At 46.7% G+C, this 72089-nt stretch overlaps 2 protein-coding genes across 2 annotated transcripts; one reads left to right on the forward strand and one right to left on the reverse strand.

Moving 5' to 3' along the window:
• Positions 1-21469: 21469 nt before the first annotated feature.
• COMMD5 (COMM domain containing 5) lies at positions 21470-30025 on the reverse strand. The gene is made up of 7 exons (XM_066581767.1): positions 29844-30025; positions 29317-29477; positions 27910-27938; positions 25862-25912; positions 25497-25592; positions 23491-23566; positions 21470-22122 (listed from the first exon to the last, which is right to left on the reverse strand). The coding sequence occupies exons 1-7, from the start codon at positions 30004-30006 to the stop codon at positions 22021-22023; spliced, it is 678 nt and encodes a 225-aa protein (XP_066437864.1). The 5' UTR covers positions 30007-30025; the 3' UTR covers positions 21470-22020.
• A 2313-nt stretch (positions 30026-32338) lies between these two features.
• FAM199X (family with sequence similarity 199, X-linked) lies at positions 32339-58713 on the forward strand. Its single transcript, XM_066579880.1, has 6 exons — positions 32339-32680; positions 40274-40493; positions 44044-44193; positions 53383-53544; positions 53853-54113; positions 58027-58713. Exons 1-6 carry the CDS (start codon positions 32514-32516, stop codon positions 58195-58197), a joined length of 1131 nt encoding a protein of 376 aa, XP_066435977.1. The 5' UTR covers positions 32339-32513; the 3' UTR covers positions 58198-58713.
• Positions 58714-72089: the final 13376 nt, after the last annotated feature.

The following is a 72089-nucleotide window of genomic DNA, read 5'->3' on the forward strand; positions in this document are numbered from 1 at the left end:
AAGTTTCTTCCATTATTAGCGGTATAAGTTCCTTTTGTGCTATTACCCACAGTAGGATAGTTGTGATAGACAGTTGGCCTCCCAAAACTACAGCTAAGATCAGAAGTACATCAGAACTCAGCTGTTTAACCACTTAATTGCCATTCTCAATAGTGACCCTACCATCTACAGTAAGTGATCAAAACTAGGGGGAGAGGTTCACTTTGTCCCTATATCATTAAATCCTGTAAATGGAATAAGAAATGCAAAAAAACAATGGTGTGATTTATTTTGTTTGCATACCCCTTCCAGACAAATTCTAAGAGTTATTAAAGGGATTTTCCAGGCCAAAAAATAAAAAAAATCCTCCTCAAATGGATCCTTCTAGTCGCCATTTGTATAAAGTGTTTCTGTTTTTACCACGCTCCTGGTTCTGAGCTGCAGCTGGTGTTTATATTTTTGGTAAAGATGAGTTACCTTTTGGAAAGTTTGGTTTGGCCAATTCGCCAAAGTTTGAAAAAAGTTCGGTTCGAACAGAACCTTCACCAATACCGCTTTAAGTGGCAGCTCTCCTGTGGCTCAACAGTTAGCACTGCTGCCTTGCAGTAACCTGAGGTCCTAGGCCCCATTCTAACAACATCTGCACGGAGTTTGTATGTTCTTTCTATGTTTCATAATATGTTTAGTAATTTATCTATCATCCATATTACACAAAGCTTTACATTACCCGTTTCCGTCCCAATTGAGGCTCACAATCTGTATTCACATACCGTGTTTTCTCAAAAATAAGACACTGTCTTATTTAAATTTTTGTCCCAAAAGAGGCACAGTGTCTTATTTTTGGGGAATGTCCTAATGCCCACCTAGCAGGTGGCGTCCGGGTCCCTCACTCTGGGCTGCGGTGCTCCGGCAAACTTTCATGTAGTCCTCGGCGCTGAGAGAGCATTCTCTTCCTGATAATGGGGCTTGAATACCCCACCTCCAGCAAACGAGGAACACCGCAGAAGCCAACCAGAGCCGGCACTCGATGAACCAATCAAAGCCATTCATTGAATGGCATTATTGAATGGCTGTGATTGGTTTATTGAGCGCTGGCTCTGATTGGCTGAGGCAGTGTTCCTGAACCAATCACAGCAATCTCTTGCTAGAGGCGGGGTATTCAAGTCCACGTTACTAAGAAGAGAATGCTCTCTCAGTGTTGAGGACCACACAGAAGACTGCCAGAGCGCTGAAGAGCAGTGAGAGGGACTGGAACGGCGACAGCTAGGTGAGTATTATTTTTTTTTTTTTCATGTAGTGTAGCTAGGACTTATTTTCGGGGGAGGGCTTATATCTCAAGCGCTCCCCTGAAAATCATGGTCGGGCTTATTATCAGGGTAGGTCTTATTTTCAGGGAAACGCAGTATTAGTATGCTTCTGAAGTGTGGGAGGAAACCCACACAAACACAGGGAGAACATACAAGTTCCATGCACATGTTGCCCTTGGTCAGCTTTGGACTTAGGACCCCCAATGCTGCAAGGTGTTGTAATCACTGAGCCCATGTGCTTCTACTTGTCCCTTATCCTCAATAAATTTAAGCACTATATAAATAAAGGTAATTATTATTTTGATGAAGAAACCTACACAAACACAGAAAACATGCAAACACAACATACAAACTCCATGCAGAGGATGCCCTTAATCAGATTGAACCAAGTACCCCAACATTGCAAGGCAACAGTGCTAACTACTGAGTATTCATGCTTCTGTGCTCTTTTCTCTCTGCTCTTTGGCTTCCTTCTTCCCCCTATGTATGCACTAGATAAAGATGATTATTTTGAAGAAATCCTCAGAAACACAGAGAGAATATTCTTTACTGTAAGAGCAGTGAAACCATGGAACTCTCTGCCTGAGGACATGGTGATGGCGAACTCACTAAAAGAGTAGAAGAGGGGCCTGGATGCCTTTCTTGAGCAATAAAATATTACATGTTATAGTTACTGATTACTTCAGAAGGGCTGTTGATCCGGGGATTATTCTAATTGCTAGATTGAGTCGGGAAGGAATTTTTTTTAACCTTAAATGAAGAAAACCAGCGTTTTTGCCTTCCTCTCGATCAACATTGGGAGGTAACAGGCTGAACATTTGTCTTTTTTTCACCTTTGTACACTATGTAACATACAAACTGAATACAGGTGTTGTCCTTGGTCAGATTTGAGCCTAGAACCCCATGACTGAAAGTTAGCAAGGAAAACCACTAAGCCACTATGCTGCTGGTTCTGCTTCTTCTTCCTCTTGCTCCTCTGTTGCAGTCAGTTCTAGAAGTTAATATGTAAGGATCTGAGCAACTCTGACGAGGGCCAAATTGTGATGGCTAACTGATTGGGTCAGAGCATCTCTGTAACAGCAAGTTTTTCGTATGCTTTGATTAGTACTCATAAAAGATGGTCAGAAGAAAGACAACCTAGGACCCCAGTACTACAAGGCAACAGTGCTAGCCACTGAGCTACAGGAGAACCACCTAACATTTGGGTTTGCTGCGAACTTAACTTTTAGTAAAGTTCAACGTGAAACGGGGTTCAACTGTTTTGGTTCACTCCACACTAATCCTTGGCTTCCTGGGGTCTTTCTGTAGTTTCAGCCTCCAGCTTTATGAGAAAAAAAGGTTTGGTACCATGTTAGCCAGTAGAGTAAAGTGTGATTCTTCTCAGTAAGAGAAACCAAGTAATATTGTAGATATGATACCTTTTAATGGCTAACAAAAATACATGATGTTACAGCAAGCTTTTGGGTTCTTCTCATCGACCCTTCATCAGTCTAAAATGAAACTGGTTTGGATGGGGCACAATTATAACATACAAATGCAGAGAGGAGGGGGGAAACCCCTCTTGATCTAAATTAATGTTCACACACAGAAATTTGAGACTTAAAATAACACAAATAGCAACACTAACATGACTTACGGTTGACCAGCATACTAGGCCAGCAGCACCTATTCCTTCTGACTTCCTTTGGACATATTGGATTTCTGAATTTTTATGAAAAAAACAAACAACGATTGGGAAGAGAACGCCCGTCTTGACCTCCTTCCGACCTTTCATATTCTCCACTAATGCAAAAATCACGGGCTGAGGTTCATTCCATTTTTGAGGGTATCAAGCATGGCCATAAACTTATACTGCCCAATTCTTCTGCGACACTTGATTGATCGTAAGAATGTTGCCATCCAATAGGTGGTGCTGCAGAGGTAGTGTTTCAATCGCCTTCAAGTGCAGTTTGTAAAGTGGAGATAACAGATATCATAAAACTGTCTCATTCCTCAGCCCAGTGGACTGATTAAGCATCTATCTCTTTGCTCAGATTGGTGTTATTTTAAGTCTCTAAATTTCTGTATGTGAACATTTATTTCGATCAAGAGGGGTTATTTAAACCAGTTTCATTTTAGCCTGATGAAGGGTCGATAAGAAGAACCCGCAAACTTGCTGTAACATCATATATTTTTGCTACCATTAAAAGGTATCATATCTACAAGATTACCTGGTTTCGCTTACTGAGAACAATAAGCCTCGGGCTAAAAACTGCAAACCAGACTACAAGAATTGGTTGTTTGTCTTGTAATTAATACGTTTATGACAACTGTATATCTGGCAATGGAATGGAAATGTACCTCCTTCTGTTTGTTTAATTATTATTTTTTTGCATGGAAAAATTTTCCTTTGTTAATAAAAATACAATTATTCAAAAAAAAAAACCAAAAAAACTGCAAACCATTCTTCCCTGTGCTGAAGACAACATTTATAGCTGGCACTGCAGCTATATAGCAGACCTGCAATCGCAGTTGATTGGTGAATGTGTATGTATGCAACTACAAGCTTATCGAGCTCATACACATGGACATAATTTGGCCCTATGTTTGAAGTACCGTATATTCCAGCGTATAAGACGACCTTTTAACCCCGAAAAATCTGCTCTGCAGTCGGGGGTCGTCTTATACGCTGGGTATACAGTTGTCCGAAAAAAAAAAACAGTACTCACCTCCCACGGCGTTCTGCGGCGCTGCTGCAGGCTGTCGCTCCCTCCTCCTCGCCGACAGAGCATTGCTTTCTGGATGCGAGGCCTAAAATCCCCGCCTCCAGAAAGCTAATGCTGTGATTGGCTAACTCAGGCGGCATCAGCCAATCACAGCTATTCAATGACATCATTGAATGGCTGTGATTGGCTAACGCAGCGCCAGCTTTCATTGGCTGACGCCACCTCAGTTAGCCAATCACAGCCATTCAATTTTGTCACTGAATGGCTGTGATTGGCTAACGCAGCACCAGCTTTCATTGGCTGACCCCGCCTGAGTTAGCCAATCACAGCATAAGCTTTCTGGAGGCGGGAATTTCAAGCCCCGCATCCAGAAAGCAATGCTCTGTCGGCGAGGAGGAGGGAGCGACAGCCTGCAGCAGCGCCACAGAATGCCGCAGGAGGTGAGTACTGTTTTTTTTTTCCTACACCGTGTTCCCGGCGTATAAGGCGACAGTTGGGGGGGGGTCGTCTTATACGCCCAGTCGCCTTATACACCGGAATATACAGTGTATATTTAGTGTTCAGTGTTACTAGTAGATCAGAAAAACATTTGCAAAGGGTGGGTTGGCACTAAATATATATCTGAAGCACAAAGCCGTAAAACGTCTGTGTGCATGAGCTTTGATTGCCATAGTGCTGTGGCCTTCCATTAAAGACCTGGAAGCTCCAAATAAAGAGCACTATAAAAGTTTTATTGATGTGACAGACTGCAGAATTTTCTGCAAATGTTACATTCATCTGAATGTGGCTTGCAGACTCCATGCACCCAAGTTAAAAGGATGGATTGGAGTTGTCAGTTGCACAAATTTCTGCAATGAATCTGCTGCAAGTGAACAAGGCCTCCTCCAACAGAAGAAACTGAAGACTTACTACTAAGGCAGATAGAAGAGGTGTCAAAACGAAACGAAGTAATTATCATGGGGGACTTTAATTACCCAGATATAACATGGGAGAACGAAACCTGCAAATCTCACAGGGGTGATAAGTTCTTGAGAGTAATTAAAGACAATTACCTGAACCAACTTGTGCAGGAACCAACAAGAGGGAGAGCCATTCTGGACCTAGTGCTAACTAACAAACCAGAACGTATAAAGGGGGTGCAGGTTGAGGGGCACTTGGGGAACAGCGACCACAATATAATCAACTTCCAGCTGTCAATCAATAGGAAGCCTTATCAGGGAGAGACAAAGAAACTAAACTTTATTAAAGCAAAATTTGATGAGCTTAGAACTACTATCGGTAACATTAATTGGGACAACATCCTCAAAAATATCAGTACGGAGGAAAAATGGGAAAAGTTCAAAAGGATCCTAATCGTCTCATGTGAGCAGTTCATTCCCTTTAAAAATAAAAGAAACTCAGCTAAAAGGAAACCAATGTGGCTCGACAAGACGGTACGAGGGGCAATAAACGAAAAGAAGAAAGCGTTCAAACTACTAAAGCAACAAGGCAGCGAAGAAGCGCTAAAATCATACAGGGAAAAAAACAAAATATGCAAAGATACGATTAAGACTGCCAAGGAGGAAGCAGAAAGATGGATCGCAAAAGAGAGCAGAAACAACCCGAAGCTATTTTTCAACTACATAAACAGCAAAAGGATTTGCAGGGAGAGCTCTGGCCCTTTAAAAAACAATGCAGGAGAAATCATTGATGATGACGAAGGGAAAGCAAATCTACTAAACAGTTTCTTCTCAAGTGTGTTCACCAAAGAAAAGGAAATGCCACACGAGATGCAGGGGAATAAAACGAACCCCTCACAAAATATCTCATACCTAACGCAGGAGGAGGTGCGGAAGCGTCTAAAGAAAACTAAAATTGATAAATCACCGGGCCCAGATGGATTACACCCAAGGATACTAAAGGAACTAAGTGACGAGATAGCTAGGCCGCTATACCTAATATTTCTAGACACTATCAAGACCGGAGTAGTACCATTGGACTGGCGCATTGCCAACGTGGTTCCAATTTACAAAAAAGGGAGCAAAAGTGAGCCTGGTAACTACAGGCCAGTAAGTCTCACTTCAGTAACGGGAAAAATTTTCGAGGGGATTCTGAGAGACGCCATCGATGAGTACCTCAAGGAGATTAAGGGAATAACTCCTCACCAGCATGGATTCATGAAGGGTCGCTCATATCAGACAAATCTGATCAGTTTCTACGATGAAGTAAGCTCTAAGCTGGACCAGGGAGAATCTATTGATCTTGTATATCTGGACTTCTCTAAAGCCTTTGACACCGTGCCACATAATAGGCTAATATACAAAATGAGGCAGCTCGGACTGGGCGAAAACGTGTGTAAGTGGGTAAAAAATTGGCTCAACGATAGAAAGCAGAGGGTGGCAATAAATGGTTCGTACTCTGATTGGACCACAGTCGCTAGCGGGGTGCCACAGGGTTCAGTATTAGGCCCCACTCTGTTCAACATATTTATCAATGACCTGATAGAGGGGCTGCACAGCAAAATATCAATATTTGCAGATGACACAAAATTATACAATATAATTAATGCAACGGAAGACAATGTGCGGCTACAAACGGACCTGGATAAGCTGGGGGCTTGGGCAGAAAAATGGCAAATGAAGTTCAATGTTGAAAAATGTAAGACTATGCACATGGGCAGGAGAAACGGATGTCACAAATATTCACTTACTGGGATACCACTAGGGAAAAGTGATATGGAAAAGGATCTAGGGGTATTAGTGGATAAAAGACTAAACTGGAGTAACCAATGCCAGTCAGCCGCTGCAAAGGCAAATAAAGTCTTGGGGTGCATCAAAAGAGGTATAGGGGCGAAGGACGAGAACATTATCCTTCCATTATATAAGGCACTTGTCAGGCCTCACATGGAATACTGCGTACAATTCTGGACACCGGTGCTCAGGAAAGATGTCACAGTGCTTGAGGGGATTCAAAGAAGAGCGACTAAACTAATACATGGAATGACGGGACTGGAATACCCAGAGAGGCTATCCAAATTGGGACTATTTACTCTAGAAAAAAGAAGGTTAAGAGGCGACCAAATAACCATGTATAAGTACATGAGGGGACAACACATGGATCTCTCCCGCGATCTGTTTACACCCAGGACCACGACGGTAACAAGAGGACATCCGCTACGATTAGAGGAAAGTAGGTTTCATCACCAAAACAGAAAGGGGTTCTTTACTGTAAGAGCATTTAGACTGTGGAACTCTCTACCGGAGGAAGTGGTGATGGCAAAATCCATAGAGGAGTTTAAAAGGGGACTTGATGTCTTTCTGGAGAAGGATATTACAGGATATAAATATTAGGTTAAGTGTCAATCCTGGTATATAGGCAGGTAGGAACTATTAGGGGTTGATCCAGGGAACAGTCTGATTGCCATTAGGGAGTCGGGAAGGAATTTTACCCCCAAAAGGGCTAATTGACTTCTGGCCTTGGGGTTTTTTGCCTTCCTCTGGATCAACACAGTAGGATAGACAGGCTGGACTAGATGGACAATGTCTTCATTCGGCCTTACATACTATGTTACTATGTTACTATGTTACTAGGGATGAGCGAGCGTACTCGGAAAAGCACTACTCGCTCGAGTAATTTGCTTTATCCGAGTATCGCTGTGCTCGTCCCTGAAGATTCGGGTGCCGGCACGGAGCGGGGAGCTGCAGGGGAGAGCGGGGAGGAACGGAGGGGAGATCTTTCTCTCCTTCTCTCCCGCCCGCTCTCCCCTGCTCCCCGCTGCGACTCACCTGTCAGCCGCAGGGGCACCCGAATCTTGAGCCCCGAGCACAGCGATACTCGGATAAAGCAAATTACTCGAGCGAGTACCGCTTATCCGAGTACGCTCGCTCATCTCTAGCTCCTACATAAGCCCATAATACAGACCTTCACTTTACCTCTGAATCGCTTCGATTTTATACAAATATAAAAAAGCAATTTACATGGCCTTAAGCTCCATCAGGTTCCATATGTACGAGAAGGAGGAGAACTAGGCAGAGCACCCCATAGAGGTGGAACTCAAGGCAAAATGGTGCACAGGTGTAACATGTCCAAAGGAAGTCAGAAGGAATTGGTGCTGCTGGCCTAGTATGCAGGTCAACCATAAGGCATGTTAATGTTGCAATTTGAGATGAAAGGAGGTCAAAGAGAACTGAGGCTTTGGCACAACCTGTTGGCAGGCGATGACTCAAGACAGCATGTTTTTAAAGAAGCTCTGTTTTGAGTCATCACCTAATGACTAAAGTCTCCTTGACCTTCTTTCATCTCCATATGTAGGGCATGTTCTTTTTGCTTCTCGGGAAGAATGTTACCATACATAGAGTATGGCAGAGTCGGTATGGCAGTGCACAGAGGCCATACTGTCACCTTGCACTGCTGTGTGCATGAGTCCCTAGTCTCAAAAACAGATCCTTGCACTGTGTACCTTAAACATTAACATATCACACACTGCCCCCCCTGCTGGTGTGATGGTCTGGGGGGCGTCACATATAACAGTCGGTCACCCCTAGTAGTGGTATGAGGGACAATGACAGCTCAGCGGTATGTTCAGGACATCCTGCAGCCACATGTGTTCCTCTCTTGGCGGCTTCCAAGAGGCAGCAGGATAATGCTCGGCCGCGCACACAAGGGGGTCACAGGAATATCTCCACAATATTGTCACACTTTCGTGGCTGCCCAGTCGCCAGATTTATCTCCAACAGAACAAGTATGGGACCATCTGCGATGCCAAATTCGACGGCCTACGAGGTTGTACAATCTAGAGGCCCAGTTACAGCAAATGTGAACCAAGATGCCGCATGATACCATACAGAACCTGTATGCATCCATGCCCACGTGTATCACATCTTGTATCCAAGCTAGAGGCGGTATAACAGGTAACTAGAGCCTCCATTCCCACCCATATCACATCATGTATCCAAACTAGAGGTGATACAACAGGGTACTAGAGCCTCCATGCCCACCTGTATCACATCTTGTATCTAAGCTAGAGGCGGTACAACAGGGTACTAGAGCCTCCATGCCCCCCCCATCACATCTTGTATCCAAGCTAAAGGGCGGTACAACAGGTGACTAGAGCCTCCATTCCCACCCGTACCACGTCATGTATCCAAACTAGAGGCGGTACAACTGGGTACTAGAGCCTCTATGCCCCCCTGTATCACATCTTGTATCTAAGCTGGAGGTGGTACAACAGGGTACTAGAGCCTCCATGCCCGCCTGTATCACATCTTGTATCCAAGCTAGAGGCAGTACAACAGGGTACTAGAGCCTTCATGCCCCCCTATCACATCTTGTATCCAAGCTAGAGGCGGTACAACAGGGTACTAGAGCCTCCATGTCTGCCCGTATCACATCTTGTATCCAAGCTAGAGGTGATACAACAGGGTACTAGTGCCTCTATGCCCACCTGTATCACATGTTGTATCCAAGCTAGAGGTGGTACAACAGGGTACTAGAGCCTCCATTTCCACCCGTATCACATCTTGTATCCAAGCTAGAGGCGGTACAACAGGCTACTAGAGGCTCCATTCCCACCCGTATCACATCTTGTATCCAAGCTAGAGGCGGTACAACAGGCTACTAGAGGCTCCATTCCCACCCGTATCACATCTTGTATCCAAGCTAGAGGCGGTACAACAGGGTACTAGAGCCTCCATGCAAGGGGTCAGTTTTCAACAATAAATTCTCTTGCTCTGATATTGTAATCACTCACTTATATCAACGTTACAATCACACAAAGTGTCATTGGATTCCGACAACTTCTAGGGGAGGGATAGTTTTTTGACAATGACTGTAATGCTACACATACTGAACGCCTGACTGGCAGCAGCTCTAATGGGACAACCTACACAGCAATCAATTGTCATTTGACAGCTTAGCTTGGCTCAGGTTGGGAACAAAAATGTCAGCACACCACTATGCGTCATGTGAGCTAGAACTGAAGTATAATATGAGGGATTTTTAAAATTTCTGTTCTATTCTTTTCCAGATAGTGGAATATAATTCTCCTATAAATGTCAGCAGTGAAGAATCAAGTAATGACGGAGTCACTTGCAGGAATCATTAGTTTTACGGGGCTCACATTATAAGGTATAATACTATTTTAATACCATGCTAAATAAAAAGGAACAAAAGACAGTGGGGATAGCATACAGCACATGAAGGGTCGTGATACTTGGAAACCTACAGGCTGGATCGACATCATTAGGACTTATGTATGGTGTAAAGGCTCATTTGTAAAGTGTCCTGGTGGCAGCAGTGTGGCAGGAGAGAATAATGATCCTACTGCATTTGGAAGATGAATCCATTAGTGACATATTATAATTCAAGTCCATCTGTATGCTATATTTATATATGGAAGTAATAGTATAGGACAGTGGTGGTGAACCTATGGCACGTGTGCCAGAGGCGGCACGCAGAGCCCTCCATGCTGGCACATGCCGCCATCGTTCGCTCACCACTTGTGATACCAGCAGGGGTCGCGGCTCCCCTGCTGGTATTCACTCAGTGGCTCTGCTAGCGGCTCTGATCCCTGCGCACACTGTGACGTCAGTGTGCAGCCGGGATCCCCCCCCCCCCCCCTCTCCTGATGTTTCCTACTTGGTTCCGCAAGAGCAGGGGGAGGAGGCGTCCGGCAGCACACTGACGTCACAGTGTGCACCTGGGATCAGTGCTGCTAGCAGTGCCAAGCAGAGGAACAGCGGGTCTCAGGGGGCACTATTATTACTGGGGCTTACTATAGGAGATACAGATGGTCCCCGACTTGCGAACAGGTTCCTGGAACCTGTTCGCAAGTCGAACAAATGCTTGTATGGAGCGGGATTGCAGGTGGATCCCGCTCCATACAACGTCAGGTGCAGGCTGTTTCTTACAGCGGGCACCCGGCGGCAGCAGTTCCGACGAGCCGCGCCGCTCGTCTGAACTGTTAGCACTTTAAATACCGCTCTGACAATGGTATGTAAAGTGTTAACAGTTCTGACGACCGGCGCGGCTCGTCGGAACTGCTGCCGCTGGGTGCCCGCTGTAAGAAACAACCTGCACCCGATGTTCAGGGGGCCCATACAACGTCCCACGATGAGATCGCGGGATGCTGTGTGGTGGCTAGGCAGCCGGGGACCTCCTGAAAGGCCCCAGGGCTGCCTATGCAGAGTGCCCATCAAGCGCACGGCTTGATAGGCGTTCTACATAGACTGCCCTAGGGCCTTTCAGAAGGCCCCCGGCTGCCTAGCAACCGCGATCTGACCGGACAGGCTTCTATCAGGCTTGATAGAAGCTTGTCTGGTCCCTGCACAGTATGATGTAATGCCATAGCATTACATCATACTGTGCCATAGCATTACATCATACTGTGCAGAACAGATAGTTCGTATCTTGCGAAATTCGTAACTCGAATGTTCGCAAGTCGGGGACTATCTGTACTATTAGTAATACTGTCTCCTATATCGGCCCCAGTAGTAATAGCATTACTACTGGGAGCCACTGTGGGATGTCATTATTACTACTGGGACCGCTCTGTGGGATGTCACTATTACTACTGAGGCTGCTGTGGGATGTCACTATTACTATTGGGGGCAGATGTTTAATGTCATTAGTACTACAGGGGCCACTGTGGGATGTCACTATTACCGCTGGGGCCGCTATGGGCTATCACTATTACTAGTATGGCCACTGTAGGATGTCACTATTACTACTGGGGGCCGCTGTGGGATGTCATTATTACTACAGGGGCCACTGTGGAATGTCACTATTACTGCTGGGGCCGCTGTGGGGGTCACTATTACTACAGGGGCCGGTGTGAGATGTCACTATTACTACTGGAGGCCGCTGTGGGATGTCATTATTAGTACAGGGGCCACTGTGGGATGTCACTATTACCGCTGGAGCAGCTGTGGGATGTCACTATTATCTCTGGGGCCGTTGTTGGGGTCACTGTTACCACTGGGGCTGCTGTGAGGGTCACTGCTACTGCTGGGGCCACTGTGGGGGTCACTGTTACCGCTGGGGCCACTGTGGGGGTCACTGTTACCGCTGGGGCTGCTGTGGGGGTTCACTGTAACCTCTGCGGCCGCTTCGGGGGGTCACTGTTACCGCTGAGGGCCACTGTGGGGGGTCACTGTTACCGCTGGGACCACTGTGGGGGTCACTGTTAACCGCTGGAGTAGGTTTATACATGGCAGAAATGCTGCAGAATGTCCTCAGCGAAAATTTCCGTGGCAAATTTTGCAGCATTTCCACATTCAAAAAGCAGTCAAAATATGTACGCGGTTTATTTTCAAGCTGCCTTGTCCTTTTTATGACAAGGGAGATTAAAAAAAATCATAATTGTGATAAGCCCCGCCCCCTGACATGTTGGCACTTACGTAATAAGTAGGTTTTGGGTTACAGTTTGGGCACTCTGTCTCTAAAAGTTTCGCCAACACTAGTATAGGAGATCGTCTGATGAAAACTTCCTATTCAGCCTTTTACACTTAGTTATCTCCAATTCTCTATTTACTAGTGAGATACTGGCATTTATTAGAAGGGAACCTGACTTTACACGTTCCTGTAAATTGCAGGGTACTAGTGTATTATGTCGCCACCGGAAGCTAGGGGTGGTGACATAATACAGCAGTTTTGACATGGAGTAACCCCACCTAGCTTGTGATTGGCTGGGAGCGTGTTTCATCCTGCAAGTGCCGTTTTCCATTGGTGAGGACAGCGGCAAGAGTGGGAGTGCGGCCACTGTGGCCACAGGAGCAGGAGGAGAGGCGCCGTTGGCGCCACGAGGAGAGGTGGGAGCAGCACTGGCGGGGCCAGGAGGAGAGGCAATGGCGGCTGTGGCGAGTGGACGAGAGCCGGCGGCAACAGAAGAGGCAGCGGCAGGAGGAGACACGGCGGCAGAGGCGGCACCTGGAGAATAGGTAGCGTTAGGAGAAGAGGAGAATGGTAGGGGTGGCAGCATGAGACCCAGCACCAGGAGACCCGGTGGCAGCGGCGGCAGCAGGAGGAGACCTGGCTGCAGAGGCGCACCAGGAGACCCGGCGGCAGCAGGAGGAGACCTGGCTGCAGCGGCGCACCAGGAGACCCGGCGGCAGCAGGAGAGCCCCAGGTCATAGCAGCAGCGTCAGTATGGATTTTTGCCTGGGCTGGAGGGTTACGGTTAGGCTTTCTTTTCCTGTTAGGCTTACATATAATATAAGCCTACCAGGAAAAATAACCCTAACCCTTCTGCCCCGGCAAAAATCCACAAAGATTTCAGCCAAATGGGAGCTAGGGGCATGACAGGCGCGTTCCTCCATGCAACCCCTGTCAAACCCCTAGCTTCCGGTGGCGTCAATGTACACCACTACCAAATTACAGTTGGTGTTCATCTTCACAGCAGCTGATCCTGCTTTCTTTTCTTGCCTTCGAATTTTCTGAAAACTAGAAATACAAGATTACTTAAAAAGAAGGAGATTTGGGGATTTAATTACAAACAGACTACAAAAGACAGGTACACAATCCACTGAAAAGAGGAAGGTTTAAAGTTTATCATGACATACCAGTAAGTTCCATTTTCTGCAGCCTGTGCGATTCTGATACACTCCACATTTTCATAAGACATGCCATGGGCGAGCAGCGCTTTTCTGTTTGCATATGCAATCAAGTTCCACAAATTTTCTATGCCACTTATACATTAGCTTGTGACAAGGTGGTTGGTTCTGGATTCGACCACCAATGGATTCACACTTAGAAAACTCAAGCACATAAAATGATTTCTCCTTTGGTATCACCATTTTCCTATAAACTGTAAACAGCAAGAAACAGCGCCGCAGTGTGGCAGAAAATGGAACTTACTAGTATGTCCCAAAAAACTTTTCAGTGATGCGCGGATTGTGTACCTGTCTTTTGTAGGTTGTTTGTCATTAAAAAGGGTTTCCCAGGGAGAATACTATTGATGACCTGTCTTCAGGATAGGTCATCAATAGTTAATCGGCTGGGGTCCGACGCTCGGGACCCCGACCGATCAGCTGATTGTGCACCAACTGTCAGTGCCACAAATACACAGGGGTTGGAGCGGAAGTCTCTGCTCCAACCTCTATGTAGTGGCCGATGCTTGTAACTGTAGGCATAGCTACCACTGATTTCAGTGAGAGTTGCAGTTATATGTGGCGGCCACTACATAGAGATCAGAACAGAGACTTCGGCTGCTTCAGCTCCGCCCCCTGTGCAATTGCAGCGCTGTCAGTTTCGCACAATCAGCTGATCGGTTGGAGTCCTGAGTGATGGACCCCAACCGATCAACTATTGATGAACTATTCTGAGGATAGGTCATCAATAGTATTCTCCCTGGAAAACCCCTTTAAATCCCCAAATCTGATCCTTTTTGAATGTACATGCTTTAGTCCCTGTGAACCATTTTCTGTTTCTCTGTTCAGTTGTGCAGAGCAGAGAAACAGAAATAAAAACAGGATTAAACATTTCTTTTTTCCCCCCATCGATTTCAATGGGTTTAAGGGCTTATTCCCACGTCCATATATCGGTCCGGTTTTCACGCCCGACCGATATACGGTGTCCCTTTCTGCAGGGGGAGGAGGCGGGCCGGGAGCAGTGCACTGAGCTCCCGCCCTCTCTCTGCCCCTCGCCACTATTTGCAATGGGACGGGGCTGGACGGGGCAAAACTTAGCTCCACTCCCACCCCACCCTCCCATTGCAAATAGTGGCAATTTTGTTTTCATTTCCATTTCTGTACTCCACAAACGGAACAGAAAAACGACTAACAAGGGCGCACTGCGGTGAGAATGAATGCAATGATCCTCCAACAATTTGGTAACAATAACTAAAATATATTTACAAGTATTATAACAGTTACATTCACAGCTGAAGGGCTCATGCCCACGGCCGTGACGGACTCTGTCAGCGGAATATCGCAGCAGAATCCGCCACGGCGCTCCACAAAACCCCCATAATTACCACTCCGGATCCGCTGTACGCTTCCCACATGGAGGGCCGGTGCGCACGCACATTACAGCACATGACGCGCCGGCAGTGCGCCGCCAGCCTGCAGGAGCGTCGCAGAACGTCAGAAGAAGTAAGTAATGATTTTTATTCTTTGCTCCACTGTATTGACGGCGTATAAGGTGACAGTTGGGGGGTCGTCTTATACGCCCCGTCGCCTTATACGCCGGTATATATTTTTATTGTAACACATTTCTGGATGAATTGCAGGGAAGGGCTTATATATTTAACCCCTTCCCGACAATTCATCCCCGCGCTCGCCGGCAGCCCATTGCATTCAGTGGAACCTGCTGTATTGCCGCTCCATTGAATTCAATGGGCAAACATCGTTCTTCTCTGCCACAGCTGTTACAGCTGTGCAGAGAAGAAGGATTTGTCTTCTATATGTTCTCAATGGGGTCGGCGCTGCTGCCGCCGGCCCCATTGAGCGCATATAGAGATGATTTATGGCCTTAAGAAGGACCGTTGGGGTTCTTGAAGCCTACAATAACTCCTAACGCTCTCCCTACAGCAGCTCCAGCACGATAGCACTTTCCCTGAACTAATGTCAGAACGCATCTGTGGCGAGCCGCGGGAGGGGCCGATTTATATACTCGGGTGACACCTAATCTCGCCAGCCACTCACTGCAGGGGGGTGGTATAGGGCTTGAACGTTGCAGGGGGAAGTTGTAATGCCTTCCCTGTCTTTCTATTGGCCAGAAAAGCGCGCAAATTTCTCAGGGAAGAAAATGAAAGTAACCCGAACATCACGTGGTACTCGTTACGAGTAACGAGCATCTCGAACACCCTAATACTCGAACGAGTATCAAGCTCGGACGAGTATGCTCGCTCATCTCTAAATATATGTCAAAATTTTAAAACTTTATGGTAATTTACTAAGTCTTCTTAAATTGATCAGAAGCTCAGTGTCATCTTAATGCATGGGCCTGATGGACACTTGCCCGGGGGCCCCACAAGCATAGGGGCCCCATACTAATCTATGTATGTTAACATTTCAATGCACCTTGTATCATATATGATAATGTTGTGTGGCGGGATATGAACTTGGGTCCAATCTTTCTACATCATGTGTGAAGACTTTAATTTTATCACTTTGTTTCACTTTCAAATTACCCATAATTCCTTTCGTAAATTACCCCTAATTTCTATAATAAAAAGTGAGATTTCCTGCCTAAGGGATGTGTGGATCATCTTGTGAAGTGTATTACATAGTTTCATTACTTTCCCGTGTAAAGTAGCCTGGCACTATGAAGAAAGAGACGTCTACAGTGCAAGAGGAAAATGGACCCTAGAGACTTAGACTTCCAGTTCTCTGGGCCAGGTCGCCGGTTACTAACTCGCTCGTCCGCTTTATATCTGTGAGTAATTGTCGTAGGGGCCCCGGTACACTGTTTTGCCCGAGGGCCCGTAATGCTATTAACACAGAAGAAACCTGCAACATTTTTCAAATGTGCTTCCAAAATAAAGTAAAGAAGTAGAAATATACAATATATCTGATATATCTGAGAGAGAAAGAGGAACCAAGAAAAGAAAAAAAAAAAGCTCGGGACCCGGTGTTCCACATATAGAAAAATGCTTGAGTCTCCCATTGTAGCCAATGGGGTTCATTACTTGAGTAGAGCTCTCGAATTTTATGAAAAGCTCAACTCGAATAACGCGGACCCGAGCATTTGGGTGTTCGCTCATCCTTACGTAGATGTTTAAATCCTTTACAGAGTTATTTTCTGACACACATCAGATTTCCAAAATTTAGTCTGGTCATTAAAGCCTAAACAGGTTGGTCCTGAAGACGTTAATGCTGTCTGAGCCCAATACGAAGCCTACTACAGGATAAAGACAACTGACGTCTTCATGCTTAAACGAGTTCAATCCTGAAAAGTTTTCACTTAATCTGAGCAAAACTAGAATGTTGAACTTTCCTATTTTGTATCTGTGCTAAAGAGAATAACATTGTCATTGGTGGAGCGCACTCGTTTGGAGTTTGGCGTGGAGGTAAGCTCAGCTAAATGAAAAGATGTGCGCTGCTTACTTGAAAAACATTTTGGTGAACTGTGGAAGGAGCATGAAGAACTGCAGGTTTATATATCGGCTCTGAAGTGGATTGCCAGCAGCGATGGAACCGAGGTGGAAGAAATCGCCTGATTGCTGGAGGGAAATGATTGATACACTATGAATGTGGCGAACCATCTACTGAAACTATGACTTTAAGGGGAACCTTTCATCAAATTTGAACCCCAAATGTAGCGGAACAGGGAGCTTGACTCCTTCTGCGTGTATATCTCCTATTTATCTCTATTGGAGGTACGTGTGCTACACAAAAACTTTGTGGGAACACAGCAGTGGAAAGGGAGGTCCGATTAGTATGAAAGATACCTTGCCGGACTCCCAGGTCCCTCATCTTTGAGCCCCGTTACTTAGTTTTTGGGGCTCAAAGGCAATGAGAGGTTCCTTTGATTACCCACTAGCTGATATACCCGGCTTCGCCCGAGTTAATTTGGTACTGGTGTTTATCTGGTGTTCACACGGAAAATCTTATGAAGTCGTCGTTACTTTAGAGATACCAAGGAAAAAAATATGTTCACCATTTTGCATAGTTCTCTGCGTTACCCAGGAAACACCACGTGGAGGTAACCATGCGACGTTTACCTTTATATAAAATGACATCAGGAAGTGAGAGAATTAGATTCCGCACGTAAAATTTGGACGCTAATTCTTTTGCGCTTAGAATTGAATAATCGAATTGGGACCCATTAGCTTTTCCTATTTTGTACATAATCAATACTCGTGCCAAATTTCATGTTTCTACGACATCAGGAAGTTGGAGAATTAGTGGCGAGTCAGTCAATCAGTGAGTCAGTGAGGGCTTTCGTCCAGTTCAAATACTTCTTATATAGTTTTTTTTAAAAAGCTTTTTTACAATATTAAATCTTCATTTTTTAAAGATTTTCTCTAAAACTATTCTCTATGACTTGACTCATTTTGGAAAAACACTCCTCATTTTTTTCTAATAAACAGAAAGTTGCTTATAAGTAATATTAGTATTCTGGTAACATTTACTCCAATTGGAATTTGTTCCACTACTGGCTCCAATAGACCAGAGAGGGAAGCAGATTCAATTTTTCTAATGTTTTTATTTTTTGATTGTGTATTTTAGGTTATTGCTTTACAGCGGAAATCATGGTGCAGTCACACAGTGGACAGGAGGGGACCTGTTGGCTCTGATGGGAGACTGTTCTAGGAATGTTCTGTGCAGAGGATTTTAGATTTTTTTTTAAACCTAGGTTGTGACAAGAAAAACCAAAATTTGTCAAGACTACAATAAGGACTGTAAAGAGGTTTTGAATGCTTCAGATTTGTGTCTAGCTTTTCCAGATCTAGTCAAAAGGTATCTAATTTTTTTTAAGGATTGGGTAAAGTACATTCCATTAACCCATTCTTGGATGGTGGGAGCATGTGTCTCCAGTGCCTTATTATTAAAAATTGTGCAGCGTTTAGGAAGTGCAATACAAGGGCTGGGGTAACGCTTCCATTTTTGGTGTTCTAAGGGGTAGACAAAGGGAATAACAGCCAACCCTCGCCCCTGGTCAAGCGTAATGTGTTCTCATTAGAGATGAGCGAACGTGCTAGTTTAGGACAATTACTCGATCGAGCATCGCTTTTTTCGAGTAACTGCCTAATCGGGTGAGGAGGCAAGGCATATCCAGAGTTATTGGAAGTAAGTCTCTGGACAACTTAAAGGGGTTGTCCCACGAAAGCAAGTGGGGGTATACACTTCTGTATGGCCATATTAATGCACTTTGTAATGTACATCGTGCATTAATTATGAGCCATACAGAAGTTATTCACTTACCTGTTCCGTTGCTAGCGTCCTCGTTTCCATGGTGCCGTCTAATTTCAGCGTCTAATCGCCCGATTAGACGCGCTTGCGCAGTCTGGTCTTCTCCCTGGTGAATAGGGCCGCTCGTGCCGGAGAGCTGGTCCTCGTAGCTCCGCCCCGTCACGTGTGCCGATTCCAGCCAATCAGGAGGCTGGAATCGGCAATGGACCGCACAGAGCCCACGGTGCACCATGGGAGAAGACCCGCGGTGCATCGTGGGTGAAGATCCCGGCGGCCATCTTGCTAAGGTAAGGAAGAAGTCGCCGCAGCGCAGGGATCCGGGTAAGTACTAAACGTTTTGTTTTTTTAACCCATGCATTGGGTTTGTCTCGCGCCGAACGGGGGGCCTATTGAATAAAAAAAAACCCGTTTCGGCGCGGGACAACCCCTTTAATCTCTCTTTCATAAAGAGTGTTTTTAGTACTTTGTACAAGAGCGAATCAAAATGCAATGCCTCCATCTCTAGCTTTTTATCTTTTGGAGTGACTGAATGGCTATGAACGATGTTATAGAATGTACTTACTCTACTGAGGTACGCTTTTCTTTTTCAAACTGCGTCTGAGGCTAAAACAAAGAGCGGTCATTGAATTTCTGTGAATGGGGGAGAACTTCAGAACTTGGCACGACCCCTTTAAGTGTGGAAAAGAAGGATGTCGGAATATGTATTGGCAAAGCCTGCAGAACAGGTAAAATCAGCAGTTGCATTACTATTTTGATGGGGTTTTTTCTGCTAAACCAGGACAGATTAACGGAGGACCGATCATCCAATTGAGTTCTGTGACATCATCGGTCCTCCATCGTCCAATCGCGGAGGTCCAATAAATTGCTAATGTCAACTGGATGCTTAACACTGGCCTGTGAATCTGGTCATAGCAAAGCTAAGTGATAATACACTGCAGGACAGAAGCATCATAGGATTGCAGGTTCAAGGCCCTTCTAAGACATAGGAAAAGGCACAAAAAAAAAAAATATAGTAAAAAAAAGAATCCACGTGAAAAATAAAAAGCGTACTTTTTAAGTATTGAAAACAATGGGAAACACTTCCTGATCCTTCTTAGGATCACCATTTCACTGAAGTGATGCGTTTTTGACACAGAAATGCCTCGCATCCGTGGCAAATCGCACCGGTGCGATATTGGGATGAGTTTCACAGCCTGATATTGTGCTTGCCTGTGTGAAATAAGCCTTATACAGCTCTAGTGATAGAGAAATAAAAATAAAAAAAAGTTATGTGCCATTTTGCAAAAAAAGGTTTTCATTGTGTAAAGGTAGAAATACCGAAAAGAAATCTTATTTTTTTAAAAAGATATAAATCTTTGGGACCTCAAAGTGATATTAAAAAAAAAAAAAATAGAAAAAATGTTTCCCACAAATTAAAATACTCTTGGTGGTCTAAAAAAGTTGAAGCATCAATGCCACTAACTTTGGTGGGCTGGGGTAACGCTTCCATTTTTGGTGTTCTAAGGGGTAGGCTAAGGGAATAACAGCCAACCCTCGCCCCTGGTCAAGCGTAATGTGTTCTCATTAGAGATGAACGAGCGTGCTCGTTTAGGACAATTACTCGATCGAGCATCGCTTTTTTCGAGTAACTGCCTAATCAGGTGAGAAGACTCGGGGGTGCCGGGGGGTGAGCGGGGGTTGTGAAGAGAAAGAAAGAGAGAGAAAGCTCCCCCCGGTTCCCACTGCTACCCCCCGCATCTTTTTGCCCGAGTAAGGCAGTTACTCGAAAAAAGCGATGCTCGATCGAGTAATTGTCCTAAACGAGCACGTTCGCTCATCTCTAGTTCTCATCTATTGACTACTGAAGCTAATTGAATATGTCTAATTGTCCTGTTTGCTTTGTTTTTGATACTCCCTCAATGACAATTATACACATTCCTCACTAATACATATACACACAGCTGAGCTGCATATATGGCGTGGATTTTTCTTTGCTTTTTCAGTGATTTTTATTGGTCGTTTCAATAACATAGCAGGCATGTCATATGTCCGCTAAACGTTCTAAAAAAACGCTGTGTGAGAGTGGCCTAAATTCTTGTGCACACTAACCAGACAGTTTACAGTCCCTTTATCCTGTTGCTCTGCTGCTCCAGCATGAATCCACCCGGCTGCTGATCACATGGTGGTGAGGTCAGAAAAGCCCTTCACCCTACTGCTGTCTTCTCTGTTGTGTGCGGAAGCTTGGAGGACCTGCCTGGTGCAAAGTCAATGGTTTCCACAGGTGCGATCCTCTCCTGTCCAGCGCTGATAACACATATCAGCACAGTGTAATCAGACAGAGTTCTCCGTTCTCTCACTGATCCAGCAGATGCTTTAGCAGCACTTTTCCCCAACCATTAAGAGAGCAGTCAGGGAGCTCTGGCACTGCCAAACCCCCTGACTTTGGACCATAAGATGCACACACTTCCCAACAAGATTTTTTCTCGCTAAAAACGGCATCTTATAGTCCAAATAATACAGAGTAAATCTTAAGAGGCATTTCTGTTTTTTTCTCAGCCATTTATTGTAAGGGCTTTCATAGGCTAAGAGGATGCAAATACTTTTCTCCCATGTTAAGTGCTGCATACAGTATGTGGTGTGCTATGATCTGCGATGATCCAACACGTAATTGGCAATATAATTTTTAATAGATTGAACGTAACTGGCAATAATTCTTGTCAACAGGAAACAATCGTTACAGGTCATTAAAATGCTGAGATTATCAGGACAAATGACTGTTCCGCCATAAACAGGGCTGGCGGGTCCTGTTACATCAGAAGAAACAAACTGACAAGTCAAAGACTATAAAATGATGTCATATCTGGAACGCCAACAGATGATCTCCAGAATGAAGGGGCTGCAACAATGTAACCATTGTCTTTTCCTGCACAGTGCCACCCTGGCCAGCCACTGGGTAGGGAAACTGCAGCCAACCAATGCAGGTGGCACAAGGTTCTCCATACTAGAGCTGTATGATGGTCCATCAGGTGCTCCATCTTGGAGGTAAGGAACAAAGTGAAGTATGCTAGATTTTTTGGTGCATTCATAGAGAACCTGAAAAGAACCTCTGCATGATTTCAAAAATTGATCAAAGACGCATCAGTCTGAAACCAGCATTAGACCCGGGGAGGCACAATGGGACTGAAATGACGAGGACAGGATCCGGGGTTGTGCATGTGCTCAGTCCTGAATTTTCAAAATGTTCTTCTTCTCGAGGTCATTCATTTCTTTCAATAACAGAGCAATATTATACCGCAACTCCTGGAATTTAGCAACTGGAACCTGGAAAATGACAAACAGATGTACATTATAAACTAGCCCTCCGGACTGGAGGGTGGAAGGGGTACATTACCTGTAATTGATTGTGTTGGCAGTCGTTCGGTTCCGCCAGTTCCAAATGCTGGTTTTTTGGGAGACCAAGATGGCCGTCACCAATAATTTACTACTTACAATATGCACTGCTCTGTGATTGGCCAGCGCTGATGATGTGAGCAGTGCTGACCAATCATAGAAAAAGGTACAATGCATTGGTGGTCCCAACACTACCAATGAACGTTAGACCATTAGGCAGTCTAAAGATGGTGGTGGCCACCCAAAAACAGGCAGCCCCGAATCAGCAGAACCAAACAACAGCCAACAAAAATCAATTGCAGGTTCTATACCCCCTCCACCCAAGGAAGAATTTTCTCCGAAAACTGGTGGATTGCTTTAACCCTTTCCAACCCAATTTGTATCCTGGTTTTACTAGTGGGCTTACTCTTTTTCTGCTGTTTTACAATGGCGCTATCTGCTGGCTAAAGCCAGTACTGCATGAGGTGACATGTTGGATAGGTTCCGACAGCAGAGAGGCTGGCAATATACAGTAAGAGAACCCCGACAGACGTTTTCCAACATCGGAGCTGTACAGCCTTAAATCATAATGTCTTAAGACATCAGACAGTAGATTGGTAAGGATTAATACTTAAAGCACAGATGTAGTATAAAAACATAAAAAACAGACAGAAAATTGGTTAATATGTAGAGATGAGCGAGTATACTCGCTAAGGTACATTACTCGAGCGAGTAGTGCCTTAGCCGAGTATCTCCCCGCTCGTCTCTAAAGATTCAGGGGCCGGCGGGGAGATCTCTCTCTCCCTCTCTCCCCCCGCCTCAACTCCCGTCACCCGCGTCGGCCCCCAAATCTTTAGAGACGAGCGGGGAGATACTCGGCTAAGGCACTACTCGCTCGAGTAATGTACCTTAGCGAGTATACTCGCTCATCTCTATTAATATGGCTTCTCTTGGGGATTTCACTTTCTAGTTGGCTCGACCAATAAAAATGTACACCAGAAAATAAATCTCTTTTGTGTAATACTGAGTATATGTCCTGCAACCAAACCCTGATGAATCTATAATGCCCATAACAAGGGCCCACATTTGGTTTTAAGCTTGCCCGACTCCCGTGGCTTCTACACAGAGCGGCAAGGCATCCTTGTACTGAAGGGTTTTTGTTACTAATTACTTTGTGGGGTTTGGGATCAATTCTGCATGCGGGGACTTAGGAGCATACAGGGGGTCCATAGAGAAAATGCATGCCAAATCCCCCCCGTGTGAACATATCCTAAGAACCCAACCTGCAGACCAAGACAGAACAGAGTGTAGGAGACTTACTTCAAAACGATGGGACTCTCCATTGGAAAGCTTCATCTGCATTAAAATGGACGGCTGCAGTGCGCGGGAGAGAGAGCTGCACAGATTGAAGATTTTTGATCATTGTTTAACAAAAAAAATAATTCAAATATTTAATTTAAAAAAAGTAAAAAAAAAAAGTTGTGTTTTTCTAGCAAGAACACAACATTTTCAAGAATTTCTAATAGGTTTCCTTGTACTAATCTCACAAATGGTATACAGAATAAACTGACTGTATGTTTGTACTTAGATCAATTCAGAGGATGGCAGAATTATTTTTAATAACGCCTCAGGTTGGCGTTGAATATAAAAAGCCAAATATAACGTGTTCTGTGATGTGGAAAAATAAACTTTTGGTTTGAGGGTGCATTCAGACGACCGTATATCGGCCTGGTATTCACGCCGGCCGATATACGGCGTCTCTCTCTGCAGGGGGAGGAGGCTGGAAGAGTCGGTAGAAGTGCACTGAGCCCCCTCTCTGCCTCCTCTCCGCGCCTCTGGACTATTTGCAATGAGGAGGTGGGGCAGGGCTAAATTCTGGGAATTAGCTCCGCCCCATCCCGCCTCTCCTAATTGAAAATAGTGCAGAGGTGCGGAGAGGGGGTGGAGAGGAGGCAGAGAGGGGGCGGGAGCTCAGTTCCTGCTCCCGGCTCTTCCAGCCTCCTCCCCCTGCAGAGAGAGACGCCGTATATCGGCTGAGCGTGAAAACCGAGCCGATATATGGTCGTCTGAATAAGCCCTTAAGGTGTGCTTTTTTGCTAAATTATCTGTGCATGCAGCAAATAACAGATTTATGTTGGGAATGATATGAATGTTGTTACCTTTTCAAAAACTATTGGAATCCTTTGGAACTACATATTTTCTGTTAATTCCAAAATATAACTAAAGCCATCGCTATTATCAGGACATGCACAGCGTAATAAAACGGTGCAGGATAAGAAACAAAATCTTTGCACAGATCGTCTGTTTTGGAAAAACAAACAAAAATGGCGCATACATAATAATTTGTGTATGTTTTATGTAGCTACACGCTGTGCCTCACGCTCACTCCTCATCACCATAGCATCTACGGAGCGACCACGGAAAACTACCACTCTTTTAAAAGCTGCTTTAAGAAAATCTCTGTTGCCCATAGCAACCAATCACACCGCCGCTTTCATTTCTTATACTGCTGACGTAAAATGAAAGCGGCGCTCTGATTGGTTGCTATCGCCAACAAAGGTCTCCCCCCCCCACCCCAAAACTGCTTTCATAAGAGTGCTGTCTCGGGCTACTTGTCCGTGGCCCAGCCTGTACAACAGACTTCATAGGAATGTTGTCTACCAGAAAATGTTTTAGTGGTGCATTTAGACGTAAAGATTATTGTTCATACTAATGAAAGTAGTGAAGATAACCGTTCAGTTTAAATGCAAGTCAACGACCGAACAAACAAATACCATGCGCTCGTCGATCAGTTTCAGCCGCATGAAAGTCATCATCAGCTTCTTGTTGCATTTAAAGACTGATCATTCAGGGTTTCATATAGGAATATGAACCCCTAGACAGGCAGATCAACGTTAGGAATCATGAACGAACCACAGCTGGTGAGGACTTCTTCATTTGCATGTAAAAGGCCCACCAGGAGCTGTTTGCAGCGTGATTAATCACATGCCCCGCTGTGTGTACAGCTACATTGTTCTGGGTGCTGGCAGATTACAATGTTAACTGCCAGCTCCCCTGCAGAGATAACAGCCTGCAGTCTATTGACAGATAAATGCGTTTGCTTTATCTCCAGTAGCTGAACAATAGATTTCAAGTTCATTTTAAAATCATCATTAAAGGGCAAACTGCAGGATGCCTGCGTTTACACGTAACGATCATCACTCAAATGTGTTCGTTTGAACGAATTTTGAGTGATAATCGTTACGTGTAAATGAGCCTTAGGTCTCCGAATAACATATCGCAGTCGCCGTCCTGGGACTAGTTATATATAATGGATACATTATTACCTGCTGGAAATGGCAACATCAACTCTCCATCTCATATCCTCCACAGTTGGCAGTCTAATGCCTTGTTTTATAGCAGCATCTTCCAGAACTGGCCGCCTGCAGGGGGACGGAATCAAACACTGAAATCAGAGGCTTTGTGTATTCTGCTGGGGAAGTCAACGTGTAACAACGGCCTGAGAGATTAGTAGATCGCTCATTTTTAGGCAAAAGGGAGCTATTCCAATAATAAAAGGTATATTTGGGAATGGTGATTAATGTAATTAGAGGTTCATTGCTGGATTATTAGAGGGGATCCAACGCTTTTAAATAAAGCAACTGTGCAATAATTAGTAGCGCCCTCCCGCTCGCCATGTGGCGACACTGACCTGCTTCCATATACGATATTCGCAAAGTCCTCTATAAAATCATCCGGGATTCTACAACACAAAGAGAACACAAACAGCTGAAGTAGCTAAATAGTTAATGTATACAATAACAGTAACATCTTCTTCATGTCATTTGGTTTGGGAACGTTTGGACGTACATCCCGGGGCAGCGGTACTGGACGCAGGGATCTGTCCGTTTTCTGTTGTCACCTTGCTACGTCCCTTATATGTGGGCCGATGAGTTTGCATGAACATTCACTTTGTCTCGCCCCGTGTCGGTATGCTTGTGATCAGCCAACAAACGATTAAACACTGGCTTATCGTCTGATTTGATCTGTTGTGGGTTCCACATCTGTCCGTGTAAACAGGGCATGTTCTGCAGACATATGCAATCTGTATGGGATGAAGGATCATCTTAATGGTCTTTTGTCCCTGTACTAGTGATCATCTGCCGGATGTCAACAGCACTAACAGGTGATAATCAACATGTCCTTGTTTACACCTGTGCTGGGCTGTTTTCTTGCGACCCGTTCACTTCAATGAGAACTATGGAAACAGTACTGCACGAAGCGCTCGGCTTTCTGTAAGCTCCGGCCAGCAGTTTCCCATCTCAGCTATGAAAAGCCGAAATGGGAATACCCTTGTAAGGTGTTGATTCTCAGAAAACCCCACCTGTCCACAGGATAGTAGATAAGTGTCTGATTGCTGGGGGTCCCACTGCTAAGACCCTCAATGATCATGAGAACAGGGGTCTTGTGTACCCAGGTAGACAATGCTTATGTCACCCACATTCACTGCAGTGTCAGTGGCATTCACTAATACGCACTATGGGCACTTTCAGACAAGCATTGGAGAAGGGGCAAGATGGAAGCAATTTCACACATCTACTTTTTTTTTTACATTATGGTTGTGAAGACAACCAGGGCCGGGGCCAACGGGGGCCGCATTCCGAGGTTTTTTTGTTTAAAAAAAAAAAGTGCTGTTGCGCATTAATGTATAGAGGGTGTACTATAGAGGCAGCGATGTGATCCTTCCTGACTTATCGGCCAAGACACCCATTCATTTGTTTTACTTACGCTATGTTAACTAAAGTATTGCCCCACCCCCCCCAATGCTGTGCGGTCAGGTGAAGGGGATATGCCCATCGGATGTGTGAGCATTAGGTATAAAGGAGAGGATCACACAGGGATATCCCAGTACAGGGACCATCAGAGTACCATGAGGTGTAGAGCGGACAATGGGGTCACCTGTCAACCAATCAGTATGGGACATCCAGCACTCTGGAGCTTCCAACGTTAGTTGGGAAAGGAAACCATCTGGAGTGTGCGGTGCACCACACAGGGACCTCGTGGAGAATGAAGCCTTCTACAAGCTGTGAAGGCATCACACACATCTGCTGAAACACTCGCTCAGGAGGTCTCACAGGCCGTTGGAACATCCATAACCACAGAACCATCCATAGGGAACGGCATGTGAAGGGTTACCACGGACGAGCGGCTGCACACATCACAGCAATAAATGCACAGCGGCGCCTGCGATGGGGCTTGGAGCGTTGCCCTTTTTTTTCCCCACACTATGTCCCTGTGGGGGACTTGTACAATAGCAGCTTTGATCGCTATGATAAAGCATTGCAGGACTTCTGTCCTGCAATGCCTTATCTCTTGTATTAGTGATCGTAGGCACTGGCAATGCAGGAAACCTGTATTTGGCATCCTGTTGCCATGGCAACCCGTCGGGCTCTCCTCGATTACATTGCGAGAGTCCGATGACACCTCCCTCTGTGAGCCCTTTCAATGGCGCATCTACATAGATCACGAGAGGGAAGGGGTTAACAGCAGGGGGGGGGGGGGGGCGCTGTCCCAATGTTATCCGCGACACCCGACTCCCGCTGCCAGATAGAGTGAGATCATAAGAGATCCCGCACTATCCTCAGGGCGTAAATGTACATCCTGTTGTGCCAAGTACCTCCCTGCCAGGACGTACAGTTATCCCCTGTGGCGGGAAGGGGTTAAATGTCTACTATTGACTATACTCAGTCAGTGCCTTACCTCAGCTCTTTCAAATCTTCCTTAAAAACCTATAAATGAGACAAGACAGCGATTACTGACATTTCCTCTTGGTTAAAAAAAGTGCATCTTCAGGGAGCCTGTCAGCAGATTTGTGCTGCTCCAGCCATGGGCAGGATGACATACTGACAGGCTCCCTCATTAGAATTAGGCCAAGTTCACACGGGCGAGTGCGACATCAGGCTGTGAATGACGGCCCATAGTGCGATCACCAACATGCAATATCCCCGCAGATGAGAGGCATTTTCATACCAAAACCGCCTTATATGACTTTGGGAAAGTAGCGATCCTCTGCCGCGTCTGACAGCCGCCGCCAGAGGATGGCGCTCACGTGCACATAGTGTGATGCCGTCATGAGCCCCATTGAAAACGATGGGGCGATGTGATGCAAGAACACGACTAATGATGGATGTGCCGCGGTTTGTTTCCCGCATCACGGTGCAATGCGATGAAGAAAAAAAAAAAGGGGAAGGGGTGGGGGGTGGGGTACCTCTAACTTGGTGACGCATTTCACCAGACGTTCTGCTGAACAGGGTCAGGGAGCTCGAGGTGCCTGTCTGCACATGGGCTGCGGTTTTTACATGATCCACTAAATGTGACGTTTATCTCATCCTTGGATGCTGGATACGATTTTTTCATTTCTATTATAGTCAATGGGGTCCGTCCGGAGATGGATCCGTTTGGCCGCAGGGATTCCCCACTCCTGATCCCCGAACAGAACAGGAAAGCAGAATCCCCAATATGACACCTCCCCTAGTAAACCGGCCCCTAGGTTTTCTCTCAAGCACCACAGCACGTCAGAACAGAACAAAGCGTCTGAGTACAGGGAGCGCCGGACCGCGCCAAATTTATGAAAACATCGATGTAACCAAGTGTGCCTGTCACCATCTTATCCGGTCTTCAAAGGTGGCAGCAAAAACATGGTGACAGATGCCCTTTAAAGTATTAGATGGTTGCAAATTCCAATGTTGAAGGGTTTTTCCAGAGAAGTACTACTGTTACCCTATTCTGAGGGTAGGTCATTAATAGTTGATCGGCCGGGGTCCGTCGCTGAGGACCCTGGCTGATCAGATGATTGGGCACCCACTGTCAGTGCCACAATACACAGGGGTGCAGAGCGGCCGTTGCTAGTAATAGCAGGTGCAGATCTCATTAATATTAACTGCACCTGCAGTTACAAGTGCCGGCCACTACACAGGGATCGGAGCTGCAGCTTCCGTTCCAACCCCGGCTGGTGCCTGATCAACCAATTGCCCGCGGTCACAAGCAGTAGACCTCAGCCAATCAACTATTGATGACCTATCCCAAGAATACATCATCAGTAGTATTTTTGTAGCAAACCCCTTTAAGTCGCTCATCCAGACGAATCCATTACCCGTCTGTCCTCACCTCTTGTTTAAGTGTGGATGCTGAAAGTCTGAAGGCCACACGCAGGAGGGTGTAGGAGCCGGCGATGACAAAACTCAGCTGTTCTTCTGACAAGGAGGTGGTTTCCTGGATGGCCTTCACCGCCTCGGAGCTGTCCTTGCCCTCCAGAGCGCCAACCACAGCTGGGAGACAAAGTACCACCATTACTTTGATTGCCCGTTGTGCCACCCTATTACCGGTATGTATGTAAAGCTGCCATCCAAGCGGATCTGGAGAGCGAAAGTCACCCTGGATACAAAGTTTGGGGTTACATACTTTTTTAACCCCTTGGCGACATCCACCTGTTCTGTGATTGGCCAGTGCTGATCTTGAGAGCCAATCACAGAGCAGCTAAAGTAAATTGGTAGTCCTAACACTACCAATGCTCTATGGAGGCGACCATCCTCAAAGGAAACATTAACTTTTTTTTTTAAGGAAGGAGGGGAAAACAAGAATGAAGAAGAGCCAAAGCCGGTCCTGAAGGGGTTAACCAGCAGTGATGTCCTCACCCTTCAGAATCCTCCGGAAGACGTCCTTGTCCAGCTCCTTCAGCTGCCGGGCCATCCCCTCCACCTCCGGGGGGATCCGTGCCCCCAGGTAGCTGCTGCGGTCATTACTGACAGCGGAGGAGGAGGAGGACGGGTACGGATGGACAGTCCTGACCGACGTCATCTCCACTGCGCAGGCGCGCTCTCCTCGGTCATGTGATCGCGTTAGGATGTGTCACGTGGCACGCGCACCTGAGACTGTAGATTGCGAATCAATCAGCGCCATCTACAGGCCTATGGGATTACTACAAGTGAAACAACAGGTTTCTGATGACTGGGCTTACCAGGGGGGCTTCAGGGGGCTTTAGTTTTCATCTTTATGGGGGGGGGGGGGTTATTTTTTTACAAGCTTGTCTGTATTTTTAGCGCTACCCTTTAACCCCTTAGGCCGGATTCACCTGAATGTATTAGCGCAGCGTATTACACACCAAACCGTTGCACGCGCGATACGCAGTGAATATAACCCGCTGGGTTCATTGGGTTTGATCACACAGCACGCTCTATGTTCCTACGTATTTGCACAGGGGGGGCGCACGTATCGAACTAATTGCCCTGCGATGTGCCCGATTTGCCCGTGCAATCGCCCATGGATTCTACTGGGCCGCTCACACCTGTTTTTTTTTCGTGTGCGCACGGGGAAGAAAATCGCAGCCGTCCTTTCTTGGCGTGTAATACATGCCAAGACAGTGTATGCAGATTGGCGTCACGCAGCATGTACACGTGTTGTTGTGTACCTGCTGCGTGCTGCCATGTGCGGGCGGCCTGCTGGTAAACACGGTTATGTGAGCCTGACCTTACACGCACATGCGTGGGCAAATACACAACACCCATTGCGCAAATGGGTGCGTAAATATGCCCCCGCCCGTGTGATGCAGGCCTTAGGCCGTCCCCACATGGGCGTAGGCATATTAACGCACGCATTTGCGCGATGGGTGCTGCGTTTTTGCATGTGTGCGCACCTTTTACTGTATTTTTGTGCACACGTGACTTCTGTATTCGCACGCGTGAGCCCGCCCCCGTGGATGGCAATACGCAAGTAGGTTTAATGAGCAACACTCAGCGCTGTCTGAACGACTATTTTTTGGCATCGCCAGCCTGTTGGTGCCGTTTTGGGCCACATATGACTACTTTGATCATTTTTATTGTGCTTTTTGAGACTGGAGTGGCGGGCACCACGGCTCCATCAGTGGGGCAGGGGTGCAGCTGGCAGCGCTCATCATGTGCCGGCTGCCCTCTGACTGGTCAGACTGTGGACGGACTCAGGTCCTCGTCCTCCAGGACTGTCTCCGACGGTGCTCACTGCTTGGCAGCGGGCCGCTCCGGGCTGACTGCTCAATGCCCGCTCTGCTCCTCTCTGACGTCAGCGCCGCTGCGCTCCTTGTAGGACCTCCTCGTGCTGCCCGGCCTGCCCGTAGTAAAAGCCCTCCAAACCTAATCTGATGAGTGCAGCTAGAACAGTGAGGAAAAGCTATGCCTTGCTAGTCAAGACATGAAGCGGGCCCCTGAGGTGCAGTGAGCCCCGGCATCCGCCCTCTCGTGGACCCCTATTGATCAGCTCTTCCCTGGGTTGGTATGCTCTTGCACTGAGCTGATTCCTGCAGAAAGTAGACAGCTCCGTTCTCACTGCAGTGGCCAGGTGTGGTATTGCAGACATTAAAGTGAATGGGAACTTTGCCTGTAATACCAAGTCTGGCCACTGCAGTGGCAACGGTGCTCTCTACTTCCTGCAGAAATCAGCTCAGTGCACAATGAACAGCTGATTAGGGGTGTTTCTGGGTGACGGACCCCCGACGATCTACTATTGATGGCTAATCCTGCATTTAGGCTATCGATAGTTTACAAATGGACAGCCCCTTTAAGTCACTTCCGTTATAAAAAGGACTAACGCCCCACTAACACGGGACGAGTGTCGGTGAAACGATGCCGGACCTTCGTCCCAGTGATGCCCGCTACAGCGCTGTTACACAGGAGCGAGTATCGCTGGCGGGATGGAGACGGTAGCAGAATCCACAGCGCAAGTGTGAAAGCAGCCTTACACCCCTCTAAAACGGAGCAGACAGTGTGGCAGCAGCTCTGCACCGAATTCCCAGGGTTTCCGTTCTGGCTACCCGAAGGAATCCGTCCAATGACTACGTCCCTGCCATTACCCTCTAGAGGGCGCTGCTCCAGGAATCCGCGTGCTCCCGTAAAGTCACTGCGGGCCGCTGACTGCATCCCTGCCATTACCCTCCACTCCCCTAGAGGGCGCTGCTCGAGGACTCCGCGTGCTCCCGTCAGTCACTGCGGGCCGCTGAGTGCATCCCTGCCATTACCCTCCACTCCCCTAGAGGGCGCTGCTCGAGGACTCCGCGTGCTCCCGTCAGTCACTGCGGGCCGCTGACTGCATCCCTGCCATTAACCTCCACGCCTCCAGAGGGCGCTGCTCGAGGAATCAGCGTCCTCCGGTGAGTCACTGCGGGCCGCTGACTGCACGGCGCGTCACGTGGGACGTACACGGTGTTCCTAGCATTACGCTCCTGCCCTGTGGGAGGCGCCAGAGCTGATAGACGGGCCTGCTCCCGGCCATCCACGGTAGTGCTCGGTACCCGCGGCGGCCCAGTGTGGTATGGGGCAGCGGTGACGGCCAGCGCCATGTCTGACGGCCTGTACGAGAAGTTCCTGGCCCCGGACGAGCCCTTCCCCCTCCTCTCGCAGCGGGGCAGCATCAGTGAGGAGGGCTGCCTGGACGTTAGTGACTTCGGCTGCCAGCTGTCGTCGTGCCACCGCACCGACCCCCTGCACCGCTTCCACTCCAACAGGTGGGTGAGAGAGCGCCCCCGGCTGGTGGGGCTGCACAGGCAGGACTGAGGGGCCCTGCAGACGGACATCTGCGCCATGTAGCGACTCGCTTGGCGGTCTGCGTGTGGCGCTCATCAGCCGTTATTGTCTCCTATGGGGCCACGTAAAAGGTTGTCAACAAATGCGCATTTCCTGCTCCGTGGGCCGTGGGCGCCGGGCTGCTGCTCATCCGCACGGACATGAAAAAACTGTAAACCGTACATTTCCGTTCTTTAATGCCGCACGCCGGATCTACGCTTTGATCCGCGGTGTTTTTTTTTTTTTCTTTATAAATGTGAAACTTGTTTTTCACACATTTTCTCTTAAAGGGGCGGTCTGAATTATTCCATTTAAAAGCCCGCTCCTCTTGCAGTAAAATAACCAATTGGCGCTCACTTCCCTCCCGCTGTGCCCCCCGCCGGGCCCCGCTCCTCCGCGGCTTTGTTTACAGCTGCAGTCCCGCCCATCTCAGGCGCTGCAGCCAATAACAGCTCAGCGATTGAGCACTGCGCTGTCATTGGCTGCTGCGCCTGGGGTGTCCTGTAAAGGTGACGCAGGTGGGGGGAGCGAGTGCCGGTTGGTTATCTTACCGCATGGGGAACGGACTTTTAATGGAGAACTAGAGCTCATGGGCTGTCATTCATGTGCATGGAGGTAGCGGTGGGCAGTCAGCCTCAGCCCCGTAGTGGCGATTGCGGCGCACTGCCGCTTGGCTTACCCGGGGTCGCGATGGCGGCGCACTGCCGCTTGGCTTACCCGGGGTGCCTTGTCCTCATCCCAGAGGGTCCCAGTGGTCGTACATCTATCCTATGGATGGGCAGCACATGATCCTGTGGGGTCGCTCCTTTAGGGCGTGTTCACATGGGGCAGGTTTGCTGCGGAGCGTCTGCAGCAGGAAATCTTCTTTGTAAAGTTTTATCACGGTTTTGGGTGCGGATTTCACCCCTCATTAAGGCCTCATGTCCACGGGCAAAAGAAGAATTAAAATCCGCAGCGGATTTTAACTCTTCTCCTGCCCGCGGATCCGCACCCCATAGGGATGCATTGACCACCCGCGGGTAGATAAATACCCGCGGATGGTCAATAAAAGGGATTTTAAAAAAAACGGAGCATGAAAAAATCTGGACCATGCTCCATTTTCGTGCGGGTCTCGTGCGGGAGACCTAAAATAGGAATTTAAAAGAATTTACCCATCCGGAGCGGGCGGGGAAGGTCTTCTCTTCCTCACGGCCGGATCTTTCTTGCTTCGGCTCGGCGGATGTGCCCGGCGCATGCGCGCGGCATGTCGGCGACTTGCCGCCGGCGTGACGAGTTCATCCGCCGGCCGAAAAAGAAGATCCGGCCGTGAGGAAGAGAAGACCTTCCCCGCCCGCTCCGGATGGGTAAATTCTTTTAAATTCCTATTTTCAGCGCTCATGTCCGCGGGGCAGGAGGGACCCGCTGCAGATTCTCCATGTAGAATCCGTAGCGGGCCTGATTTTCCCCGTGGACATGAGGCCTTAAAGAGGTGGATCTGCAGCGTATCCGGCGCTATAACTGACGGGCTATAATTTACACTCGGCTCAGGCAGGGTTGTGGGCGGATTATTTCATCTACTTTGCTGCTGTTGTAAATGGCGCCACAAATTTGCCCCGTGTAAACATACGGTTAAATGCCCCGCTGTCTCTGCTGCTCATCAGTCACATGACCTCTGCAGCTAGTCGCTGACGTCAGGGGTGCAACCGCTGTATACAACACACCATGCTGCAGGAGCATCCAGAGCGTGTGAACAGCCGGACAGTTAAAGGGGTTGTCGGAATATATTATTATATTATAATAATATATTAAAAGTTTTTGTTGTTTTTTTTCTTTAAGTTTTAAATGGCTGGGCATTTGGCAAAAAAAACCAATACTTCTGTTTTGCCCCCAGGAAACGGCAAAGTGGCTCCAGAAAAGATCCCATGGTCAGTACAGACTGGAAATCAGAGGATTGCTGCAGCCAATCAGAGGCCGCAGGGTCACCATTCTGACCTCCTGGCATTATGGGTCCTAGAATGTGAGTGCTGATGCCAGGAGAATGGGCTGAGATGATTGGCTGCAGCGGTCACCTGACATCCGGTCTGTGCTGCCTGCGGGAACTTCAGCGGAGGCACTTTGCTGTTTCGTGGGGGAGACGAGACTGCTCGGTGAGTAGAAAAAAATGTTATATTATAACTGGACAACCCCTTTAAGAGGTGAGTACTGTGTAGTTTTCCAAGTCTCAGTAACTCCTTCTAAGGCTCGTGTCAATGGGTATTTTTCGCCACGTATTACCCATCACATACTGGTAAACCGCTGCGGGATACCCTCAATGTTTTACCGATGCGGGCAGGAGCCCCTAATCTGTAGATACAGGGGATGTTGACTGCAACAAATCTGCATAAAAAAACACTTCAAAATGGGCACCATTGAGGCAGACTTCACCCTGTGTGCCCACATGCCCTCACAATGGATTTGTCAGCCATGGTCTCTACATGATTGTCATCGATAGATCAATTGGAAAAACAATCTTTCATTGCCGGGCGGCTCTGAAGTCGGGCGGCGCGGCTGCCCTGAAGTCGGGCGGCTCTGAAGTCGGGCGGCTCTGAAGTCGGGCGGCTCTGAAGTCGGGCGGCTCTGAAGTCGGGCGGCTCTGAAGTCGGGCGGCTCTGAAGTCGGGCGGCTCTGAAGTCGGGCGGCTCTGAAGTCGGGCGGCTCTGAAGTCGGGCGGCTCTGAAGTCGGGCGGCTCTGAAGTCGGGCGGCTCTGAAGTCGGGCGGCTCTGAAGTCGGGCGGCTCTGAAGTCGGGCGGCTCTGAAGTCGGGCGGCTCGGCTGCCGGGCGGCGCGGCTGCCGGGCGGCTGCCGGGCGGCGCGGCTGCCGGGCGGCGCGGCTGCCGGGCGGCTGCCGGGCGGCGCGGCTGCCGGGCGGCTCTGAAGTCGGGCGGCTGCCGGGCGGCGCGGCTGCCGGGCGGCGCGGCTGCCGGGCGGCGCGGCTGCCGGGCGGCGCGGCTGCCGGGCGGCTGCCGGGCGGCGCGGCTGCTGGGCGGCTCTGAAGTCGGGCGGCTGCCGGGCGGCGCGGCTGCCGGGCGGCGCGGCTGCCGGGCGGCGCTGAAGTCGGGCGGCGCTGAAGTCGGGCGGCGCGGCTGCCGTGCGGCGCGGCGCTGAAGTCGGGCGGCGCGGCTGCCGTGCGGCGCGGCGCTGAAGTCGGGCGGCGCGGCTGCCGTGCGGCGCGGCGCTGAAGTCGGGCGGCGCGGCTGCCGTGCGGCGCGGCGCTGAAGTCGGGCGGCGCTGAAGTCGGGCGGCGCTGAAGTCGGGCGGCGCGGCTGCCGGGCGGCGCTGAAGCCGGGCGGCGCGGCTGTGGCTGAACAGAACGCTGCTTTAGTTGCACGTAGATGATACTACATGATTCAGATGTAAATGTTCATCAGGGGGAACCATCACTCAGCTTGTAATGTAACCGAGTATGTAAGGCTGAAGAATGACCTATATCCATTAAGTTCAGGCTGTTAGCCCCACTGTGGATCCAGAGGAAGTCAAAAACTCAGATGGGGTAGAAGCCAATTTTCCCCATCTAAGGGGAAAAAAATCCTTCTTTACTCCAATCTGACAATCAGAATAATCCCGGATCACCGACCCTTCTGAAATTATTATTGGTTATAACATGTAATATTGTATCACTCCAGAAAGGCCCCCTACTATGTCCATGTAGAAACCTTCTTTCCTCTAGACGTAGAGGGCGCCCCCTTGTTACAGTCACCGCCCTGGTATAAACAGATCATGGGAGAGATCTCTGTATTGTCCCCTCATATATTTATACATAGTTATTAGGTCGCCCCTAAGCGTCTTTTTTTTTCTAAACTAAATAACCTCAATGTTGATAACCTCTCTGGGTATTGTAGTCCGCCCACTCTGTTTATTACTTTAGTTGCCGGCCTTTGTACCCCCTCAAGCTCTGATATGTCCTTCTTGAGTACCGGTGCCCCAAACTGTCCACAATATTCCATGTGTGGTCTGACCAGTGACTTGTAAAGAGGAAGAACAATGTTCTCATCATTCGCCCCTAAACTCCTTTTGATGCACCCCATGATCTTATTTGCCTTGGCAGCAGCTGCCTGACACTGGTTGCTCCAGTTCAGCTTACATATACCTAAAATCCCCAAATCAGACACATTCTCATTTTATATACCAACCCTTTATGCGGCACAGTATCAAACACTTTGGAAAAGTCCACATACACAAGTCATGGGGGTCATAGATGGTTAAAGAAACAGTTACAAAAATAAGTAAAACAGAATTGCAGAATAAAATAAAAATATAGGCATAAAAAAGAAAATGACCCAAAGCCATCGCCGTACGCACCCTGTAATCCAAAACTAGACAAAACGTATATTATTTTAATTCAAATCCTTTTTATTAAATACAGGGTTTTTTTTGTCCTGGGACACTTTTAAAGGGGTTGTCCCGCGGCAGCAAGTGGGGTTATATACTTCTGTATGGCCATATTAATGCACTTTGTAATGTACATTGTGCATTAATTATGAGCCATACAGAAGTTATTCACTTACCTGTTCCGTTGCTAGCGTCCCCGTCTCCATGGTGCCGTCTAATTTCAGCGTCTAATCGCCCGATTAGACGCGCTTGCGCAGTCCGGTCTTCTCCCTTCTGAATGGGGCCGCTCGTGCCTGAGAGCTGGTCCTCGTAGCTCCGCCCTGTCACGTGTGCCGATTCCAGCCAATCAGGAGGCTGGAATCGGCAATGGACCGCACAGAGCCCACGGTGCACCATGGGAGAAGACCCGCGGTGCATCGTGGGTGAAGATCCCGGCGGCCATCTTGCTAAGGTAAGGAAGAAGTCGCCGTAGCGCGGGGATTCGGGTAAGTACTAAACGTTTTTTTTTTTTTTAACACATGCATTGGGTTTGTCTCGCGCCGAACGGGGGGGCTATTGAAAAAAAAAAAAAACGTTTCGCGGGACAACCCCTTTAACACACAATACAAACACAACACATATATCAAAACATCCGAGACCCGTTCCTGTACTTTATTTTAGTGTAAATATACTAATTTTAAAAATAAACTCTAAATTAAAAAAAAAAAATTATTTTCTAGCTTTTTACCCCCTAATAAAACTATTTGTAATTGGGGGAAGGGGGGGGGGGGGAAATAATTTTGATAGCTGAAGAGGAAAAAAAATGGGGCAGTAAAACCACCACATGGGTAACATCCCTAAAAAGTTGGTACTTTAGCTACAAAACAGCCTGGTCCTTAGGGGGTTAAATGGCCTGTATTGTATAAGGTACACAGAACCGGTGTCCCCTACACACGCTGCAAAAGGTTCCTTTACACAAGACCACCGTCGTCCTAACGACTAGCGGTGATGTTCTTTCACACAGGAGCAATTAGTTGTTGAGAGTAAAAGTGGAGCATTCTGGCCGCCTCCACTCACTGTGAGCAGGTGGTCCAAAGTTGGAGAACTGCCTGTTTACGTAAGCTGATAGTCGCTTGGTTTTTAGGTGAGCTGAATACAAAGCAACTCTGACAAGAGAGCGATTTGTCGCTCGGTTCCCTGTCGGTGGCGCTGTACACCGGGCTAGCTATTGTCGGAAATCACTGCTCGAGGGATAATTGCCTCCTGTAAAGGTACCTAAAGTTTAACCTGAGTTTTTTAACTTTAAGCCCATTTAGACCCAATGATTCTAGCTCAAAATTTGCTGAAAGCTGTCTTTGGAGCGAGAATCGTTGGGTCTAAATGCACGAACATCGTGCAGTTTTCGTGCACGATTCGTTCCTCGCTCAATTCTAGTTTTTTTTTAATTGAGCGATGAACTCTTATCAGTGGTTCAGGCTGTTATCACAGTCGGCAGCGCTGATAAGATTCTTTTTAGCTCACATCCCACTGGTAGTTCACAGCGGGATGTGAGCTGTAATCGCGGAGAACAATACAGCTGTTTGCTTATGCAGAACAGCTGTATTGTTCGCCAAGCAATAGCGCCGGTGTCCCGCTCCGCCTGCATAGCTCTTAAGTAGCTACTTAAGTACTATAGACTATGCAAAGATGGTTGCGCAAAACCTTTGAGCGATCATCTGTAAAGGCATATTTAGACACAACGATTAGCGATCAAAATTCGTTCAAAATCCGTTTTTTGAGCAATAATTGTTGTGTGTGACTGCACTGACCGTGCAGTTTTTGTTATGCCATCGCTCATCATCGACTTTTAGTGTGCTGAAAGACGACGATGAGTCTTATCAGGGATTCACAGCGGGATACAGCCGATACTATTGTTTCAGCTGTATCCCGTCCCTGATAACGGGTTGAGTATGAAGAACAGAGCAGCCCAGCTCTGTTCTTCATCCACGGCAGGGAGCGCTTAGCTGTATAACAGCCGGGCGCTCCGTGCAGAAAACATCTGGATGCAGAAGACAAGCAGGGACACCCCGCTTGTCTTCTGCATCCTCTGCTCCGAGCGCCGGGCTGTATAACAACCAGGCGCTCAGAACGGGGAACAGCTGGATGCAGAGAACAAGAGGGGACACCCCGCTTGTCTTCTGCATCCTCCACTCACAGCGCAAGGTGATCGCAATGGGGGAACAGCTCGATGCAGAAGACAAGCGGGGACACCCTGTGATCGGAGCGGGGAAACAGCTGGATGCAGAAGACAAGCGGGGACACCCTGTGATCGGAGCGGGGAAACAGCTGGATGCAGAAGACACAAGAAGAAAAAAGAAACACAGCAGCACTCCAAAGATTCAGCCACACCGCTGGTGCAAGGCACTATGCAATAGCCCAGTTAGGGTCCCGACTCCCTGGGTCCACCGTTGATCAGCAATGTAGAAAGGAAGAACCAGGCAGCATTCACTAAAATCCTCTTCTTTATTGAATAGTCATGAGGAAGCAAGCAGCCACGTATCGACCCTGTACTCGGGTCTTTATCAAGCTGATAAAGACCCGAGTACAGGGTCGATACGTGGCTGCTTGCTTCCTCATGACTATTCAATAAAGAAGAGGATTTTAGTGGATGCAGAAGACAAGCGGGGACACCCTGTGATCGGAGCGGGGAAACAACTGGATGCAGAAGACAAGCGGGGACACCCTGTGATCGGAGCGGGGAAACAACTGGATGCAGAAGACAAGCGGGGACACCCTGTGATCGGAGCGGGGAAACAACTGGATGCAGAAGACAAGCTGGGGCACCCCGCTTGTCTTCTGCATCCTACACTCTGAGCGCCGGGCTGTATAACAGCCGGGCGCTCGGAGTGGGGGACAGCTGGTTGCAGAAGACAAGCAGGGACACCCCGCTTGTCTTCTGCATCCTCCGCTGGCAGCGCAAGGTGATCGCTCATCTTGGCCTGCAATGACACAACGATTATCGCTCAAAAGTCGCTTGAGCGACATCTTTTTAGTGATGATCGTTGCGTCTTAAACCAGCCTTAAGTGTAAGTGGGGTCTTTCTGTGCCACATCTTGTTAACCCTTTCAATCACTTTACAGTAAGTTTTGTTATCTTAAGAGAGTTTAATAGGTCAAAGGGAAGTTAAGTCGCTAGTTTACAGCACATGTCTAATTATAATGTGTTTGTAGGTGGAATCTAACGTCCTGTGGAACCAGTGTGGCCAGCTCTGAATGCAGCGAAGAACTATTCTCTTCCGTCTCTGTGGGCGACCAGGATGACTGCTACTCCCTCCTGGATGACCAGGACTTCACCTCCTTTGACTTGTTTCCGGAGGGCAGTGTGTGCAGCGACGTCTCCTCCTCCATCAGCACCTACTGGGATTGGTCTGACAGCGAGTTTGAGTGGCAGGTAATGTAGATTGCTCTAGTTCTGAGACCTCTGTATGTGCTTCTACTGTGTTTGTCCAGTCATGGTGATTGCACCCCTGTGGGGACACTTTTTCAGGATACTTGGCCTGTGACATTTAGGCCGCCTGCAGACGAGCGGGTCGGATCCGGCGGCGAGAATTCTCGCCACGGGACCCGACCCGAGAGCCTGCAGTGACGAGCGCGTACTCACCCGCGCCTGGCGGGCCCGGCTCTTTCATGTGCCGGCTGCCGCGCAGCCAGCGCATGCGCAGACCGTAGCCGGCGGCCGGGTGAGTGCGAACCCCGCACAAAAATAGGACATGCCGCGGTTTGTTTGCCGCGCGAGATTTCGCGCGGCCGTCTGCATGGGAGTGCATATTGTAATGCACTCCTATGCAGACTTTCAGCGGCGGAAATCCCGCGGGAAATACTGCCGCGGGATTTCTGCCCGTGTGCAGGCGGCCTTAGTCTAATGTAAAATTTGTATTAAGTCAGGTGTGCATTAGGCCGGACTCACATCTGTGCTGGAACCTCCGATCAAAGGTGCCATCACAGATCTGACAGACAATACCGGAAGAAATGTGCCGGACAGCTGAGCGGAAACCGAATGGACCCCATTATAGTCCGCGTGTGTGTATATTATATACACACACTGATGTGCCAAAAGTCATAGGAGAGCAGTTTATAGATTGATTATGAAGTACTGGCCAGCGTACTCGTGGCAAGGCGATGTGAGTTATCAGAGGCAGAATAGTGGGTGCCAGACGGATGGGATATTCCATTTCTGAAGTTGATTTATGAGAGCGTTTAACATTCCTAGGTCCACAATGTAGGTGAGGGTATTATATACGTGTTCCACCGCTGCTTAGACCAAAGAAATAATTTAAGGTACTTATTAGGAAGGGGGAGGTCCCCTTAAGTTTGGAGATAAGGCAGACCTCCTCCCTTAGACCCAATGAGAATCGGTAGATGGCTCCTAGAGGGTTGGAGAAACCTTTTCCTTTATTCTCACACAGGTTATAAAAGGGTAACAGCAAGGCTGCACTTCGGTGGGCTGGAGGAGGACCTACATGAGGATAGTTCCTGTCCCATAACTTGGGGCACGTGTGTGTGTGTAATGTATGTATGTGTATATATATATTAAACCCGGGGGGGGGATATATATCTGTCCTGGATATGTGATAAATGGCTGATCACAATTGGGACATATTCAGACGTAGAAGAATTGTTGCATTTTTCCGTTGCGTTTTCTAAACTGAACAGTTTCCACAAATCGCCAGGACCATAAAAGCCAGTGGGACCTTCAAAACCCAATTCACATGCAGTGTAAAATGTCTGTGTAGATTTTCAGGCATGCATTGTTACTTTTTTACGAATTAAGGCCTCCTGTCCACAGGCGATATGTCACTGCGTTATCCTCGGCGACAATCAGGCCACGGGCAACGCAGTGAACGCTTTCCATAGACTAACTATGGAAAGCGCAGCCCGATGTCCACGAGTGGAGAATCATAGCGATTCTCTGCTCGCTGGATTAAAATTGCGGCATTTTGTTACTTGCCGCGATTTTCCACAGTGAGCCTATCTATTAGATAGGCTCGTCCCTGAGACCTGTCCGTGCTCCGCTCCTCCTCCCCCGCTGCCGAATATCGCTAGTGATATTCCATCATGGCCGTAGACAGGCAGCCTTAGGCCCAATGTCCACAGACGGATTTGATTTGCGGAATCCGCACGGGTCACCCGCGTAGAAGATTCGCAATTGAAAGTGCCCGTAGGAAAGCATTGGCAATTGCAACTGAATTGAAGCATGCGGCTTTGATTTGTGGACCATTTGGTGCGGAAAACAAATCGCAGCATGCTCCATTTCACTGCAGATTCCATGCGGAGGGGCTCAATAGAAGTCAGTGGGTGCGGACGATCCGCAGCGTATCCGCAAATACAATTGCGGATTTGAAGGTTAAAATCAATTAGGGAGGTGGGGAAAAGGCCGGGAGGCCGGGTTGTGGATTTCTTTTCTGCGCGGATGACCCACAGTGCATCCGTGCGGGGAAAAAAACATCCACGATCTCCTGCAAATGGTTTCCAAAGGTCTCCCCGCTGCGGAAATCTGCATGCGGAATCTGATCCGCCCGTGGACATGAGGCCTTACTGCACAGATTTGCTGTAGATTTTCATCATTTGCAATTGATATGGTGAAATTGGCGTCAAAATCTGCATGTAATTTGTGGATTTTTGTAAAATCTGTGTTCTAAAGAGTCTGCTGTGTGTGAACGGGCCAGATTCACATGGATGTACGTGTGCGAACCTCATGTGCAGCTCACTGAATGTCGTATGCCCCATTGTCTGTGAAACTGGATGAGAATAGGATGTGCAGCAGGTTTTCACATGTCTGGGTGGAAAATCGTCTGTCTGAATGGTGACATAGGCTATTATGGGGCCAAGGGCTGCCCATAATATACATGGACCGCATGTCGCATGAAGATACGGCTGTGTGAATGGGCTGGAGCGAAGAGGATCTGTGCGATCGCAACATGATTGGGACAGATTTTAATTCTCCAGAAATAAACAATAAGGCCGGCTTCACACGAGCGTGACGGGCTCCGCTGCGGAATATTCCGCAGTGAAGCCCGTCACGGCGCCCCCCAGAGACCCCATACTTACCAGCGGAAGATAGCGTGAAGACGCTTCCTCGCCCACCGCCGTCGCGTCATGTGACACGCCGGCCGTGTCACGTGACGCGGCCGGCCGCGTCATGTGACGCGGCGGCGGTAGGCGGGAAAGCGTTTTCACGCTATCTTCCGCTGTGTTACAGCGGGCGATAGCGTGAACGGATGGCTTCCATTGACTGCAATGGAAGCCGTCAGCGCGTACACCCGCGGCAAATAGAGCATGCCGCGGGTGAGGACGGGAGATTTCACGGTGCGAAATTCAGCGGTGGAATTCCGCACCGTGAGCATTGAGCTATTAGGTTCAATAGAACCTAATAGCAGGGGGCAACGCAGCGGATTTTTGCCGCGAATTTATGCGGCGTAAATCCGTTCGTGGGAAGGAGGCCTTTAGGTTCCCATTGAATAACAGCAAACTGATACAAAAAGTCCAGTAGAAAGTTGCAGAACTCTTCATTCTAAAATACCTAAACGGCATTTGCTTCAACTTGAATAACTCAAACTTCAAGGCAGATTAGTTTGTGTGTCTGTAACCTCGAGCCTAGAGAACCTGGAAAAGTAGTCAGTTATGGATAAACTTGTCTAAACTTTCACTGCACATGGGGAAAACCTAAAATGTTCCACATTGTATGTTCTCAGGCGGTTCTGCTGTAGTGCCAATGAAAAGTAACACAATCGGTTTAGGATTTCCCTGCGCTTGTCATGTTACAAGTGCCCAAGCAAACCCCCGTCTGTTCAATCTACATAACCGTACCGTATTTTACCTCATTACGCCATATATATGTATATAGACCTAACCGCATGAAGAATACTTGGTACATCAGTCATGCTTATAAATGATAGATTAGCTGTAGGAGCTCCTAACCCATGTGTTTACTCCCTCTCTAGTTGCCTGGAAGTGATATTGCGAGCGGCAGCGATGTGTTATCCGATATCATTCCCAGCATCCCTAGCTCTCCTTGCCTTCCCTCCAAGAAAAAGAACAAGCACAGGAATCTGGATGAGCTTCCCTGGAGTGCGATGACAAATGATGAGCAGGTAATGTCGCCATGCTTGTTACGGACACTACGACTGGGTGGACAGATTTGCAACCATGAACTATAAATTTACGTCACTGCTGCTTGGTTCTGTGCAGCAGCGACGTAAATTTGTCAGTCGCCTCACCAACCATCACGGCTTGCCTCACAGTGGGTAAAACGGTGCCGTCGTCAGGACCCGATTGGCTGAGGTCCAAATGACATCATTACTGACAGCCAATAACGGAGCTGACCAGGAAAGTTTGTATACTGCAAGTCTTCCTGGCATTTCAGTTCTTCTACTCATGCACACACCTCCCAATGAGAGATAAGGAGAACAGAGTATGGAAGACATCCACACATTAACCCCTTCTCTTACAATCAATCTTTAACAATTTAATCTAGAAGTAAATTTATAAGGGGACGTTCACAAGTAGCGGATTTTAGTGCGAATCCACGCCAAAGTCTGCGGTGATATCAAACGCTATTTGGTGCGGAGTTTGAGACCGATTCACAACTGATTTCACCTTTTTCAATTGCAGTTTTATTTTAACTCTTTTATTGATCCATCACAGTCGCTCTCTGAGGGCTTATTTTTTGCGGGACGAGTTATATTTTTTTAATGGTACTATTTAATGTACCATATAATGTATGGGGGAAAAAAAAAAAATTCCGCCATCTTTCAGTGCGTCTTGTTTCTACGGCGTGCACACTGCAACAACAATGACCTGATAACTTTATTCTGTGGGTCAGTGCGATTACTACGATACCAAATCTAAATATTTTTTTTTTTTGCTGTAGTACTTAGATTTTTTTTTTATTATTTTTTGTCACCATCATCTGACCGCAATAACTTTATTTTTCCATCGACGTAGTCGTGCAAGGGCTCATTTTTGCGGGACATTGTGTAGTTTCCGTTGTTAGCATATTTTTGAATACATACGAATGTTTGATCACTTTTTATTACATGTTTCTTGGAGACGGAGTGACCAAAAAAACCCCACAATTCTGGGGTTCTTAATTAAATTTTTTTTCTGGCAACATTCCCCATGCGGGGTAAATAATGCATTACTTTGATAGATCGGGCTTTTACAGACACCGTGATACCAAATATGTATTTTTGTTTTATTTATTAGCAAAGTCCTCCTGCAGATGGCTGGGTCGGATCCTGCTGTGAGAATTCTCGCAGCGGGATGCAAGCAGAGACCCAGCACTCGCCTCCTCCCGGCGTCTCTCTCTGCTCTGCACCAGCTGTCGCACAGCCGCACATGCGCAGACTACAGTCGGCGTGTCACCAGTGATGTTTCTGTGCGAGCCTGTGCGAGGCTCACACAGAAATGGGACATGCCGTGATTCGTTTACTGCGCGAGTTCTCACGCGGTTAACTCGCGGCTGTCTACATAGGATTGCATTATCTAACGCAAACCTATGGCAGCCGGCATAATCGGAAATTCTGTAGGAATTCCCGCCATGGAATTTCTGCCCATGTGCATTTGGCCAGAATGTTTCTTGCATTTATTTTTTTTAATAAGTTTAAAAAAAGTTTTACTAGTTATTTTAACTTTCCCTCCGACATCATGACAGCATACACCTGGAGGTTGCTCACCTGCTGACCTGATGGGACAGGAAGAGGCAGAACATAAAAGGCACCTCCCCTCCACCAAACACCAGTGCTTTTCCTGTCCCTCCAGGACAGCAGCGGCAGAGCTCCAGCGATGCTGTCCCATGCCGGTGGTTCCGGGACTTACCGGTGAGCGACGGCATCTCTTCTGGCAGCCCCGGTTGCACCAGTGGGAAGTACCTCATCTGGGAGCTAACCGGGGACTGCGTGGGCCTGGGTCCAAGGACGGACTTTCCGGCACCACTGCGGCCGTCATTCAGGCGGCGGCCGCCATCTCTAAGATATCATCTTCTGGCAGCCCTGCTTGCCCCAGTGGAAGTACCTCATCTGGGTGCGAACCGGGGACTGCGTGGGCCTGGGTCCAAGGACGGACTTTCCGGCACCACCGCGGCCGTCAACCAGGCGGCGACCGCCATCTCTGGGTCCCGGCTGTAGCGGGCGGAACACAAGGAGTGTGACGCCAGATGCTCCGCAAGAGGGCGTGGCCTCGATGGAGCACACAGAGGGCGTGGCCTGGCGCGGCTTGGCGCCAGATTCAAAATTTAAAGTCCCTGCACCAGGAGAAGTCGGCTGGTGTTTTTTCTTTTCACGCTAAGAATCGATTCTAAGGACAGGAATGGATCCCACAAGCGCAGGATGTCGGCCAAGAGAGGACCCAGAGAATCTCCAAACTGTAAGTGGTCCTGTGGGCCAACCTACAGACACCTGCACTACACTTCCTTTACTAACAGAGCTCTCCCTTGTCATGTACGACAGGGATACTCAAAAACCTAGGGGGGGCTAGGAGGAGAAGTAAAAAGCGTCCAGTATGCTTACAAAACTTGACGACTCCTATTCTAAAATATTATGCGCTTCCTGCTCAGCGAAAATTCTGCAGGAAGAAAAATCTTCCCCCATGTCTGAAATCCAGTCAGTTGTCTGGGAAGAAACAGTCCTACCTCTCGGACCTCCAACCAGGGCCCTTAGGGGCCACAAGAGGGTCTGCTTCGGCAGTGTTAGAGTCCGACTCTGACATGGCAGAAGAATTCGATCTTGGAAGTGTCGCAGGGGGAGAAAAAATATCTCGTTTTCGAAAAAACGCTAACAGAGAAACCTTGCACTGTGCAGGACGTCATGTTGCGAGTCAGCTTCCCCAACGTAAATCTACATTCTCAGTAAACGCCACACTTAAACCATTGATCCTTAATGATTGGAATTGTATGGATCAAGCTCAGTTAATTTCTAAAAGAATTTTAGGAGTGTCCTTTATTTGCAGACAATGAAGTGGCTATCCTTGAGGAGACGCCAAATGTTGACACGAAAAGAACTGGACTACCATCTGAGGATACGTCCCACTTAAAGGACTCCATGGACAACAAAGTAGACCTGACCATGCGTAAGGCTTAGTCCACGTCCAGGTTCATTATAAAGCTAATATTGCGGCCACCTTGGTGGCTCGCTCTATGGCGGTTTGACTAGGTCAGCTTCTAGGGTCCGCTTCGGAACACTCGTGGCAGCCCTATCCAACACGAGGATCTCTTCTGCCAGTGCCGGTTGCCCCAGTGGGAAGTACCTCATCTGGGAGCTAACCGGAGACTGCGTGGGCCTGGGTCCAAGGACGGGCTTTCCGGCACCACTGCGGCCGTCATTCAGGGGTAAAGTAGTGGTCAAGAGACATAACCTCCAAAAATAGGTTGTGTACCCTACCCTTTCGGGGCGGCTAGTCATCAGACCGCGCAAAAAGCGCCTTAATTCCATGTCCCTCGTCTACAACATAAGTGGGGAATGGAAAGACCGGAGGAAGCGGTAAGGCTCTTACTGTTGTCCCTCAACCTGCATCTTCATGCCCGCAGAAGATTAGCTCACTTGTGCACTAGTTGGAGAAACATAGCTACTGACGGTGCCTTCCACATGCTGGGAAACGATCCTAATGACAGGAATCGATCCCACAAGCGCAGGCCTGGTGACGGAGGGGTACAAGATTTGAGCTAGAACCCCGCCCTCCAAATAGATTCATTTTAACCTCGGACTGTGTGGGCCTGGGTCCAAGTACGGGCTTCCGGTTCCACCGCAACCATCATCCCGGCACCAACCCTAGAGCAGGCTCTACTTAAGGGTGAACAAATCGTGCTGGATATTGGTGCAGTTATCCCCATCCCTAAGACGGAATGGGGGAAAGGGTTTTACTCCCCTCTCTTTCTGGTTCCCAACCAGATGGCTCCCACCGATGGAAACTATCAGAACCGCAACCCCCCTGATTGGTAGGGATAACGTGATGGCTACGATTGACATAAAGGATGAGTATTATCACATCCCCAGTTATGTCAAATCGCAAAAAGTTCCTAAATTTGCGCTGAGAATGGCACCTTCCCTTTGGAATCTCCTCTGCTTCACGGATCTTCTCCAAAGGGGTGATTTGAAATGGTAGCCTTTCTGCACAATCGCGGGATTATCATCATCCCCCATCTGAAAGGGGGCATAGCTCAGAGATGGTTCCCTGCTGGTGGCAGATCCCCTCACTATTCTGAGGTCACACTGGGGGTCCACGCTTCAGCTATCTAAGGGTCTGAGCTGGATCATTAATGATTTGAAATCCAACATGGATCCGGACACCAGGAAAAAATTCCTGGGAGTCATTTTGGATTTTCGTCTCCAATGTTCGTCCCTTCCTCCTCTAAGGAAACAGCTCATTCTAGAGAATGTTCTGCTCTATATAAAAATCTACAGTTTCAATAAGAGGCGATGCGGATCCTGGGGCTAATGACTTCATGCATTGGAGTGGTTCCCTGAGCCCAGTTCCACAGCGGTGATCTCCAGACACTTATCCTCCAGAATGGGGACAAGTCAGTCCTCACCTGACAGGACAATCCCTATTTCCACTAGGGCTAGATCCTCACTCCGCTGGCGGTTGTCCTCAGACAACCTTTTAATTGGGACCCCGCGATAACTGATGCCAGCGCAAAAGGGTGAGGGGTCACCTTTGAAGGTGGCCATATACAGGGTACATAGGACCCTCATGAGAGATCCAGGTTATCTAACGTTAGAGAACGTAATGAGGTTTGGGAAACCCGACGTAGCCTGCAAACCGTTTAGGGATGAAGCATGTGAGGATTTTTTCTGATAACAGGATGGCAGTGCCACTCATTCGCCACCAGGGTACCACCAGGAATCCTCTACTTCAGCATTTGGTGGGAAGGTTCCTTCAATGGGCGGAACTCACAACTAAGTCACTGTCGGCCTTCCGTATAAAAGGAGCCGAGAATTCAGTCGCGGGCTTTCTAAGCAGGAAGAAAGTGGACGCAGGAGAGTGGGGACTCCATCCCGAAGTGTTTAGCCTACTCGGGACAAATAGGGGGTACCCGAAATAGTTTTGTTTGCGTGAAGCGCAAATACCAATTGCCGTCTTCTCTTTTCCCGAGACTCGGAGAAACAAGCCTTAGGCACAGGCGCCCCCTCTTACCCATGGGTTTGGGACTTGGCTTACGCTTTTTCCCCTTTACCCCTGATTCCGCTACTCCTTAAGAAAATTACTGCGGCCAAGGCTGTCAGTAACGTTAGTAGCGCCTTATTGGCCCAAAAGACCTTGGTTTCCTCTCCTGAGATCTGTCAGTGGGAGACCCTCTCCATCTTCCGTCAAGACTGGACCTATTGCTGCAGGGTCCTCTCCTCTACCCGGAGGTTCACAAGTTCAGGCTTACAGTCTGGATCTTGAACGGGTAAAATTCTTAGAAAAGGGTCTATCATCTAATAGGGTTTCCATTAATTGCGAGAGCCTTATGCCCTCGATGGAAAAGATTTATTCCAAAGTCGGGAAAAAATTCTCAGAATGGATGGGTCAGGACATCCAATCAGACATTCGTAAAAATTTTTAAATTTTTATCCAGGCAGGCCCGTATAAAGGGTTGAGTCCAGATTCCCTCAAAGCCCAAGTAGTGGCTTTGAGGGCATTCTTTGATCTTGTGCTTGCTGAGCACAAGGGGATCAGGAAACTTCCTAGAAGGGCGAGTAGACTGCATCGATTCATAAGGCTGATGGTGCCCCCCCTGGGATCTGACTATAGTCCTCCAGACCTTCTGCGATTTTTCCCCCATTTGAACCTATTAGAAACCCATCCATCGCCTTGCTGACGTACAAGGTAGCCCACCTTGTGGCAGTTATGTCGGCTATGTGCGTGGGTGAAATTCAGGCCCTTTCGCAAAGGGCCCCATATAGGACTATGCACCCTGATGAGATCGTATTCTCCTTTAGGCCCTTCCCTCCAACCCAAAGTCTTGTCAGACTTCCACGGAGGCCAGCCAATAGTCATTCCAGCCTTTGTCTAAATTTTAAAAACGAAAAGGAGCAGAGGCTCCATAATCTTGACGTTAAAAGAGCTGTACTAGTGTACCTTGAGGCAACGGAAAGTTGCAGAAAGACTGACAAACTTTCGTTCCATTTCAGGGGCAGGCCAAAGGGAAGGCCACTTCTAGAGATTCAATAGCCAGGTGGCTCAGAAGAGCCATCCAGGAGGCTTACAAGGCCAGGGGCATTCCTCCCCCAAAAGGTTTGAAAGCCCACTTTACTCAGGCGGTGGCATTTTCCTGGGCAGAAAGAGCGCACGCCTCAATTGAGCAGATTTGTAACGCAGCCACGTGGACTTCTAGTCATACGTTTATTAAACCTTATAGGCTGGACATTAAAATCTAGTGAGGATGCAACCTTCGGGAGGAAGGTGCTTCAAGCAGTAATCCCTCCCTAAAAAAGCCCATGCCAGTTATTTGGTATTCCTCCAGGTGTATGCTGTCATGATGACGAAGGGAAAACGGGAATTTTTCTTACCGATAATTCCCTTTCTTAAAGGCATCATGACAGCATACGGGCTTCCCCCCCCCCCCCCCCTACCGACATTGTTACCCTTGTTTTGTCCAACACATGAGGTAATGTGTATGCTTAGGATTTCTTTGTCTAAGGTGTGTGGTGCCAATGAAACACACCTTCTGGTTAGGTATACGGTCACTGTGGTTATTTGGAACGCACTGGGGTTTGGTGGAGGGGAGGTGCCTTTTATATTCTGCCTCTTCCTGTCCCATCAGGTCAGCAGGTGAGCAACCTCCAGGTGTATGCTGTCATGATGCCTTCAAGAAAGGGAATTATCGGTAAGAAAAATTCCCGTTTTTTATTTTATTCCCCAGAGGGAACAAGAAGTTGTGATGCTTTAAAGGGGTTGTCCCGGGAAGATGGCCGCCGGGATCTTCTCCCTCGGTGGACCGCAGGGCTTCTGTGCGGTCCATTGCCAATTCCAGCCTCCTGATTGGCTGGAATCGGCACGTGACGGGGCGGAGCTACGAGGAGCCGCTCTCCGGCACGAGCGGCCCCATTCAGAAGAGAAGAAGACCGGACTGCGCAAGCGCGTCTAATCCGGCGATTAGACACTGAAAATTAGACGGCACCATGGAGACGAGGACGCTAGCAACGGAACAGGTAAGTGAATAACTTCTGTATGGCTCATAATTAATGCACAATGTACATTACAAAGTGCATTAATATGGCCATACAGAAGTGTATAACCCCACTTGCTTTCGCGGGACAACCCCTTTAATTGCTCCTTCAGTATGATGTAATGCCATAGCATTGCCTGTCAGACGGCGGTACAATGTATTCTATCAAGCCATGCCATAGGCATTTAAAGGGTTGACTGTTGTGGGCGGGGTGCAGGCTGTAAGAAACAGCTGGCAGCCTTCATACATACCTCAAAGCTGAAGGACATAACTGTACATCCCGTAGCGCTAAGGGGTTAATCAATGCTATACTTTATATTGAGGAAGTATATTGTAATGGAATAGTTATTTGAGTTTCCAAAAAATCCAGGTACGCATTGTGTATTTATGTTTGAATTGGTAGAGTGATGCAAAAAAATATGAGGGTTTCCTAGATCCATGTGTGTGAATGCATGCCAAAACCCTTCCTACTGATTGGTGAGTAACGCCGCTCGATGTCCACAGAAGTATGGAGACCTTGCATGTCCCCATTTACTGATGGCCCTTTCATACACAATGAGAGCTCTTAGATTCTCGTTTGCTTAGACAATCGAACTGATGATGTCATCACCAGTGACATCATCAGTTCAACCATGATTTTTATAGTGACTATGTGGTCCATGTACAACTAGATTCTTTACAAGTTGCCATACGTGTAACATTAACGGATGTGATTGGGGAAAAAAAGCATCAGACATAATCATCTGACCAATGAAATAGACCACCTCTCTAATAGAGTGCCCTCCCATTGTAGCGAACAGTCACACATTAACTGAAATGGCTTTTGTGTCTTACAGTTGTCCCCATTACATGACCCTCCCTCCTTGTATAGTTTGAGAGATGGTCAAACTCCCGAGAGCTCTAAAGAGCTGGAGGAGTACCGGAGTGCTTTCGGTACATGGATGGGCTTCACTGTAATGCTTCACTTTCACTACAGGGCAGGCAGCCGGAGTTGAGCAGCTCCCACACCAGCAATTGGGATGCCAGCAGTTAAAGGGAGACAGTCATGACCAGCTTTTGGGACTCAAGGGGCTTGGAACAGGAAGTCTGAAATGTTCTGTTATATACCCATAAGGTGCCCGGTTCCGTCGCTGTGCCCCTGCAAAATCTGTGCACTCCAGCAGCGAGACTCTTTTCAGTCTGCTTTGTGTGCATGCTCCCAATCATCTCTATGGGAGAGCGTGCCCGCAAAGTGGAATGAAAAATCTTGCAGCTGGTGCACGAGGATTTTGGATTTTTTTTTTCCATTTTAGTTTTTTCCTCCTTCCTTTTTAAAAAATCATAACGCCTTTTTTCCTTCATCGACGTAGCTGTTTGAGGGCTTGTTTTTTGCGGGACGAGTTGTATTCCTTAAAGGGGTTGTCCCGCGAAACAAAGTGGGGTTATACACTTCTGTATGGCCATATTAATGCACTTTGTAATGTACATCGTGCATTAATTATGAGCCATACAGAAGTTATTCACTTACCTGTTCCGTTGCTAGCGTCCCCGTCTCCATGGTGCCGTCTAATTTTCAGCGTCTAATCGCCCGATTAGACGCGCTTGCGCAGTCCGGTCTTCTTCCTTTCTGAATGGGGCCGCTCGTGCCGGAGAGCGGCTCCTCGTAGCTCCGCCCCGTCACGTGTGCCGATTCCAGCCAATCAGGAGGCTGGAATCGGCAATGGACCGCACGGTGCACCGCATGGTGCACCGTGGGTGAAGATCCCGGCGGCCATCTTACTTAGGTAAGTAAGAAGTCGCCGGAGCGCGGGGATTCGGGTAAGTACTGGCCGTTTTTTTTTTTATTCCTGCATCGGGTTTGTCTCGCGCCGAACGGGGGGGGGGCTATTGAAAAAAAAACAACCCGTTTCGGCACGGGACAACCCCTTTAAATGGTGCTATATAATGTGCTGAAAATCTTAAAAAATTCTTAGTGGAGTCAAATTGGAAAACTAAATTCCGCCATCTTTAGGTGCGTTTTATTTCTACGGCGTAATACATTGCGATAAAAATGGCCTGATGCTAGTATGATTACTACGATACGACACCGGCTCTTATAATAGTAAATGTGTGTTATATAATTGCACTAATCACTTTACACGTGTTTTCCTTCTAGGTGGAATACATAGAGTATCTCAGTCGAAAGGTCAGCACAGAGATGGGACTTCGGGAACAGCTTGACATCATAAAAATCATCGATCCGACGGCGCAGATTTCTCCTACAGACAGCGAGTTCATCATTGAACTGAACTGCTTAACCGATGAAAAGCTCAAACAGGTTGGTGCGGGTATTGGACGTGACCAGTATGGCTACTGATAAGAGGGGAATGGGGCTGTAGCTAAACAGAATAGGGTCCCAGACCAGAACGAAGCAGGGACCTAATTTGCTCATGTGGTCATAGTAATGGCGGAGGCACATATACTAGAATTTAGAATAGCCTTTGTACCAATATTGGAAAACCCTTTCCAGATTATACATTTTCAACACCATCTTGGACCTGTAAGGAAAGAGAGGGATTGATCTAACCTCAAACGTGTTTCTTTTTTTCATTTTGCCATAACTTAAGGTTTTTTCCTGTTTGACAGGTCAGAAGCTACATCAAGGAGCATAGTCCACGGCAGCGATCCACACGGGAGAGTTGGAAAAGGACCAGTTACAGTACGGCTAGTACAAGCGGTGTGAGTGGAGCCAGTGTAAGCAGTAGCAGCGCCAGTATGGTCAGCACAGCAAGCAGCAGCGGCTCTAGCGGGGGTAACTCTGCCTCTAACTCAAGTGCAAACATGAGCCGAACTCACAGTGACAGCAATCTGTCTGCAAGTGCTGCAGAAAGGATTAGGGATTCAAAGGTAAATGTCTTTTGCTATATAAATATATATCAGGCCTCACACGGGCGTATGAATACCGCGTATTAAGCATGTGCTGTACGTCCGTGTAATACGCGGTCATTCGGAGGCAATCCATTAAATTGCCTTATGCAGTTCCACTCACATTAGCGTGTCGGAATTGTGTAATGTATACCACATATATATGTGCGATAGAACCCATTGATCTCCAGCCAATGATTGACAACTATCTGTCTATGCATAGTAATAGGCAGTCGGCTATCGATCAGTGACTAGAGGACGGGGTGGGCAGGGCTAGCTGTAGCTCATGAATACTGAGGACTACTTCCTGTAGTCTACTATGCACGTGCAGCTACTAGTAAAATGCACGTTTCTACTGCACAGATAAACACAGCAGACATATCACATATCGGTGTGACAGTCACTAGCTTATGCTGCTTTCAGAAATGACTACAAAAACATGCGGATGGATTCCCTTTAATGTTGTGTTTTTTTTTGATTTTTTTTTTCCTAAACGTTTTCCTCTACTAATCTCATGAAATGAAATTGGTGTTTCATTCACATCATGCAGGCTGCACTCATTCATTTTAGTAGTCCATTCGACTCCTCCTTGCAGGCCTTCGCCTGTTCTGTGCTCATATCACCTGCAGTAGAGCTATTTAGGCCTCCTTCCCACGAACGGATTTACGCCGCGTAATTCGCGGCGAAAATCCACTGCGTTACCCGCTGCTATTAGGTTCTATTGAACCTAACAGCACAATGCTCACGATGCAGAATTCCACTGCGGAATTCCGCACCGTGAAATCTCCCGTCCTCACCCGCGGCATGTTCTATTTGCCGCGGGTGTACGCGCTGACGGCTTCCATTGCAGGCAATGGAAGCCGTCCGTTCACGCTATCTCCCGCTGTAACACAGCGGAAGATAGCGTGAAAACGCTTTCCCGCCTACCGCCGGCGCGTCATGTGACGTGGTGGGCGTGTCACGTGACGTGGCCGGCAGCGTCACGTGACGTGGCCGGCAGCGTCATGTGACGCGGTGGGCGTGTCACGTGACGCGGTGGGCGTGTCACGTGACGCGGCGGCGGTGGGCGGGGAAGCGTCTTCACGCTATCTTCCGCTGGTAAGTATGGGGTCTCTGGGGGGCGCGTGACGGGCTTCACCGTGGATTATTCCGCGGCGGAGCCCGTCATGCTCGTGTGAAGCCGGCCTTAGGAGATGACATTGGGCGGCTTTAGCACTTGATGAACCTCTCTTGCTTATACAGGGGGGGGGGGTTTCACAGTAGCAGGATAAACACCTGGATGTCGATAATACTTGTCACAGAAAGGGTTTAGAGTGTCCCTCTTAAAACTTAGCTTTTATTAGTAAAAATGTATATAAAAAGGGTTTTTTGTGACTCCTAAAACAGACACAGATACAGACAACCTAGAGGCAGGTGCTGCTGCTGTTTTTTATTTTCGTTCCTGCATTGTCTTGGGGGGGATTACTGGGCTATTTGAACTTGCTAGACCTGGTTATAGGATCGACTACCTCCTCATCTAGGTGGTACTCTCTACATTTTGGGAGTCTACCACACCAATTTTTCAATTTGATTATTGGTACCTGTTTGTTTGGGTTCCTGATGATATGTAGTGGAAACGCGTAGAACCTCTGTACTTTGGAAATTTAGTACCTGATCAAATTTGGTTGGGTCTTTTTTAATTTCCCTTCTTGTTGCCTAGAAACATAGGGACTTACATGGCATTGACCAGGTTATATCCATCATCCTTTTTCTCTTGGTACATACATCCTGATTTGGGACATTCATGTTCTCTATGCGTTGATGTGTGTCCAAGATAGGTGTTTTATCAGACAGCGACCTCTATAAGATATAACCGTGCACTGTTCATTTAAGCACAATCCGTCTCCTTGAACCGTACGCTAGCTGATAGAACTATTTACAAGTCAGGAACTTGGTTTTTCAAAATTGACCCTTGAAATGTTCCCAGCCAATAACTACCTTTTAGGTACTGGGTAACAGGATTCACTTATCCGCTAAGGGAGTTTTTTTTACCTAAAAACGTCTCCCCAGATACCTGACTTTGGCTTACAGTTTTTCGGGAGATAACGCCGGTCACATTATACTCATTTTTGTTGTCTGTATGTATCTGTGTCTGTTTCAGGATTCACAAAAAATCCTTTTTATATACATTTTTATTAATAAAAGCTAAGTTTTAAGAGGGACACTCTAAACCCTTTCTGTGACAAATCTCTTGCTTATACTCACTTTTCTTGTCCCCGTACATCGGGTTATAACAGACCCATCGAATAATCTGTAGCTGCTTAAGTGGGTTTAGTAAAGCACTGAAAGGTACAGGACCTGCTAACCAAGAATATAGTTTGCATGCAATTTTAAAGGGGTTGCATCATGTGAAATCAGTGGGGGTGTGACTCGCACTAAGCTCGAACGGGGCTACGTCCTGAAGTGAGTGCAGTGGGGGTTGCACATGCCACCACTATTCCATTTATTTTAATAGGACTGCTGGAGATAGGCAAGCGCTTGAACTTGTGGAAGTTCCAGCGGTCCAACCCCCAGTAATCCAAAAGTTGTGATTTATTCTGTGTGTAGGGGATGACTTTCAAACATGGTACAACCCCTCTTTAAGTAGAACTACTAGGCAGAAAATGTGCTTCTACTATGTTACCCTAAAAATAGGATATATCCCAAAAATAAGCCCTAGTTTGATTTTTGCAGGATTTTCGTGTGGGGGGGGGGGGGGGCTTGCAATATAAGCCCTAACCCCAAAATAAGCCCTAGTTACATAAAAAAGGAATACAATACCTAGCAGGCTTGTCCAGATCTATCCCGCTGCTCTCCAGAGTTCTGACGCGGGTCTCTCAGTCCTCGGCTATTCATACAACATCACTTCCTGGGATTTATAAATTCTGCCTCCAGGAAGCAATGGCTGTGATTTTTGGTTCTTCGAGCGTTGCTCAGCCAATCGATGCAGCGCTCAATGAACCAATGCGATGGCTGACACTGATTCTTCGAGCGCCGCATTGATTGGCTGAGATGTGGCGCTCGAAGAACCAATCTCAGCCATCATGTTGTGAGGGCGCAATTTTCCGCAGCAGACATCGCTATCACCGCTGGAGATGCAGAAACTCCGCTGAGACTATTGCCGCTCAGCCAATTCATACATCCTGCCTCCACAACCCCATGTCTGTGATTTTGGTTCTTCGAGCGCTGCTCAGCCAATCAATGCAGCACTTGAAAACAAATCACAGCCATCACATTGGTTCATCGAGCGCTACATTGATTGGCTGAGCAGCGCTTGAAATACGAATCGCAGCCATCGCTTTGCAAAGGCAGGATTCATAAATCCCATAACCAGAGGTGATCTTCTGTGGGCGACCGAGGCCTCAGTAACCGCGTCGGGGCTCTGGAGAGCAGCAGGAGGAACTTGGACGAGCCTGCTAGGTAAGTAAGATAAGACCTAGTGCCTCTTTTGGGTCAAAAATTAATGACAGGGTCTTATTTTCAGGGGAAACACGGTATATGTAGTCTTGATCTGCTAATTTGTACTTTTATTGTAAAGTTGCAGTTTGGGTGAAGTTATCCTTTAACCCCTTTAGTTGTACGCCTGGGAAAATCTCCGGGGCTTGCTGCACTGACCATGCAGTTAAACCCCAGAAGATTTCCGTGGACAGCTTTAGTGCTGAAATGCTGGCCAGGACACACCGTTATTGTGCACTGTACACGTTTGCCACTTCAAATTACCTTAGGAAAATCTCCAGGGCTTGCTGCGCTGACATGGTAATAATAAACCTGCCACTGAAGGGGTTGATGAATGCTTAGAACATTACAAGTTGAATTGCCCGTGTGATATCCTTTCTTTATTTGATTGATGTATTTTTTTTTTTTAAATTAAATATAGAAACGGTCAAAGCAAAGAAAACTGCAGCAGAAAGCCCTGCGGAAGAGACAGCTAAAAGAACAGAGGCAGGCGCGGAAGGAAAGACTCAGTGGCTTATTTCTAAATGAAGAAGTACTGTCTTTAAAAGTCAACGAAGAGGAGCATGAAGCCGACGTCGACGTACTGATGTGACGAGGGTGAAACTTGCAGTGTTCTTCCTAAGTCTCATTCAGGCTTTATCAGAGACCTTCTCAGAATGTAGATCTCCAATCCCCTATTGTAGTCCCTCAACCACTATGAGGTCATCATGGATGATAATTTAATATTTCAGCAAAGTTTTATTTGATTATACATCCATCATGATTTCTTCCGCTACCAAAAAGGACACATTAAGTCTGAGACAGGTCTACATGGAGACGCCGACACGTTTCCTCTAACCTGCCAGTAACAGATCCTGAAGTTCTGTGGTAGTTGATAGACTGCTAATTATTATAATTAGCTACTAAATATTGTGTCATGACAGTGTAACGGGCAAAACCACATTTTATAGCCGCTAGCAGCCCCTGATAACTTTAGGGTGTTCATCATCACTGACCCAGACAAAGTACAACCAAACTGAGAAGTTTTCACATTGGAAATCCACACTTTTGCTGTCGTTCATGAGAGATCATGGCTATTGAATAGAGATGAGCGAGCGTACTCGCTAAGGCAAACTACTCGAGCGAGTAATGCCTTATGCGAGTACCTGCCCGCTCGTCTCTTAAGATTCGGGTGCCGGCGGGGGAGAGCGGTGAGTTGCAGGAGTGAGCAGGGAGGAGGGGGGGGGGTGAGAGAGAGATCTCCTCTTCCTCCACTAGCCCCCCCCCCCCCCTCCCACCACCGTTCCTCTCCCGCCGGCACCAGAATCTTTAGAGACGAGCGGGCAGGTACTCGCATAAGGCACTACTCGCTCGAGTAGTTTGGCTTAGCGAGTACGCTCGCTCATCTCTACTATTGAACTATAGCTTCAGTATTTCCCCTGGAATTCCCATCCCACTTGTTTTTTTCAGAGTTTATCAAATCTTAATGATTTCCCCATCTGCCACATTGATCGCTACATGTCAGACTTAAGAAGAACACTGTAATTCTGTCTGCGACGAACTGCGCCCAGTGTTGAGGTGGAAGCTGTCAACCAACCTGCTTGTACCTGTATATCTGTATATACTGATATTTCTGCACTCCATCTTTGTATAACCTGCTGGTGAGTGAAGCGGCCTGTGGCGCTCTATCTGTATCATTACTGTGTATATTCCGGTACCTAAGAAATATTTGGAATTTGCTGTTCTCATAAGCATTAGGCACTTTTTCATGCCGCAGTACTAGGTTGTTAGAAGTCATCTTTGCGTTAGCTTTGTTTTAAAATGACACAGATTGTCAGATGTCAGAAGTGGGTTTTATTTCTACTAAACGGCGTTCATAAAATAAGCCATTCTATCTCGCGTCAGAGCGAGACTCAGTAATTGTGAACTGTACCTTGGTAGGAACTACTACCCAAATTCCCCAAAAGTTGGGATGCCATGTAGTATGTGAGCTAATGTGAAAAAAAGAATGTATTGGTTTGGAAATCTCGTAAAGGCAGATACTTTTTCCTTAAAAAAAAATGAACTCCTTTAGAAGTTAATGGCAGCAACACATCTCACAAAAGTTGGGCAGGGCCATGTCTACCATTGTGAAGCATCACCTCTTCTGTTTACAGCAGTCTGTACACATCTGGGAAGTGAGGAGACCCATTCCTGGAGTCTTTAAAAAGGAATTTTGTTCCGTTTTTGTCTGATGCGGCATTCTAGTTGCTCAGCAGTCCCGTTTTTTTGTATCATAATGCGCCAAATGTTTTCTATTAGTGGAAGCTTTTAGACTGCAGACGTCCCGTTCTGCACCCGGACTTTTCTTCTGCGAAGCCATGCTGTTGTGATGGATGCAGTAGGGGGTTTAGCATTGTCTTGCAAATATATGCAAGTTCTTCCCTGAAAGAGACAGGAACATGGGAGCTTATGTTGTTCTAAAACCTCTATATACTCCTCAGCACTGATAGTTCCTTTCAAGATGTATAAGCTGCCCATACCATAGGCAGCAATGCATCCCCATACCATCGGCTTTTGAACGATTCGCTGACAACAAGCTGGATGGTCTCTTTTCTCTTGAGTCCGTAGGACACGGCGGCCATGGTTTCCAAAAACAATTATCAAATTTTGGTTCACGTGACTATAGAACAGTTTTCCATTTTGCATCAGTCCCTTTTAAATTATCTTTGGCCCAGAGAAGATGCCGGCGTTTCTGGATTTGGTTGATTTATGGCTTTTTCTTTTACATAATGCAGCTTTTACTTGCATTTGTGGATTGCATGGCGAATTGTGTTCACAGACAATGATTTCTGGAAGTATTCCTGAGCCCGCGCAGTACTCTGTAGTACAGAATCATGCCTGTTTTTAATGCAGTGCAGCCTGAGGGCCGGTAGATCTTGAGCATCCAATATTAACTGTTGGACTTGTCCCTTGTGCACAGGAATTTTCTCCAGCTTCTCTGAATCTTTTGATATTATGTACTGGAGATGGTGGGATGTTCAACATGTTCTCAATCTCATGTTGAACTTTTTTTTTTTTTTTAATGTTCCGTAATTTTTAGATGCAGCTTTTTACAGATTGGCGAATCACTGACCATCTTCGCTTCTGAAAGACTCTACCTCTGTAATGTGCTCTTTTTTTATACAGGCATGGGACTTAAAAAAGTGACCCTCCAGTTCATCATAGTATGTAAGGCTGATAAAATACACATGTCCACCTAGTTTAGCCTATTAACCCTTAATGTTGATCCAGAGGAAGGCACAAAAAACCCCAATGAGGTAGAAGCCAATTTTTCCCATATAAGGGGGGAAAAAATCCTTCCTGACTCCAATCTGGCAGTCGGAATAATCACTGCGTCAACAACGCTTTTGAAGTTGTTAATGATTCTAACATATAATATTGTTACACTCAAGAAAGGCATCCAGGCCCCTCTTGTACTCTTTTAACGAATTCGCCATCCCCACGTCCTCAGGCAGAGAGATCCACAGTTTCACTGCTCTTACAGTAAAGAACCTCCTTCTATGTCTGTGTAGAAGCCTTCTTTCCTCTAGAGGTAGAGAGCACCCCCTTGTCATGGTCACAGTCCTGGCTATAAACAGATGATGGGAGAGATCTCTGTATTGTCCCCTGATATATTTATACATAGTTATTAGGTCGCCCCTCAGACATCTTTTTTTTTTCTAAACTAAATAACCCCAATTTAGATAACCTCTCTGGGTATTGTAGTCCGCTCACTCCATTTATTACTTTAGTTGCACCCTTTGTACCCGCTCAAGCTCTGATATGTCCTTCTTGAGTTACGGGTGCCCAAAACTGTCCACAATATTCCATGTGTGGTCTGACCAGTGACTTGTAAAGAGGAAGAACAATGTTCTCATCATGCGCCCCTAGACCTCTTGATGCACCCCATGATCTTATTTGCCTTGGCAGCAGCTGCCTGACACTGGTTGCTGTTTTTATTAGCACCACTTACTTTTCCAGCCTTTTGTTACCCTGCCGCAACTTTTGTGAGATGTGTTGCTGCCATCAATTTCTAAATGAGTTAATTTATTTAAATCAAATGGAACAAACGTCTCCCTTTCACCTTCTTGTATGTTTTCTATATTCTACTGTGAGTATTATATGGTTATATGAGATTTCCAAATCATTGCATTATTTTTTGTTTACATTTTACACTGCGTCCCAACTTTCTTCGCGTTTGTGTTCTACTTTTCTTTATATATTTTGCACATGCAGTAACTGCGCCCACATGACCGCTGGCACAAGCTATAGATTTTATTTTATATTTTTTCCACCTTTTATTTTACAATACAAATTCTAGCTATTCCAGCATTAGAAAACTACTGTGCCTTTTATGAGGAAAACACATGAGGACTCCTAACTTTATGGCCGTGCTCAGAAACTTTTCAGCATCTTTAAGGGCCTCACATTTTGCACACAGTTTCTTGCCCCTAAATCGGTGTGTGCTCGGCCGATAGTACCGGGCTCACTACATGTATATATGACATGTGGAAGGGTCGGCGTACCTCTTTAGTTCATGGCGATGGGTGACAATATCTATAGATGGTGCAATAATCTGAAGAATGGTTTGGGCCTTTACAAATTACTGGTAAGTCAGTGAGTAGCCCATACATTCATGCTTAGAGATGAGCGAGCGTACTCGGATAAGCACTACTCGCTCGAGTAATTTGCTTCATCCGAGTATCGCTGTGCTCGTCCCTGAAGATTCGGGTGCCGCTGCGGCTGACAGGTGAGTCGCAGCGGGGAGCAGGGGAGAGTGGGCGGGGGAGAGGGAGAGAAAGATCTTACCTCCGTTCCTCCCCGCTCTCCCCTGCAGCTCCCCGCTCCGTGCCGGCACCCGAATCTTTAGACCCGAGCACAGCGATACTCGGATAAAGCCAATTACTCGAGCGAGTAGTGCTTATCCGAGTACGCTCGCTCATCTCTATTCATGCTCAAGGGTAACTTGTGAATATTTGAGGGTGATTGAAAATAGAAGTCATTTGAGACCCAAATATGGGTTCTTGGGCTGAAACAAAGTTTGTTGCTGCCTGGATTATATGGATGATGGTGTTATTGATCCTTGAAGCACAAGACATTGTTCAGATTTGTTCACATTGATCAAATTTTGCAGAGTATGCCACTTCTGATTACCAATTTGGCCATCAAGGTTGAGAAAAGATGACACTATGACTTCATCCTACCCGATATTGGGTGGTTTACTAGTAATGTGATGTTATTATAGAGAACGCCTGGAGTACTTGATTTTCTTATTTGTACTTTGTCAAGATGGGAAGCCCTAGGATTGCGGTCCCCAACCAGTGGCTCGGTAGGCACATGTGGCTTACTGTAGCCTTGAGGTAGAGCCATACGGCTACAATGTGACACTAACGACATATCGCTGACCTATCCTGTACGCATGAGTCAATCTGATGGGATAATGCTGAAACAAACTTCAAACTGAAACTTCATGATTTCACGTTTAATAGACAGTAGGCCGCCTGCACACGAATGTATTTGCATTGCGGAATCCGCGGTCAGCGTCCACTGCGGTTCCGCAGCAAATACCGTTCATAGCGTGCTATGGGAGGTCACTTCTTCCTGCATACTCGTGTAAACGAATTGCGTTTTCCGCAAGCAGATGAAAAATCGCAGCATGCTCTATTTTGTTTAGGTCAATGGAAGCTGTCTGCCTCGTGGCCTGTCCGTAATTAAAATTGTGGACCGGTCGTGGATTCCGCGTCATCTCCTAGCGACAGCGTGGTAAAAATTAAACATTTAAAAAAAAAAAATCTGTACTGCGCATGTCTGACGGTGAGCAGCCGGGTTCATCTGCACTACAGATGGAGACGACAAAAGACAGGTTTGCAGGGTCACCGGATGCGCACAGGGCTGGATTCTGCTGCGGGCGCCCCTACTGTGCAAAAATTTGTCAGGTTTGGAAAAATTCTGCGCAGTAAGAATGCTTTCAAAAATAGTATTGTTAATAGTCTGGGGCAGTTACCAAGTGATTGAACAAAAAAGAAGTTAAATCAAATCAATACTTGGCATGACCCTTTACCTTCAAAAGACCATCAGTTCTTCTGTGTATACTTGCACACAGTTTTTGAATGAACTCGGCAGGGAGATTATTCCAGACCTCTTGGAGAGAGCTAAGCACAGATCTTCTGTGGATGTAGTTCGCTCAGATCCTTCTGTCTTTTCATGTAATCGCAGACAGACTGGATGATGATGAGATCAGGGCTCTGTGAGGCCATATCATCACTTCAAGGACTCCCTGTTCTTTAGCCTGAAGATAGTTCTTAATGAGATTGACTCGAAATTAATTCTGCAGCAATACCTAGTCAATCAGACACCTATTTGGGGAAATTTTTTTCTTATTTTGCAGCGGTTCTTCCAAAATCTGCCTAAAACACTTGCACAGGCCTGTACAGAGGCAGCAACGTTTACCTTGATATGACAAAAAGTTATCTTAACCTATTAAAGAAAAACTATTGCTCTCTTATCAACACAAAACCCACAAAAGTGTAAATAAGGTTCAGCTAAAAAAAAAGTTAATAGAGCTGTATTAATTTGATAGTGGCGCCCGCCCATCACCCATGAATGTGGCTCACAAGGTATAATAAATTAAGGACCTCAACCCTAGGATCTTGGTGCCTAAAGCTGCAGGCAGTGAGGGGTTCCGGCCATATCAAAGCTTGTGGTTGTCAGGGCAGAGGGCACTACTTAATCATTTACAAGCAAGGACAAGCTTGCCTCCTTAGCCCATCATGGTAAGAAGCATTGTGATGCCATACAATGTAGTTTACAGTGCCGCGATCAGTGAGAATTCTGGTTTATAGCACGTTGGGCCTAAGGAGATTTTAATTGCACTGCGTTTTTTTTAAACTGCACTAGGAAAATGATTTGTAGATCGCTCTTCGCTGACACCAATGCCGTCGCGTCACTCGTAGTTCTGATAGCAGTAACTTTAAAGGGAATGTTTAATCAGAAAATGACCGATTTGTATAAAGCAAGAGTTATGTTAGACGTATATAAGACTTTGAAAAGTTTTTAAAAATGTCCTCTATATTAGGGAAAAAAGAAAAATCACAATTTTCAAACTGACCAGTAGGGGGGTTTTACAGAGGATGATTGGTGAGCAGCAGTTGTCCTAAAGGTTATCGCTCCTGGAGGTGGAGCGGGCCGGAGCTCTCTTATGGCCGTCCGCTTCCATCCACATTAACCAGGCTGCTGTTCGTAGATGAATGGCCGCCTGCTTACATGGGGCGGTTGTCGCTTGAGTTTTATGCCTGTTTAAAATGAACAACAAATGATAAGCGAACAAATTATCATTCAGCGTCACACAATGTAGCAATTAATTGAATTTTAATCGTTCCGTGTAAACGGGCCCTAGGCCTAGTCGTCTGATACATCATGTTCTGTATAGATGACTTGTCAGCAGTCCTCTCATTCATTATCACGGGCAGGGTTACAATGAGAGGTAACTCCTCCGTATGGAAGACACGATCCACCATTCAGTGATGATCACCGCTTATCTACTTCGGCTCCTGGCCATTAGGTGACTGGCGCATGACTTCAGCTGGTATGGGGCTTCTAGATAGAAGGATCATCGTTTACAAAAACGTTCAAATGAGCGAACGTGAGCGATAATCGTTCGGTCTAAACTCGAGCCAATGACTAACGAGAATCATTCACTTGTCCATTTTCCACAGGCATAAAAATCATCGTTGGCTCATTCACTTATCGGTCAGTTTAAACAGCATTCAGTCTTTCACATTCACTTCTACAATGTAAAAGCCTGAACGATATTGAACTAGGCTCTTTTGAACGAGCCAACGATGGCGGTTTGTCTAATTGCAAACGAGCGAGCAGTGACCTCACTCACTCGGTCAAATGAAAATCGTCTTAAGGACCCTTAAAGTGATCTTCTGAGCCTAGACAAAGATGGACACACCGGCTTCTCTCATCGGGCATTAGTATGCATCATTAGTCTAAGGGCTTGAACAGACGAGCGCATGCGCAAATACATTCGCCACTACGGAGCGTATCTGCACATGAACAGGTCAAAAGGATCATGGTTGTAACCGTTTAAATTTCGCGCTATTGCGTGCAGGCGGATAGGTCCTGTCCTATATTGTCTCACATTTAGCAAAACTACATCACGTTTTGCGGACATGATTTTCACGCCTGCAAAATGTGACGAAATTGTGGTCATGTGTTTAAGCCCCAAGACTACTGCTTTGCTTAACATGAGCAGCACTGGCCAGTCGGAGGGGAATGTCGTATTCAAAGGTACCTTTAAACCGGGCGAATATCAATTAATGTTCACTAGAAACAACAAAGTTGGGTGATGGTCGTCCCGTGTACAAGCGGTCACTGACGGGGGGTTGGAGTCGCTTGGCTAAAAACCTAGCAACTGTTGGGCTGTGTAAAAGGAAGTCGCTGAATCTTTGAGTGACTGCCTGTTTACTGAGAATGGAGATGGGCGTCCACAGCGAGCTCACTGTGCATCCATTCACAGGAGCAATGGTCGCTGGGACAGGTATTGGACACAAATGCGCCTGACAGCTGCCCTGTGTAAAGGCACCTTTTAGAATACTGATACTAATGCAAATTTCCTGAAATATTGGCCACACCGCTGGCCCTGAATGCAGAAGGCGATGGATCTACGGCCCTCATTCACAGTGGACTATATACATTTGTGTTTTGTGTATTTATACGCTTTACTTCCTGGCAGTGCTAATGGGCTGTCGGCTAAAGCTGACTCCGGGAGCTGCCTGTAAATATTTCTGGGGCTTGTGCTGTAAATGGCTGCTGTCGTTGATATTCATCCGGTATATAAAACACTTGCAATTCTAATGCAGTAGTAATCAAGTCATGTAAAGTCCGAGATTATGGGTGAAAACACAAATCTTACTATGTTTATATGTACAGACGTTGGATATTCTGTTCAGACTGTGTGTATAATGCAGAAATACTATAGATTTTATTTTTTGCCTGGAAACCGTTGTGCATACGTTTGGTGTGTGGCCACGTCAGCGAATCGGCAGTGTAACTTCAATATATGTTGTAGCTGCAAATCTTGACCCTTTTTTCAGGTTCTTTTTTACATGTTTGCATCGTCCCTCCTTTTGATAATGTTTCAGTTGCTCCTTGTTTCTCTTCATTCAGTTTACAGACGGCATTTCAGTAGGAGAAAAATCGGCTTAATAAATACTGTTTGCAAAAATTCATTCATTCAATCTAATTGGTGTTCATTCATTCCTTGTCTACATTAACTTTTGCTACACATGCACTGGAGTCATTTTGTGTACTGATTTAACCCTTTTCAATCTACTGTCTGACGTCTAAAGACATTCTGATGGAAGGCTGTACAGCTCCGATGTAGGAAGACGTCCGGCAGGGTATTCTAACTGTATATTACTGGCTGCTCTGTTGTCTGGGGGCCTCTCCAGCATGTCACATACCGCAGTACTGGCTCCAGCCAGCAGATGGCGACATTGTATAAGGGCAGAAAGAGAAAGCTCCTTAGGAAACCCTGAATCCAAAATTGGATTGCAAAGGGTTAAAGGTCCCTACAAATTGGGCAATTATCACCCTGATTCATTTGTTTCCAAGTGATATTAATAATGATTGCAATTATTGTGCAGAGTGAATATAAGAGTAGATCAACTTTGAACATTTTTGTTTTCAGGCAAAAACGCTTCACTTCTATGAAATTCTGATCCTTCGATAGAAGATCGGAAGTGCCTTCCATTGATTTCAATGGGAAACCTCACATACACATCGCACGGCATGCAATGTATGTAACACTTTCCAATCCACTGTCTGACGTCTTCCTGCATTCTGATTGAAGCTTGTACAGCTCCAACGTCAGTAGACATCCGACAGGGTATTCTTACCGTCTATTGCCAGGCACTCTGCTGCCGGAGGCTCTCTGGCGCACACACACTGGCTTTAGCCAGCAGATGGCACCGTTGTATAACAGCAAAAAGAGAAAGCCTTTTAGGAAACCTTGAATCCAAAATTGGATTGGAAAGGGTTAAGGCCCCATTGAAATCAATGTCCAATACGTTCCGAGGAACGCAAAGAAATGGGACATGCAGCGGGGTTTGTTTTTTTTTCAGCGCTCATGTGTATGACTACAATCAAAAGAATGGAGTTCATATTCGTCCGAGTTTTGTGTGCGTCTCATTTGCACGTGATTCTCGCCCGTGTGAAAGTAGCCTTAAGGCCGGTTGCACCAAAATTTTTAACTTCACCTAAGATCAACTTTGTTGAATGAAGTATAAAACTTTTGCACCAACACAATTAAGCCCGTGATCTTGGTTCCAATCTAGGTTCTTTTTGGTGGATCAAATTACTTGAACTTAGCCCAGTCTGCCATCTTGGATTGTGGCTGCTACACTGCCTTTCATAGGTGGTGAAATTTCACCCCCATTTGCTGGTGCTAACGGCCATGTTTTTCCTATCGATATGAATGCTGGGAAGATGACCTGACTACAGTCACCAAACAACATACACAATCTATTTCTTCTAGGTTGAACCTTTAATCGCAGATTAGGTGAACTTGGTTTTGCACATCTTGGATCAAAAACTGCAACACTTTTTCCTTAAACCCGAGTTCAACAGCTGATCGCAGTTGAACTAAACCTGGAACAACAACATGGTGCAACCAGCTTTATCTCTGTCTAGAAGATGCACCAGCATGATCATTGCCGTTGTCTGTATACATTGATCAAAAAGGTACAAATGAAAGAAAAAATTGGGAGGGGGTTTGCTTTTCAACTACCAGTATTCTGACAGCAACAAATAAATCCTCCCAGTGCCATGAGTGACGTGGTGGTGGGGATATAAATTTGTTCTACCTGGCTTTGGCCGAGATCTCAAACAGCCAGTGGGTTCTAGGTATCATCTAAGAAGTTCCCAACCCCCTCTCCCAAACCACTTTGTCTGCAAAGCATCAATTCTAGAGTATACAGATCTTGTAGCAGAAGTATAAACTCTTCAAGATCCGGTGGTTTCTTTTTATGTTCTACACAAATGGGGTCAGGGTTTTTATCCAAGAAAAGAGAAAAAAAAGGTTGTTCGAACCATTATAGCCTTAAACAGGTTCTTGAAATATGAGAAATTGAAAATGGAGACAAAGTCAACTGTGAACCTGTTATTCTACAATTGCTACATGGTGTCGATAGATATGAAAGATGGCTACCATCATGTCTGGATTTCGAAAAATATCTAAATGTAGCTTTAGTACTGGACTGACATCTGCTACACCTTCAGTTTTGTGTCTTCCTCTTTCGAAACTTTGTTGCCCCAAGGGTATTCCCAAAGATAGTGGCAGATATGGCAGCTCATATCGGAAAAAACAACATCCTACTTATGCAGACATAAATCTAGACATTTTTTTTTTTTTTTTTTTAAGGTCAGCAAGTCTTAGACCATCAAATAAAAATGGTACAAACTGAAGTGGACGATAAACCTAGAAAAGTTCGCCCTATCTCTGTCAACATTTCAAAATTTTGGAGGGATCATCTTGGACTCTGTTCATTTAAAATCCTATCTCCCAGACAAAGATAGGAAAAACATAGGCTCCACTTAGTGGGTCTGTCACAACTCTTATCTAACAATAAGGAAAGCCATGACCGTTTTAGGCATCGGTACTCAAGAAGGACAAATCAGAACTTGAGCGGGTACAAAGGTGGCAACTAAAGTAATAAATGGAGTGGATGGACTTCAATGCCCAGAAAGGTATTCAAAGCTAGGGTTATTTAGTTTAGAAAAAACATGACTGAGGAGCGACCTAATACCTATGTATAAATATATCAGTGGACAATACAGAGATCTCTCCCATCATCTATTTATACCCAGGACTGTGACCAACAATGAGCCACCCTCTGCGTCTAGAAGAAAGAAGGTTTCTACACCGACATAGAAGGGGGTTCTTTACTGAAAGAGCAGTGAGACTATGGAACTCTGCCTGAGGACGTGGTGATGATGAACTGGCTAAAAGAGTACAAGAGGAGTCTGAATGACTTTCTTGAGTGTTACGATATTACATGTTTTAGTCACTAATTAATTAGAAGGGTAGGTGATCCGGGGATTATTCTGATTGCCAGATTGGAGTCAGGATGGAATCTTTTCCCCTACAACCAAGAAAATTTGCTTCTACCTCATTGGGGGTTTTTGCCTTCCTCTGGATCAACATTGGAGGGATAATGGTCTGAACTGGATGGACATGTGTCTTTTTTTTCAGCCTTAGAGTACATGCACATGGACAAATAAAAAGTTGCACCTGAAATTCTCGGTCAGTATATGAATATCTAGTCCATGTGCTGTCCAGTGTGTGGGAGTCCAAAAATTGGACAAGAATAGGACATGCCGCAATTTTTTGTACTTGGACTATTCGTCGGAGTAAAAATAAAGCCCATCTACATATGCCCATTCAAATGGATGGGTGCTATTTCTATCCAATTTTCAGTCCAAAGATCAGACCTCAAAAAAAAAGGCCGGTAAAAAAGGGTCTCTCTCATTGTGCTATCATGGGACTGAGAAAATTAAATTACCGCTATGTAGATATCATTTTCATACAACTATCTATCCTTGTACTCTCATAACAGCAGATGTTGCACTGATTCAGTGGTTTTTATGAGCAGGGGTGTCAGTGTACATAATGTGTGAGGGACTACTTATTACATGTCCTCATTGGGTTTTTTTTTCTTCCTCTGGATCAACATTGCGGAGTAATAGGCTGAACTGGGTTTTTTTAGCCATGGGCTGCATTCCCATGAGCGTATATCGGCTCGGTTTTCACGCCGAGCCGATATACGTCGTCCCCATGTGCAGGGGGGGGAGGATGGAAGAGCCAGGAGCAGGAACTGAGCTCCCGCCCCCTCTCTGCCTCCTCTCCACCCCTCTGCACTATTTGCAATGAAAGGAGGCGGGACGGGGCAGGGCTAAGTGCCGAGAATTAGCCCCGCTCCCGTTCCGCCTCTCCCCATTGCAAATAGTGCAGAGGGGCAGAGAGGGGGCGGGAGCTCAGTTCCTGTTCTGGCTCTTCCATCCCCCCCCCCCCCCCCCGCAGATGAGGACGACGTATATCGGCTCGGCGTGAAAACCGAGCCAATCTACGTTTGTGGGAATGCACCCTTACATGCTATGTTACTATGTTACTTGCCATTATTTTAAATTGTGGTTGCTGCAGTGTTTTTTTTTTAATATTTTTATCCCCTCAATGTCTTATATCTTGTTGAACAGGAAATCTCATTCTACTGCGATGAATGCAAAAATGTAAGAGAGAGTTAAATTTTGTAATTTCTACGAAGCGAGTAACATTAATCCTAGGGTGCTTTGTTGCAATATGTATATAAACAAGAAGCATCCAAGAATGATCAAAGTGGGTTTTGCATAATTTTCTTCCTTAAGGAAGAAGGGGAGGTAAAAGTTTGTTTTGGACAGTGAAAACTTGATGTATTGCAAAGGCTGAATTATGTTAAACTGGTTGCCCACAAGAGGGCAATCTAGTAAAGCATTAAAAGTATCAGACATACTTTTAATGTGTCTTAAACTTTATATATAAACTATTTATGTTAAGTTTCAGAAGGAAATATTGGTAAGTGGGGTTCGGTGGTAGATTGGTGCACAGATCATTTGTTGCTTATGCTAGAAAACCTTGAAAATATCAGAGAATTTCAAAAAGTGCATTAGAACCTGCTTACTTTAGATTGCCAAAAGGACTAGTTTTAGCTTAACTAATATGTTATCATTAGAGATGAGCGAGTATACTCGCTAAGGCACATTACTCGAGCGAGTAGTGCCTTAGCCGAGTATCTCCCCGCTCGTCTCTAAAGATTCGGGGGCCGGCGCGGGTGACAGGTGAGTTGGGTGGGGGAGAGAGAGATGTCCCCTCCGTTCCTCGGCTAAGGCACTACTCACTCGAGTAATGTGCCTTAGCGAGTATACTCGCTCATCTCTAGTTATCCTTCATTTTACAATCCATAAAGATGTCATTCTGTTTATAATAATATGTAGATTTATATTATATTTTTTCTAAAACTGTAATTCCAACACAAAATTGGAACAAAAATTTCAAAATGTCTTCTGGAGCGAAGCCACTCGAGGGACGAAGCTGAAAAAAGGTACATATTCCACATATATTGAAGATGCTTACTACAAAACTTCAGGAAGTTGTTCTTTGTAGTTTTTGTGAAAATTAGATTTTGATGACGACCAACTATATACTGACAACCATTTTATGGTATTAAATATGACCCAATACACCTGAGTGTGCTTCATGTTATGGACTGGGTGAGAAATCTGCTTTTGGACATACGATTTGTTGAACATTAATTAATTATGGAATTAATTTAATAACATGAAATTAAATTAATTCAATTTTATCAAAAACTACAAAGAACACTTTTCTAAAATTCTGTGGTAAGAAATGTCAATGTGTGGGACATATATATAATTTTTTTCAGG

The sequence above is a fragment of the Eleutherodactylus coqui genome, chromosome 10 (genome assembly GCF_035609145.1).
Source record: "Eleutherodactylus coqui strain aEleCoq1 chromosome 10, aEleCoq1.hap1, whole genome shotgun sequence".
Classification (NCBI taxonomy): domain Eukaryota; kingdom Metazoa; phylum Chordata; class Amphibia; order Anura; family Eleutherodactylidae; genus Eleutherodactylus; species Eleutherodactylus coqui.

Bases quoted from the DNA above. Each gene is read 5' to 3' on its own strand.
- COMMD5 (XM_066581767.1), bottom strand. From the start codon at position 30,006: ATGACGTCGGTCAGGACTGTCCATCCGTACCCGTCCTCCTCCTCCTCC. The intron at 25,913-27,909 runs GTAAGGCACTGA...TTTGTGTTGTAG, and splicing joins GAAGATTTGAAAGAGCTGAG to AATCCCGGATGATTTTATAG. The intron at 25,593-25,861 runs GTCAGTGTCGCC...GTCCCCCTGCAG, and splicing joins AATATCGTATATGGAAGCAG to GCGGCCAGTTCTGGAAGATG.
- FAM199X (XM_066579880.1), top strand. From the start codon at position 32,514: ATGTCTGACGGCCTGTACGAGAAGTTCCTGGCCCCGGACGAGCCCTTC. The intron at 40,494-44,043 runs GTAATGTAGATT...CTCCCTCTCTAG, and splicing joins ACAGCGAGTTTGAGTGGCAG to TTGCCTGGAAGTGATATTGC. The intron at 53,545-53,852 runs GTTGGTGCGGGT...CCTGTTTGACAG, and splicing joins CCGATGAAAAGCTCAAACAG to GTCAGAAGCTACATCAAGGA.